Source organism: Callospermophilus lateralis, chromosome 7 (assembly GCF_048772815.1).
Source record: "Callospermophilus lateralis isolate mCalLat2 chromosome 7, mCalLat2.hap1, whole genome shotgun sequence".
Taxonomy (NCBI): domain Eukaryota; kingdom Metazoa; phylum Chordata; class Mammalia; order Rodentia; family Sciuridae; genus Callospermophilus; species Callospermophilus lateralis.
Genome location: NC_135311.1, coordinates 53,959,742 through 54,020,689, shown reverse-complemented (window position 1 = coordinate 54,020,689; position 60,948 = coordinate 53,959,742). Strand labels below are relative to the sequence as shown.

General features: G+C 37.4%; 1 protein-coding gene and 1 pseudogene across 1 annotated transcript; both read left to right on the top strand.

Annotated features, from left to right (window-relative positions):
• Positions 1–3,649: 3,649 nt before the first annotated feature.
• Slc25a24 (solute carrier family 25 member 24) lies at positions 3,650–51,453 on the top strand. Its single transcript, XM_076861721.1, has 10 exons — positions 3,650–4,050; positions 18,393–18,519; positions 21,039–21,126; positions 26,577–26,688; positions 28,682–28,840; positions 36,345–36,491; positions 38,958–39,065; positions 40,729–40,896; positions 45,841–45,991; positions 49,373–51,453. Exons 1-10 carry the CDS (start codon positions 3,868–3,870, stop codon positions 49,555–49,557), a joined length of 1,428 nt encoding a protein of 475 aa, XP_076717836.1. The 5' UTR covers positions 3,650–3,867; the 3' UTR covers positions 49,558–51,453.
• LOC143405034 (DNA repair nuclease/redox regulator APEX1 pseudogene) lies at positions 29,060–30,014 on the top strand (annotated as a pseudogene).
• Positions 51,454–60,948: the final 9,495 nt, after the last annotated feature.

The window sequence follows — 60,948 nt, the reverse complement described above, 5'->3', positions numbered from 1 at the left end:
AAATTCTAATTTGAGGGGCTGGGGATGTGGCTCAAGCGGTAGCGTGCTCGCCTGGCATGCTATTCGGCCCTGGTTCGATCCTCAGCACCACATACAAACAAAGATGTTGTGTCTGCCGAAAACTAAAATGTAAATAAAACTAAAATGTAAATAAAATATTAAAAAAAATTCTAGTTTGAACTTTAGTTTTTCCACTCCCTGGTCACTTCTGTCTTTGTTTCTGGCTCAGACAAGGTTAACCACTCCCTAGCTATCAATTGGACTCTTCTGCTGTGAATCTGCTCTCCTCTAAGAAACAGGGAAACAAATATGATAAGAACTGGATATTAAACAAAATTGAACTTGTCTCTGAATAAGGACCAAAAATCATGGTTTAAGTGTTGAAAACACCCCCTTTCTCATAAAGGGGTGTTAACACCTAATACCACCTAACCATTAGAATAAATCAAGTTTTCTCATAGTATAGGATGTTGTAAAAATAAAAGTTGAATGTGTTTGGAATCTTTATGAACTTTTTCAGTGAAATATATCCCATGGTTAGTTAAGAAAATACACTGGTTATACTCAGTGCCCATTGTATACATTGTACCTTGTCTATCAAGTATGAAATATTTTGTACACACACAGGAAGAAATCTGAGTATTCGGGAATTTGTTTTACCCTTCATGTGTGGTAGAAGATTCATGAAGCTATTATACAGAGACATTTTGAACCTGATACTGTTAGTGTTACCCTGTGGTCCTCTCATGCTAAGGGTGGGTCATGTGCCCTACGCCTCTATGCTATTTCCTTTTCCCCAACAGACCTTTGTGGGTATGAAACAACTATTGATTTCATTCACTCTTTGCCCCCCTCTCAATGCCAGATTCTTAGCTAAATTCTCACCTCTCCTCCATGATGCTGGCAGCATTGTCGAAAACTCCACAGTGGAGGAAATGCAGGGAGGTAAGTTATCTGCTGTGACTTCATTTCTGGCCATCAGGCTGGGAAGCAGTGGCTATTGTACTTTCTGGCCAGCATCACTTGGACCACTTTTACTATATTTTATCGATGATTGAATGAAATAAAGTATTATAAAGTTTGGGTTTTTTGTTGTTTTGATTATGGCACAGCCAGTTTTATTTAGTTTTCTCATGAAAAGGAAAATGTATTGCGGGTATCCAAGGAGCTCATCTGAGGAAGATAGGAAAGGCTTTGTAAGGGTGTCAGGATTTATTTATTTAAAAAGTGAACCTCCAAAAAGTTGCAAGCACAATTCAATGAAGCCCATAAGCCTGGAAGGTTCCATCTAAGTGTTAACTACTGTCTAAATTCTATCCTTTGGATATTGTGCTTCCTTGTTATATTTCTTTAGTCTCCTTCAACTCAAAATAGTTTCTCAGTAATGTCTTGATCTTCATTATCTTTACATACTTGACGGTTACAGGCTGATTATTTTGAAGAACATCCCCAATTTTGGCTTATTTGTTCTTAGGATTGGACTCAGATTAAGCATTCTGTTGGAAGCATCACAGAAGTGATGCTGTGTTCTCTCTTCATCCTACCAGGTGGGTCCATGATCTCGATATGTCTTTCACTAATGACATTAACTGATAATTTTGATAAGTAATGTTGTTAGGTTTCTCCACCAAAATTTATTCATTTTCCATTTGTAATATTTTGTCAGGAAATAGTTTGAAACAAGATAAATATCACATTTCCCATCTACCTTTCATCCAATGGTGTTATTGATATTTCTCACCTGTATTAATCATTGTTATGAGTGACATTCTACTTTTATCATTCCATCAATATTTATTGGTTGGTGTTCTATCATTGAAAAGACTTTTCTCATTTGTATGATCGTTTATGTGGACTAATGGATGCCTGTTTTATTTAATGGGATATAATCTGCTAACATCATTTATTTTGATGCCCAAATTGTAGCAGATTTGGCCATTGAGAGCCCCTTTAAGCTGACCCTGTGTTCTTTTAACACATCTCTGTTCTGTAAGCACTGACATTCTGGTAAAACAAGATGTTCCAGTCTTATCGCTACCTTTGTTGCCCCTATCCTAGAATCAGTTATTTTTCCTAAGTGCTCTAGTTCCTTTTGAAGTAAAGTATTTAGAAAGAGCAGTCTGGTGCTAAATGTGTTCAGTGTTTCGGATTTGCTACTCCTAGATACTGTCAGTGGACAGAGCTGGTGTGTGTACATACACACACCTAACTTCATATTTTTATATCTGAAAATACTTAAAACCATGAACTCATACTGATATCACTAATTTCAATCCAATGCTACAGGTTTATTGTAGCTAAATGCTTTGCATATTTGTGACTCACTTCTCTGACAATAAGCGTCCCTGTCATCCTCAGTACAAGTTGGAGGCAACATAAACAGATAAACTGTTTTCAGGGATGTTTGGAGACAACATAAACAGATAAACTGTTTTCAGGCAGTCCTTAACTACAAATGCTAGATTCAAGTAGAGTATGTCTTTAACATAAGAAATGGTATGAGGGGAGTTAAACTCAGGGTCTGCTTTCCTGACTTTTGTGGAATAACTGGTTTTTGTTTAGTGATTCAAAGGATGTGGGAGAGTCTATCTCAAGTACAGATTGTTTTCACTCCTGCAGACAAGAGGATACAGCCAGTTTCTATTAAGCATATGTGATTGGAGAATTATTACCATTAAGGGCATGTCACTATTGGTGCTTTAGAGTATAAGGTGTTCCACTTAAAATATACAATGTGTTGTTGTTAGTTTTTCATATTCATTTTCCTGATGAGAGGCCACTCAAGAAGCTATGCCACATCTCCCAGTTCATACAGCTAAAGGACTAGGACTCTGGTATTGTCTTCATAAATCCAGCATTTCTAATATTATCCTACTTTATGTAGTAGGAAGTTGTGACTCACCTGGATAGTAAATGCCAAACCTGGGAACCTCACCCATCTTGGGAGGGAGGGGTCTGAGGTTTTCTGATACAGTCTCAGGGCAGCCTCTGCAAGTGCTTTATCACAGGCAGGTCACCCGTGGTTACTTAGTTACCAGGCTATTTACTAAAGCAGCCACTCATTTCACCACAGCTGAATGGTTGGATGCTGCTTTTTTTTTCTGTAAAAGGCTCCTGCCCGTCTGCTCCCTCCCCTTTCTTCTTTCCATGTGCTTTTTAAAAAATGTTTTCGGATTTCATTCTTCTGCTTCCTAAAGCAGATTTCCGGGTTATGCACTCAGCCACTCTATTTTTTTTTGTGAATGTAAGATAAGCCGCGAGGTGTGTGACGTCTGTGGAGTTACCCCTACAAGTTAGAGATCCATGTGAGATGAGCCCGAGATGGCCCATTTTCCAGGCAGAGAGCCACCTTTGGGCAATTGTTGGTCAATGCTCCAAGTCGGAGGGGGACCTTTAAAATAAGCTACCCGCACTTCAAGCCTGCTACCGGCAAGCCATTAATACGGTAACGATAAAGCCCATAACTTTCTGGGGCTCCCTCCCTTACAGCTGGACTCCGGACAGAGCAGGACACCTTTCCCCCAACCGCCCCACACTGCAGCACTTCACTTCCTGCCTGCAGCTTGCCCAGCCCAGCCCAGCCCAGCCCAGCCCCGGACGCCTCTCGAGGAGGCCCGCGCTAGGGGAGCTCCTCCCGGAGCAGCAGCTGGCGGCCACACCCTGCACGTCCAGCCTTCTCGGGCAGCCTTTGGGTTCCTGCGCCCTGCGTGACAAGCCGAAGCCTCGCCTCCGACGACGCCCCTAAGGCTGTTCGTCCGCGGGCCCCTCCCAGCCAGGCCTCCCGCGGGTCCTGGTCGCACTCGAGCGGCCCTCGGCCTCCACCTCCAGTGATTTTCCTGAGCTGGGCCACCCCACGCCTCCGGGACCATGCTGCGCTGGCTGAGGAGCTTTGTGCTGCCCGCGGCGGCTTGCCAGGACGCGGAGCCGCCCACGCGCTACGAGACCCTCTTCCAGGCACTGGACCGCAATGGGGACGGCGTTGTGGACATCATTGAGCTGCAGCAGGGGCTCAAGAGCCTGGGTATCCCGCTGGGCCAGGACGCCGAGGAGGTGGGTCCCTGCTGGGGCGCTGCTGGAGCGCTGGGAGGGCTGCAGGCACTCTGGGGACGCTGCCAGAATCCTGGAGGGTGGCGGCCCAAGGCTCTGCCAGGAAGAAGGCGGCACTGTGGCTTCCAGTCCGCGGATGGGTTCAGAGACTCGGAAAGAGGCGCGCAGCCAGTTAGCCCCATAACAAAAGCTGGACTGAAAGGCTGCGGGTATTTTTCCAGATAACATTAGTATTGTGAACACTCTGGCCCACGGACGCTGTTACAATTTAAACCCACTCCCATGACACTTTTGTTCTGAATGCATCCCGGGGTCTTTACTTGCCTGTTGTAGTCTTGCAAACTTTTAAATCATTTTTTTTTTTTTTTAGCTATCAGACTTAAATGGGCCCCAAGTTCTGTAAAAGATTCATTTTGTGTCTCCTCGAAGCAGCTTTGTTACATAGCCAGTGATATTTACTGTTTCAAATCTGGAAACCAGTGGTTCTCCTCACTTGTTGAGGAGGAATGGCGACATTCCAGTATTTAAGACATTCTTAAATCAATACCCTGAGTATATGGATTGGTTTGAGGGATTGGCCTGTCGCTGAGCAGTTTCACCTCTGAGTCATTTTAATTGTGTTCCTGAAGTTCAGTCCCCTTAGCTGGGTGGAGATACAATGTTTGGAACTTCTCCAACCCCTGATAGAGTGCAAGAGGATACTGTGGCATTCCCTACCCCAAGAGGGAAAGTGATTGGGTTACTAGAGGGCCAACAACTGTTCTAAACTTGAATTTTAAACTCCTCTCTCAATGTCTTTAGTGGTTATAGACCTCTCAGTTTACCATTTCTTCTTGACTTAGAGTTAGTTAGTTACAAGGTTTTTTGTTTTGTTTTGTTTTGTTTGTTTTTTGGGAAACTGCCCATTTTGCCCAAGGTTCATATTAATCATGATTTTATAAAACTTGTGACTATATCTGTAGATGAGTAATTTCATTCCTGATATCTGTCCTCCTCCACCCTCTTTAATCTTGCCATAGATTTGTCTATTTTGTTCACACTTTGAAAGAAACAACTTTTGGTCCTTTTTTGCTGACTGAACCTGATTATTTTCTTTGATTAGTTTCTGTTTATTTCCTTCTGCTTTCTTTGGGTTTATTCATTTGCCTGTTTTCTAATTTCTTGAATCAAATGCATATTCATGAATTTTGAGATATTGTATCCCTTTAATCACTTATTTGGTGGGGTCCCACAAGTATTTTTGGAACTACTTATTTTTGTAATTTAGTTTCAATTATTTTCTGATTTCCAAAATGACTATATCTTTGACTCACATATTATTTAGTGTATTTTAAATTTCCTGATGTATGTTTTTGAGTTGGTTCCTTGAAAATATGGACAAAATAGACAAACCTCTGGCAAATCTGATTAATAAAAAGTGAACCAAAATCAGAAAAAAAGAGTTTAACAGCATATTACAAAATAAGTTATATAAAAACGTGTATATATAGACTTAGGGGTCAGAATGGCACATATGTATCACTGTCATATGTGTATATATTTAGTAAAGATACATAAAATGTATTTTATTCATACATGCGATCTCAATCTCTGTGCTCAGGCCAGGCATTACTAGCCATTCCCAGAGTTCTTACTCTGACTGGTATGCACTCCCATAAAAGGTTAATGGATATTTCTGGATTATAGGAATTAGGTTGCTTTTTCTACTTTTTTTTCCCTTTACTTTTGTATTATTCATTTTTCAATTTAGAAAAATGATTGCAATGCAAGTTTTATAATTAGGTAAGAATTGTTTTTATTTTGGGTAAATATAATTTCATCTTTGGCATGCATTTTGAGCTACCCTCCAGAGAAGAGTTGGTTACTTGCTGCTATGTGTAGGTCCTTTGTCTCACATATCTTTGTTGTTAAAATTTTCAAGTGTTTTATTTTATTTGATTATTGTGGCTTCCACTGAGACCAGCCCTTTTGAGAATGGGTGTGGATCCTGTTTTATTCATTGAACAAAGTAATACAAAAAGATTTAAGGCTATAACCTGAAATACCTGACTCACAAAGCAGTGGCCCATATTTTGATAATAAAAAAGAAAAATTTAAGTAAGTTATTAGAATTTCTATTTCCAGCATAGGTAGGACAAAATAGCCAAAAACATGTTGTATGATCACTAGAAGTTTTGGATAAAATAAGATAAACATCTTTCTACATGAATAGCTAAGTAGTAAGAAAATAAGGAAGATTCAGTCAGGCTGTATAGGTTTACATCATGATTGTTACTTCTGCTGGTTAACTTGAGGCTATTTTCTTAACTCTTCTGCCCTCAGTAACAATAATACCACTTCACAGTGTTATAATGAAGAATAAATGAATTAAAATATAAAAGTAGTGAGACTAACATCTGTATGTCATAAATATTCAACAACTGTTAGCCTTTAACTGTTTCTGTTACTACTAATAAAAGACGTGTCCATCTCCCTCTACGTGGATTAACCAACATCTCTTCACAATTCTACCAGTTTTTTCTCTTCTATATTTTGAGACTCTGCTGCTGGTGTACTCAAATTTGGCATTGTTACCTCTCCCTGGTGAATTGCTCCTTTTTACATTATACCGTTTTCCTACCCTTAGAGCTTGGTTCCCCCATATTTTTAATATGCCTGAATCATTACATGAACCAGAGTGTTTCTCTTAGCCATTTAGTTTTCCCAGTCACCTCTGGTGAAATCTTTAGCATTTGGGTCCCACTTTGTGCAAAGGATAGTATGTGCCCCACACTCTAGTCAGGATGAGATGTTCTTTGTCTACTGGGCAGTGAGTGAGCCAGCCCCCAGCTCTTGTCACTGCCTCTGTCTTTGATCTCTCCTGGTACTAACTGCATCAGTTCTTATCCTCCAAGGAGCAGGAACCAAAATGGGATTGAGTGTGCAAAAGATTTATTGGGAGAAATGCCTGTGCCTGTGAGGGATAAGAGGAAACAGTAGTAAGATGGGGGAGGGGATGTCTTTAGACTTTAGACCATGACACAAGTTTTGTTTTGTTTTTTAAAAGGACTGTGATTGAACCCAGAGCTTCAGGAATGCTAGGCAAGTGCTCTACCACTGAGCCACATCACCAGCCCCAATGATGCAAATTTAGGAAGTGTGTGAGAAAGAAGGATTAGTTTAGGAAGAACTCCAGACCCAAGCATAGTTGTTAGAAAGTCTCAACTAGGTTAATGAATAGTGACTAAGGAAATGCAGTTAAGGCAGTCCTCATTGGCTGCCCAGTGCTAGTGGGCACCAGTGTGCCCACGGTGTGCCTAGACGTTGGTTGGAGCAGCCCAAGGCAAGTGTGAACTTAGCATGAGTGCTGCAGGTTCAAAGATGTGGCAGGAATAGGCTGTCCATCAACTCTGCTTCTACAAACAGGTGTTCTGGAAAGTTTGCTTAGCCACTCATGTCCTTGGCCACCACTCCTTGTGCTAGAAAGATGTGCTTCTTTGCATAGCTTTAGGAGAGAGATCCTTTATGGTTCTTGGATTCTCTTTCTAAAGGATATCCATGAAATAAACTTCAGTCCCCATGGCTTCAGCTGGTTATAACTAAACTTCTATTTCCCTTCTTGACTATCTATTTTAAATCCCACTCATCCACAGCTATAATATCTACAGGGGTTTGTTACTTACCTTCATTCCTGAGGGATTCAAGCTTTTCAGGCCAGTATTGTATGTGTCCATGCATAGTTATAATTGATCAAGGGAGTATCAGGAAGCATCCCTGTGGATCACCCAAGTTCCATATATATTCTTCTTTGTCTCCATTGTGCAAAAGCAGCACTGCCTTCTGCTGATTGGAGTCAATTTACATCTTCCAACTTGGTGATGTCTCGTCTTACCTATTGGTCTCTGGACACAATGAATACAAAATGTCCCAAGGCACCTGTAGTTTGTAGTTCAATGGGATACTTGCTATGTTCCCTAGCAAGAGTATATTATTTTCAGGGGCCAGAAACTAACCCTGCAAAGCTGAGAGTTGTGGGGATGGAAAGGAAAAAGTCCCCCAGTGGATCATTGGGAGTGATGGTGAGGACACTCCTGCTTTTACTTATTGGTTGCTATACTTATTTATTCTTCCCATTGAGGGACTTACTAGAGCCATATAGAGGGCTCTCATTTAGAGCATACACTGTATCCTCAAGGCCATCTTTGTCAAATATTGTCTGCTAGTTGCCTCTTCAGTTGTGCTTTCATTAGACCATTCCACTATTCTGTGAGGTTGGCTGTTCCTAGATGGCTTGATGTTATGCTTTGAATGTGTACCCCCCCAAAATTCATGTGTTAAAAACTCATTAGCAAAAATCATATGGTAATGGTATTTGGAGAGGAATCCTTAGGAAGTTATTCAGATTAAGTGAGGTCATGAGGTGAGGTCCCTCTAATGGCATTAGTGGTTTTGTAAGAAGAGAAGAGAGACCCAAGCTAGCATGTTGCTCTGTCTTGCTGTGTGATGTCTTCTGTCATGACATGATGTAGCAGGAAGGCCCTCACCCAGGGCTGAATAGAAGCCAACACCATGCTCTTGGATTTCTCAGTCTCCAGAGTCATATATATATGAGAACAAAGTAATACAAATATATATATATATATATACACACACACTATATATATAAATTATAAATTTTTGATTCTCAATCACTTTGTTATAGTGACAAGAAAATGGACTAAGATATGTGGTGGATGATATGGCCAGTGATTCCTTGGTTTAGGCCAACTGCTGAACAGTATTTACTGTGAACTGGACAGGCCATGTGCTAGTTCAGTGATTACCTATCTTCTCACCTAAGGACATTTCTCTTTCTATACAAAGTGAATGAATGATTCCTCCCACTGGAAAGTTTTTCTTCTCTACTATTTTTCAAGGTCACTCCTAGATATTGTTGTAATGCAATGCAATATTGCTGTTTTTGTTTTGCACCCATATTGACCCTTTAGTTAACCAGGATCCAGTTTTTCCCTCCTTGTTCATGGGGGAGGGGAGGAAGGACTATGTAAGAAGAACTTCAACAGAGAAGCTCTGCGAAAATTTGGGCCAGGCTGATAGGGAGTCAGCCAAACGTTATTTGTGAGCAAGTCCAGAAATGGTCCAGTTTGAATTCCTCACCATGTCCAGTCACTGGATGGAAGCAGCCCAGGGAAATGATGGCAGTGGAGCTCACTGTGGTGCATCTGAAGGTGCCAAGACAAGAGACTAGAGGATGCCAGTCAGCTGTGTTCCCCACAGCAGGACCCCTTGAAGGAAGATCTGTGAGTTATAGCTCCATGGTTCCTATGACATGGAGAAGCTCTTTGGAGTCCTTAATAATTTTTAAGATAGTAAAAGCATCTTGATACCAAAAGTTTTGAGAATTTTTGATTGATTTTTATGATACTCCATTTCATAATTGTAGCATGTGTTACCAATTCTTTATTGTTTATCATTTTATTGAGAGTTTCAAAATGATTATAAGTGAAATGGTAGTGAATCCCTGGGTATTCATGTTTTTTCTTTCATTTTGGCTTGCTTATCTTCATAGGACAAATTTTGAGGAATGGAAATTTCAATTTACCAAAATGAAAATTATGAGGAGCACAAAATCATGGTGAGCAGCTGGCCATTTTACCCAAGCTCAGTTCTTGCTACTTAACAAAGGTGTTCAGTTAGCTTGGGAAATTCTAGGCCATTTTAAAACTAAGTTGTTTGCCTGATTTTCATAGTCACCTTTTTTACTGTGACTTTCTTAGGAGATATAGAATTGAAGGCATCATAGGATTATTGAACTGAGGAGATAACTGTTATGGACTGAATATTTGTATCTACCCAGTCCTATGTTGAAATGCTAACCCCTGAGGTAATAGTCCTCAATGGGACCTAGGTGAGTAGGTCCTGAGGATGGAGCCCTCATGAATGGGATTTGTACTCTTATTATAAGAGATCCAGGAGAGCTCCCTTGCCTCTTCCACTATGCCCTCAGCAGATACTGAATCTGATAGTGTTTTGATCTAGGACTTCAAACTTTAGAACTGTGACAAATAAATGTCTGTTGTTTGAGCAAGTACATGGTAATAGTAGTCCACATGGACTAAAACTGATGTAAAGAGCAGGAATGGAACTAGCATGCTCGAAGAGTTCCATTCTTTGTGTGAACTGACCATATATTTATAGTCAAATTTAAACTTTACTCAGGCTTTAATTTTATTATTCTTAAAATATAGATATCTCCCTTGCCTCCTGGACAGAGCTTTTAACAAGAGCACATGTGACTGGGTATGAAACTTCACATTAAAAAAAAACAAAACAGAAACCTTTAAAATGTGGTTTCACATGTACTAGATTATGAACTCCCTGAGGACTCTCAGTTCTCATGGGGATACTGTGTGCTGAACAAGTAGGTAGTGTCAGCAGAGTGGCTGTGTCAGTAGAGTGGCTGGACTGGGTACTCTGATCTAGGGGCTTTTCTAATTCTTATATTCTACAAGTTTTGATTATCTGTCTGGAGAAGAGACATTTTACAACTAAAAATGGAATAGAATCACATACAAAAACAGCAACTTAGCAAATGTTTATTGCTTTGAATAGAAATTCTTTTCAGCATTCCATTGCATGAGATAATTCCTCTGTTAACCAGGAGGATTTATTCCATTAAAATATATCAACCAACAGAACCATTTTAGCTTTTGGAACGATACTAAGAAACATGATATCCAAGTCATAGAGGTGCATTTTAAGGCATCTCAGCAGGGGGATTATGGTACAAGAAAAACAATGGAATTACAATTACATGTATGTTAGATGTTCTAAATATATAAAATCTGTGTCTTTTCCTTTTTTTCTTGACTTATATTCTAAAATACGATATTATTTTTTTTTTCATTGTGGAAATAAAGTTTCTAAAAAAAGGAAAAAAAAATAAAGGGAAGAACTTCATAGTAAGGCCTTGTACCCTTTCTGTCTTGACAGCATTCTAAAACGTTCAGTCCCTTTCCCAAACCCCCAACCTTCTGTGTTCCCTGTGGGGGCCACAACTGTGTATATTTACTCCATTTATTTCCTTTTCTCTGCCTGGGCTTTCTCTCATTCTGCCTAGTAGATTTTTACCATTGTTTAAGGCCTTATATCACTTTTATAATTTTACCCTAGCCCATTCAGAATTATCTCCTTTATCAGTATTCAAGTTATGGCATTTACAAATAAATAAGTTTCCACAAGAAAATATTCTGGAAGTTGCTGTTTAACTTCTTTTGATCACTCCGAGTTAAAAAAAAAAAAATCTTATCTTTTTAAGAATATATGTGTGTGTATGTGTGTGTATATATATACATATATATATGTATGTGTATATATATATATATATATATATATATATATATATATGGATTTATGAAAAGAACAAAAAGATTTGTTGAGAAAGTTTGAGTTTGAAGCCTCACTGTGAAACATGGACCATCATGTTTACTACACATTAACTGTTGCAGTGCATATAGTGGTTATAGGCTGTACAATCAGGACGGGATCCAAATGTTTTTATTACTCACTAGACTTATGGCCTTGGGAAAGTCATTTAATGCCCAGAAGCTCCAGATATAAACTAGGAATGTCTAATAACTCACCAAATAACACAGTGTAAATATTCAGTGCATTCAGTCAATGTTTTTGAATGGTGCCAGCAGTGTTCAATAAACTGTGTGTATAGTGGTAAACAAGACAAAGGGGGTCTATCATTGTAGTCTTGAAATTCTACCATACTAGGCTCTGTGTATTACTTAAATGGGGACTAAAGAATAATAAATAATGAACAAGGTAATTTCAAAAAGTGGAAGGAGCTATTCAACAAAAAGACTTGCTTGTTATTGGATGAGACTATTAGCCTTATGGCTGCTCTCTTATTAATTCTGCAAATGCTGTCAGGCTATTTTCCTTCTTACTTTGCCTAAGACTTCTGTGTTTTCTTTTTGGTCCTTTAGAAGCTTATTCTCTATCTGAACATGTCATCTATAACTCTTGGCCACTGCCTGCTTCCCCTGCAGAGCTCAGGGAAGGAATGTTTCTTGTGAAATATAAGCTCCTCTTTTGTGGAACAATACACTCTTGACTGGGCCACAGTGCATCTTGTGAAACAACTAGACATTTGCCACTGCTCAACCGTTCTGGGGGAAATGTTTATTGCGCAGCCTAAGGTAGTACTTATGACTAAGCACAGTGCAATCTTCTCCTAAAGGGAAACCCACCATATTTCAAGCACATGTAATGGTCCTCTTTATGTTTCCAATACGTGACATGATATGTAGAGCTAACAGAGAACAGCTGACGTAATTTTCCTTATGAATTTTAATATTCCCCTTTTAAAAGAGCATATTATTTAGGGAAATAAATTACAAAAAAAGTGGAGATTTTTTACAGTGACCCCACACTTCCAGTGGAACAGGAAGGGAAAACACGCAGAGGGAACATGCAGAGGAAGCCAGGGCCCCTGTGGTTCTGGAGGGTGGGGATTAAAAACCCACAGATGTTGTTTCTGAGTATCTCCCACCTTCTCCGTGGGACACCAATTTACTGAACTTCTGCCCATTCTGAGATTATCCTCCCCGTGTGCTCTAATAGCTGTTAAAGGATAGAATGGCTTTGACAGAAAACATTGTAGATACTGAGTGAAAAGAAAGAAGAAAACAACACCACTGCTCTCTGCAGGTGGGAGGTGGGAATGGGGGAATCATAGAAGGAAAGGCCCACAAGGGCAGATTTTCATTCATTTCCCAATATTTTGGCAGGAAATCTCCAGCACCTCAACCCTAAAAGGATTTCTAACATTTGCAACCTATTAACTTAAAAAAAAAAAAGAGTTGGTGGACTTTAACTCTGGCCATTTTACCTACCAGTCTCAAGTCCCAACACTCATACCCACTTTTCCAAAAAAGTAAGCTCTACTTTTTAGACAGCCCTGTGCTGGGATCTCTGGAAGTTTCTGGAGGAAGGAGCTAAGTCACCCCCTCTCAGCTCTACCTGCAGTGGAAAGAAAGCATGTGGTCAGCTGACCTGCTAGTGTGACCTGAACTCCATGGCCTCCCTTCCTGGTGGCCCCTAGTGCTGGCCATCTGGTTCGGCCCTGCATTTGCCTTGATGCGTTGCTCCTCAGGAAACCCTCTGCTTCCTGCATAGGTACATGCAGAGGTGCTTTGTTTTTGGCAGCTCCCAGGAGGCTGCTATCTTAGGTGTCTTTCTCACTGCGCTCCTGGTGGGCAGAGTTTCTCCTTATCTCACTTCTGGGAACTTCTGCCTCTGGGGGATGCAGAGACTGCAGCATGGACCATTACTGCCTCCTGAGGCACAGATGGATGATCTCTGTAGTAATCTCTTTTGGTACCTGGACTACAATGAAGATGGGACCCTGAACATCCTTGAACTTCAGAAAGGCCTGGAGAATCTAGGGGTCATTCAAAACCTAAAGGAGGATGAGGAGGTGGACTTCTTTGGTGTTTTGATCAGAGCTGCTGTGGCTGGGAGCCCTGGAGGGGTCTCTGGGAGAGTGGTAAAGCCAAATTTACATGTTCCCAAGCTTGACCAGAGCCGCTAGTGTTCCGGGGTCTATCAAAGTTACTGTTTATTAAGCAGCCAATACTTTTCTCAAGTATCTCAGTTTTCTCCCTGGCTATACTAAAATTTCCAACTTGGGATTAGTTTCCAATTGATGACTCAAAGTGGCCACCTGTCTTTAGCAGCCTAGGTGGGCATTTAGTCTCAAGATGCTCCCTCTGGGGTTTGGGGACTGGAAGAATCATTCTACCTGTGTGACTAGTGGAGTGGTTGCTGGGAGTTCCCTCATGTTAGGTTTTAGTTTCTTTTCCTGGAAGGAGTACAGTCTGAGTGGCTGTCTTCTTGGGTTTTTAACACTACTGAGGTTTCCTCAATCAATCATGCCTTAATTATCAGACCTTAACCACAAGATTGAGCTTGGACATCATTTTTTTCTGAACCTTTCTCTTTCTAACAGGCCAAATTACAGGCTCTTTCTCAATATGTACAGCCTCGTGAATAATTCTATTCCCAATAATTCTATTTCCAACTTGTTTTCTCTCTGGAAATGATTACTGTCTATACTTTCTGATTATATTTGCTCTTTTGATATTTGACCAAGCAGACATGGTGATCCTTGAGAGTAAAGAGTGTAAATTTATTTCAGACTATTGGTACTTTCTGATCACAAAAATGTCTGTTGAGTTCTGTCATATTAAAATTTAGTAAAACTCTTCCTATTAGCCACATGAATTTAGGAGTCTTTATTTTAAACATCTATTTAGTTGGTATCAGTTGTATTTCACACACATTCCATACACCAAGCACTGCATCCCGGTTTCTTCAACTTTTACTATGGTTTGGATAATTGTCCCCCAAAGGTCAGTGTGTTAAAGACTTTGTCCTGGCTGTGGTGCTATTGGAGATGTGGAACCATTAAAATATGGGACATTTGGGGAAGTTTTCCAGTCATATGGGGATGTACCCTGGAAGGGGATATTGGCACCTTTGCCCTTCTCTTTCTTTGCTTTCTAGCCATCATGAGGTGAGTAGCTCTGCTCTACCACACACACCTTGATAATATGCTGCTTCATCACAGGCCAAAGGCAAGAGGGCTAAGGGACCATGGACCGAAACTGAGCCAAAATAAACCTTTCCACCTTGATCCTCTCAGGTATTTTGTTATAGTGCTGGGTAGCTGAGGAACACTTCTGTGATCACAGAGGCCTGGAGTGGATGCTGTCTCTGGAACAGTTCAGTCCAAAACATTTTCTCTGTATATGTTTCCAATTACTGAAAAAACAAAACACAGCCAAACCCTGAAGTATTTTTCCTTTTCCTTTTAAAGTTGAATGTTCTTCATGAATTCTCAGTCTCACGTGTCCCTAGCTTTCCTAGTAGGATATTCATTTATATAGACTGAGAATTCAACTGATTTAGAGAAAAGATAGAAACTTTCATTGTATTGTTAAAATGCAAGAGAAAGTTTTTATTTTGGTAGCTATCTAATGGGTTTTTTTGAATGATACTCTGTTTTGTTTTGCTCTTTACTATGCCTACAACAACCTGCCCAAGAAACCAGCCCCTTATCTAAAGTAAACAGACCAGGAAACCAGTTTATGTCAGATTTGTAGAAAGTCAGATTTCTATTTCCTGAGACAGTCCAGAAAACTAAGCAGTAACTTCTGTAACTTTCAGCCCCAGACGGCTGGGATTCCATTAATTTAAGACTCCTAAAGCTTACCCTGACAGCTTATTTAATTTTCATCCTGACTTAGGACCAACTTAGGACCAACCAAAGAAGGCCAAATATGCAGCCTTAAACAGTCACACAGGATGCTTCTACCTCTTGTTATCTGGCCTACAGCTTCCCTGTGCCCACAGCCTCCAATCCGGGAGAACCCCGAGCCTCCCTTTCCTATTGTAGCCTTCCTACTTCACTGGCCTGTGAGTCTCTGCCAATCATGTCCAATGGATGCTGACTTCCTTGCTATACCTAGTCACAATAAATAGTTTTTGTTTACTCTTTTAGTTGGATTTCATTGTTTTCACAGAGGAATATGCTAGATAATTCAAAAGGGACAAGTTAGTTTTTTATATTATTGTTAAATTAGAGTCATCAGGTGATTGTCACTCTGGAAGTCTGCTTACTATAAGAGAGGTTGCAATTTCAATCCCCTTTCCAAATTATAGATGTTCACTAATATTTCCAATGACCAAAATATGAACTTCTTAGTTGAATCTTAAGTACATAGATGGGATTCATAAATGCTATGACATTTTCTTTTGGGTGATGCAAATCTTGAATGTGTTTTTGTTTCAGAGAAAATTGTGAAACTTTATTAAGAAAATTTAATTAGTCAACAACATGTATGTCTTCAGCTTGTCTTCTTTTTAACTTATGACTGTACATCACCTGATCACCTGTTTCTGGAATTTTAGCACACTCTAGATTAGGTGAAATCCTCTTTCACATCTGGGCCATCTTCACCCTCACATACAGTACTTTTTATACTCATTTCCAGGCAGTCAACATTAAGTTTAGGTTCTCCTTCAAGTTCATCCACAACAATTTCCTCTTTCTCCTCCTCTTTCTCTCCTTCTTCCTCTTCCTCTCTTTCTCCTTCTTCCTTTCCTCCTCTTCCTCTCCTCTTCAGTTTGAATAACCTGACTTTTAATTGGTGGTGGTTTCTCTTAAGAATTTTTTCTTTTACCCTGTTCTTTAGAGCAATTATAGGTTTAATTTGCACTGGAAGTTTCTAGACCATCTCCTCTTCCTCTAGATCTAGATTTTACTAGTGCACTCATAGTTCACACACAGGTGAAACCAGTCAAGACTAGGAATGCGGTCCACCCAGGAACAGCCCTGCTCACTGCACACTGTTGTATATATTTTGAGTAATCAGGAAATGATTTCTAGGTGAACATTATTCTCAATCTAATTTGTAAAATGAATCAATTTGTAATAATTATTTTCCAGTGACATAATAGAAATTAATTTGCTTTTAAGACAGTTAGTAGTAATTGGTATTATTTTAATCAAGGCCATTTAGGATGTAGATAAGATAACCACAAAACCAGCCAAGTCAAAAAAGGCTAGAATTCTTTAGAGATACCCTTTGTCAGGCTAAGGAAGCATGTCTCTAATTCTAGTTTGCTTACAGTTTTTAGCCATCAATGATGTTGAATTCATCAAATGCTAATTAAGATAATCATACGACTTTTTCTTTTTCTGTTAAATAAAAAAAAATTAACCCTATCGGGCTTTACTGGAATATATTCACCTCATTCATTATATATATAGACATGTGTACATGCATACACATATAGTATATTTTCTGTTTTATTAAGTATTAGGTTTTATTTGCTAACATATTTTTAGGAGTTTTGTGATTTTTTTAATTATAGTGCTTTCAGTTTCCTTTTTTTGTGTGTGTGACATTCCTGTTAGGTTTTGGAATCAAGAGTATACCTGCCTCATAAAATGAATTTGAAAATGTTCCCACCTTTTCAATTCTCTGGAAAATTGGTATTTTATTTTTTTCTTAAAAGTTTGTTAGACATTACTGTTAAAACCTTGTGGGCCTGAATTTTTCTTCATGGGAATGCTTTAAAATTACAGGTGATATTTCTTTAATATTTATAGGACTACTCAGATCTCATTGTCTTTGGTTTTTTTTTTTTTTTTTTTTTTTTTTTTTTTTAAGTAGTGAGGATTGAATCTACGGTTGTATAAACACTGAGTTACATCTCCAGTTCTTTGTGTTTTTTAATTTTTATTTTTTTTATTTTGAGAAAGGTTCTCTTCAAGTTGCTAAGGGCCTTGCTAAGTTGCTGAGGCTTGCCTTGAACTTGTGATCCTTAGCCATTGAGATAACAGGTGTGTGCCACTGAGCCTAGCTTAAGCCAATTTTTAATAAGTTCTCTTTTTCTAGGCATTTTTCTCTAATTTCATTTATATATTTTTTGATATAAAGCTGTTCTTAATGTCTTTAGTGTCTCTAATGTCTAGGTATTTCTATTTATTTTCTGACATTGATTACTTGCCAATATCAAGAGTTTATCAGTTTTATTGATATTTTCAAACAGCTTCTCATGACCTTGCTAACCCTCTCAGTAGTGTTTTCTTTCACTCTTTATTTTTTCTTTCACTTTCTTTTTGTTTATTTTATTTTTATAAGTTTCTTGAGATTGAGATGAGCTTCAATGATCCATTATTTCCTGAAAGCCTTTCTTCTTTCCTAATTATGCATTTTAAACCATAAATCTCCCTACAAGAATAGCTGTAGTTGCAGATCCCAAGTTCTGATCTTTCTGAGTCTAGGGTTATAGTTCTGATCATTATACTATCTTGTAGCGATGCAGTGATATTTACCCAGAAAAGCATGAACATCAGTCCAACAAAATTTATAAGCTTTGGGTGGTTGATTGTGAATATCTTAATTGGTGGTAGCAAAGGTATACATGTAATATCAAATAGCATAAGGTCTTATTTTTTAATTGAAAATAATTATTTCTATTAATATAAAAGTGGATAGTTTGATATGACAGCTTTTCTAAGTATCATCTGTAGGAAAAGAATATTTAATTTTGGTAATCAAAGGGGAAAATTCTATGTTAGACATTTAAATTCTGTGTTCAATCTCAAGTCAAGTGGAATAGTTGCTTTTATTACAGGCCTGTGTGATAATGGATAATGACATAATGGCAAAAAAATGTTCCTTTAATCTTGTAGGAAGAGAACATATCTGTTTGAAGTATGTATATAATTTAATACTTTAATCCATATTAGCAATAAAATATCTCTTATTTTTTTCTTGTAGAAAATTTTTGTTACTGGAGATATCAACAAAGATGGGAAGCTGGATTTTGAAGAATTTATGAAGTACCTTAAAGACCATGAGAAAAAAATGAAATTGGCATTTAAGAGTTTGGACAAAAATAATGATGGTGTGTCTTTTTCTTCTATTCCTCATCAACTATGAAGAACTACTTCTCAGGTTTCCAGGAGTCTAAAATGATGCAAATTTAGTCTCTCTCTTTTAAGATAGCAACTAATACCTGTTTAAAATAATAAAAAATATTTTAGTATTGTGATTTTTATGTAGAAATCATAGTATTAGTGAAGAAAGCTGTTGTTAGCTTTGTCTATTGACATATAATGTTAACTATGGAACTTTACGATGATTTGATTGGTTAAAAATAATAATTCTTTTGGCATGAACACTGAATATTCTAAAATTTGAAAAGGTTTCATATTCTCTTACATTTGATAGTCATTTTGGCAGAATTAATTTAGAGAAGATACTCTCTGATCCTGAAAATTAGAAAAAAAAATAGTGTGTAGACCTTTAGCTATGTACCTTCTGGTTGGACTTATGGCTTCTCTATGTAGAATAATAGCCAAGAAGGAGATGAAGCTTCCTTAGGATCAGTTGCCTGATAATCAGCAGCGGTCAGTTATCCCCATGTGTAAATTATGCACACATCAGTTGTCCATTTCAGAAAATTCGGAGTCAAACAGGACATAAAGATGAAATTTTAATGATTCAATTTTAGTAAATGTGAAGGGTTCCCTTAATTTGTCTTTTTTTAAAAAAATATATATTTTTAGTTGTTGATAGACCTTTATTTTATTTATTTATATGTGGTGCTGAGAATCGAGCCCAGTGCTTCATGCATGGTAGGCAGATGCTCTACCACTGAGCTACAACCCCAGTCCCTTAATTTATCTTTTTTTTTGGTATATTTGAAACAGTTTTTCCTGATAGGTTCATATTTTTATTTAGCAGATTTCTTTAAAGCAAAGCACATAGAGTAGATCCTCATGATTCATGAACTCTGTATTTGTGAATTTGCCTTAAAAGTAACCTTGAAATGTATATTCACAGCACTCTCAGCCATTTGTGGGCATGTGCAAAGCAATGGAATATTTGAGCTGCTCAATATGTACATTCCTAGCTGAGGGAAAGAAGGTGACATCTGCCTTTTTATTTCAACTCTCAGACTATAAACATGTCCTTTTCAAGGTCTATTTTGAACAATGTATTTTGTGTTCTTGTACTTTTTACGGGGATATTTTTTGCTTTTCAAAATGTTCCCTAAAAGTAGAGTTGAAGTACTGTCCTGTGTTCCTCATGGCCAGAAGGCTATGGTGTGCTACATGGAGAAAATACATGTTAGATAAATTTCTACAAGCTTTCGAGGCTAAGGTAGGAGGATCGAAAGTTCAAGGCCAGCCTCAGCAAGTTAGGCTCTGTCTCAAAATAAAAAGTAAAATATGGCTGGGGGTGTGGCTCAGTGGTTAAGTGCTACTGGGTTTCCAAGAAATGACATGTCTTTTAAATAGAAACACACATGAGACAAGGTTAGGTTTTGGTCAGTTGATGAAGATGTGATTAGAAGATGATAGGAACTTAACGCTGAATTTTCTAGAGGAGCAATGGTTCAATAGTTGCTAATCCAGCATTTGCCATTGACTACTGTGAATAACAAGAATTAAATGTAAATCTTCAAGAATGTGGTTATCAAGGAGAATTATCAGAATGTTGTTTGAAGCATTTCGCTGTTATAGTTCATGCCTTTTACTGCCCTTGTATTGTCCAGGTTCCTCTCCCCAAGAGGATTCTCTCAGAATCCTGTCATTTCTTTAGGATCCCTGTCTTAGTTAAAGTCTTTCCTTTCACCACTAACAGTGATTTTTGTTTTTGTCTCTTCTTGAGAAGTTTGCTACTAATGCTGCTTTGACAGAATTACCTCTGTTTGTTATGTCCTATTTCATGTAGATCAGTCTTTGGATCCTCAGTCTGAGCTGCTCAAGGGAAATTTAGTCTGCTTACATTTATTGCTTATACTTTGTTCTTCCTCTTCTGGTTGTTCTCCTGTACATAAATATGTCTGATTTCCCTAACACTAAAATTTTTCTCTCTCCCGTTGTTTTCCTAACCTTACTCTCTTTATTTTTACTGCTGGATTTCTCAAAAAATACTCCACACTCTTTGGTTCCATTTCTTCATTTTCTACTTGTCTTTAACCAATTGGATAATATAACATTGTGCATGATAAATGTCTGTTCATTTGTTAAACAATGGATATGGTGATTTTTTAAATGAATCCTAGTTTAATTGAATATACCTGAGAGTTGGAAGATCTTGATTTGAATTTCAGTTCTGTTATTTCTTAATAACATCAGTTGGTGAGACCACTTGAGCTTCTTCTTCAGAGGAAAATCATTATTATCTACAAGGCTGTTATGATTACTGAAAGAAATAGGATGTCTATACTTGTTTAATGTATTTGTTAAATTTTGCATATTGATGTTATAATATGTATTTAAGCAGACAGGGTTTACCTAAATGCATAGTTTTGCCTTCGTCTTTTCAAACTTTCTCTTAAATAAGTGATTTGAAATTCAAAGTTTCTAAGGTAGTTGTTAGTTCTAAGTTTATAATCTTTTCATTTCCTTAAAGGAAAAATTGAAGCTTCAGAAATTGTCCAGTCCCTCGAGATATTGGGTCTAACTATTTCTGAACAACAAGCAGAGTTGATTCTTCGAAGGTAAGCTCTTTACTGTGTTGACAATTATTTTTTACTCTCATTTTAATATCCCGCATTAGAGAACTGCATTTGTATGTGTGACTTTAAAACACTTTCCGGTACCTCACCATTCCTCATTACATACATCCAGCATCAATCATTCCTCTTCCTCCCTGTTCATTTGTATGCACTTGTATATTATCTACAATGAAGGAACGGGAGAGGGATGCTCAGAGTGCACTCTTTCTTGCAAGGCCACAGGGGCAGCAGGACATTAATAAGGTGTTAAATCTAGAGATAATGAACCAAGGGCTTGGGTATTGCATTTTTCTTTTCTTTTTTTCTCTTTCATTTGGTTCCTAATGTGACAATAGAACTGGATGTTTCAAGATAAGGAGTCTAGCAGATTCTTCAGATTATTTAATCTACATGTGACTGGATAAAAATATTCCAAAGCTTTCCTAGTTTTCAGAGAAGTACTGATTTAAACTTAAAGAACACAGAGATGCCAATTTGAATACTGTTGTCCAGTTCAAATATTTAGTAAGATAAAACTTTACAAATGCAAATGTTTTATTTCACAGGATGGAGCCATAACCTCTGAAGTATAGGGGTTTTCAAATACACTTTTGTTATAAATACAAGGCGGGTACCAATTTTTTCATGATAAAAGAAAACAGGAAAGGATGCTTACATTATATTAATATTCTCCTGAATGTTTTCAGTTTTCACACTATCTACAAGTTTCTTATTAGTGGCTTTATTATCAAATTTATTTCTTTTTATATCTGTATATTACTTCATAGAAATATAATATTTCTTACAGGAAAATACAGTAGCATTTTCTTCCTTTCTGTTTAGAATTTCTTTTATAAGCAGCTGTCCAACAGGAGGTTTGAAATCTCAAGTTTGTGCCTGGAGTTATTTTTGTTAGCACTGGATAATAAAAGCTTTCCTGGATAAGTAGAAAACTAAAACATGAAAAAGAGATACAAAGAATTTTGATGGTGGGATATTGAGCATATAAAAATCTGCTTCTAAAGTTGCATTTGCACAAAAAAGTGAAGATTTTTTTATCTTGATCTAAGAACAGAAATCATATTTCTCTATTCCCTATGATGGCTTTAAAGATAATGCCAATTCTAAATCCAAGTAGCAGAACAGATCAAGGTGTATTAGTTAGCTTGGTCTGCCATAACAAAATACCACAATTGACATGTACTCAATAACTTAGAAGTCAAAGAGGAAACTAAATGGAAATTCAAGAATTATACTGATTTGATAACATTAAAACTTGAGGGATATTTCTAAGATGGTACTTGGGGGAATTTTATAATCTTACAACTTTTATTAGAAAAGGGTCAAGGCTGAAAATTAATGTGCTAAGTTAGGGGAAAGAAATCAGGATAATCTTGATCCTCAGGGATAGAGTACTTGTCTGTCAAGTGTGAGGCTCTGGGTTTGATCCTCACCACCACATCAAGATAAGTAAACAAACTAAAGACAGTATGTTCATCTACAACTTAAAAAAATATTTTTAAAAAATTAATCAGGATAATCTCAAAAAGGATAAAAGGGAGAGATAATAAGACAGTAGTGGAACTAGATAAAAAGTCAAAAAAAGGCAAAGTTGGTGTTGAAAAAGAAATCTCTGGAGAGATTGAGGGAAAAAAAGAAAAATGAGATGTAAATATGTTTAATTGCAAATAGATACATCGGGAATTTAAAAAATATAAAATACTATGAATAATTTTATGCAAATAAATTTGAAAATATGTGAAATATATAAATTTATAGAAAAATATAACTTACCAAGACTGTATCATGAAGAAATAGCCAAAAAAGTACCAAAACAATTAAAGACATTGCATCAGTATTTAAAAATTTTCCCATAAAGCAAACTTTAGCCCCAGATAGTTCTTGAAAACTATCAAAGAACAGAACTAGAACTAAAACACCTCCAGAGTGTAAAAGTGCACTCTTCAGAACTTTCTGGGAACCACTATAACCACTATATCAAAAGCAAACAAATTAATTAAAGAGGGAAATTATGGGACATTATGATTTATGATATAAATGTAAAAATTTAAAGAAAATATTAGCATACTGAGTCGGCTGCAAGGAAAAAACAGTATGCCTCAAATGATACATTTATAAGAACTGATAAAACTTTATTAATGTTAGTATAGAAGAGTACATAGAAGATGTGCTCCTCTCCAATTGGTAATATTCAAAACCTACGTGGTTTTTTGGGAAGAATTTGTCAAGCTAAGTCTAAAATTTATATCAAAATCTGAGGCTCGAGAGTAACCTAGAAGAACTACATGGAATTGGGAGCTGACCTGTTAGATATCAAGAGTTATTATTAAGCTATAATTATGATATTACTACCGAAATAGACAAATTGATAAGAGGAACATAATGGAGATACTGGGAATAGATCCATTCGTAGTTTGGATTTGTCACTTGAGAGAAGAAACTGCAAATCTCTGGGAGAAGGAAAAACTATGCAATAAATAGTTAACCAAACAAACATGAAATTGGATTCCTACCTCACACACTACACAAATATCAACCAAAACAGGAAAGTTAAACTATGGTACTTTTAGGGGTAGATGAAAGTATTATCCTTATCTCTGAGTAGGGAAGAATTTATTAAAAATAAGGCAAGGTAGTAGTCAAAAATGATTGATAAATTCAGCTGCATTAAAATCAAGAGCCACTACAACAAGTCAAGTGAAAGGACAAAGAGAAGGTGTTTTCCAGGTTATAACTTGAAAGACTGGAATCAACTACATAAAGATCTGTGAATGAGGAAAAGACAAAGTCATTAAAAATAGTGACTAGAGTTTTCATGCACAAATAGAATGTTAATTCTTTTTTTTTTTTTTACTTTTTGGTATCAGGGATTGAACCCAGGGGTGCTTAACCACTGAGCCACATCTCTAGCTCTTTAAAAAAAAATGTATTTTTTTTAATTTTGAAAAAAAAATTAAATTTTGAAATTGGGTCTTAAGTTCCTTGGGGCCTTGCCTCACTAAAAGACATGAACAGGCAGGAAAAATATGAATAGTAAATGAATGTGGTAACAGATACTCAACCTCTTTAGTAATTTAAAGAGAAGTACAACTTAAATTCATAGTGAGACCATCTTATCTAAGAAGTTTGTCAACACTAAGTGTTCTGTGGCATTAAACTACAGAATTTGAAGTTCATTTATTTTTTTTAGTAAGTATTTACTCTGTATAAGGTATCCTTCCAGACATTTTGGTTTCGTCAGTGAATAAAATCAACAAAAACTCTTGCTTTGTGGAGGATACTCATGTGTGAAGGTTGGGAGGTTTTAAAGTAGAAAATAGTGATAAAGATAGGACTACAAACATTTTAACCCAGAACAATGTTCTAAATAGTGACTAGAGTTTTCATGCACAAATGGAATGTTAATACTTTTTTTTTCCTTTTTGTCTCAGGGATTGAACCCAGGGGTGCTTAACCACTGAGCAACATCTCTAGCTCTTTAAAAAAAATGTATTTTTTTTTTAATTTTGAAAAAAAGTTTTAATTTTGAAATTGGGTCTTAAGTTGCTTGGGGCCTTGCCTCACTAAGTTGCTGAGGCTGGCTTTGATTTTACCATCCTTCTGCTTCATTCTTCCGATCCCCTGGGATTATAGGCATGTGTCACCACATCAGGCTTGGAAGGTTAATACTTATGTGCTAGGACAAGTAAAAGTTTAAGTGTAATTTCACATATGCAGATAAAAATACACAATGGCAGTAGAAAACACAATAATAAATGTCTAAAAATTGCATTTTATTTGGCTACCATCTTTATGTATCATTTCTGTATAAATCATAGAATAAAATTTGAAGGGACACAAAAACTTTTTTTTCATAAACTTCAATTAATTCAACAAATAAATGAGCACTATATCTCTGACAACCACTTTGAGAGCTAGGGAAACTTAGGGAACAAGACAGTAAAAATCCTGGCACAATTCTGTTTTATTCTTAGGAGAAAACAAATACATATGGCCTTATTTCAAGAAGCTTATAAAACAAGCAAATAGTTTGTGATAAATATTTAGGATTACAATGTTAAAGTTGAAAATGAGGTACTAGGATTCCTTAAGATGCAAAATGTGCCAACAGTTTGATTTCTTTCTTTTTAAAAAAAAAAATGTTTTTCAGTTGTAGATGGATACAATACCCTTTGTTTTATTTATTTATTTTGTGTGGTGCTGAGGATTGAACCCAGTGCCTCACACTTGCTAGGCAAGTGCACTACCACTGAGCTACAACCCCAGCCCAAGAGTTTGATTTCTTATAATCACTGCTAATCTTCTTAATGTGGTGGATGTTGTGGAAGGAAATTGATAACATATTTTGAGTGTGTTTCAAAATCATACCCAAATGTTGTAACAAAACATTAAGAATATCTTCTGTAGGGAGTGGGAAGGAGTGAGGGGAAGGGGAAGGAAGATAGTGGAGGGTGAACATGGTCACAGTTTGTTATTTGAACATATGAATATGCTATAATGGCAGCCATTATTCTGTATAATTAAAATGCACTCATAAAAATATATATCTTCCTGTGCCAGAGCAAGAAAAAAATGGACCATGAATCCATTCATTACTATCTCCCTGTGTTAGTCAGCTTGTTGTTGCTGTGACCAAAATATCTGACATGAAAAAGTTAGAGTAGGAAAAGTTTATTTTGGCTCCTGCTTTCAGAGGTTCCATTCATGGTTGGCTGACTCAAGATGAGGTAGAATATCATGGTGAAGGATATGGCAGAGGACAACTACTGTATTCAAGGTGACCAGGAAGGAGAGGGGTGGGGAGGAAGGGGGAAGGGAGAGAGAGGAGGGAGAGAGAGAGAGAGAGAGAGAGAGAGAGAGAAATGTGCGCCAGTAAGCATGCATGGTGCAGGTGGGGAGTGTTGCAGGGGAGATGAACACTCCTAAGGCATCCCTGCAGTGACCCACCTCTTTTATCCAAGCACCACCTGTCTACAGTTACCACCCAGTTAGTCCATTCAAACTAGGATATATTGATTGGGTTGTATTGATTGGTAGCTCACATAATGTTAATTATTTCACTTCTGAATATTCCTGCATTAACACAGGAGCTTTTGGGGGACACCTTATATCCAAACCATAACATTTCTTTTATTTTTATTATCTAGTTTTTGTGCTTTATAGCTTGTTGACTTTGAGTTTGATAGAGTATTGAAGGTAGTCTTTAATGAACTCTTTCTGTAATTTTTTGGTTCATGTTTATCTAGGACAGTTAAAATTACCTGAAAGGACCATAAAATGCTGGCTGATCTTCTCAACAACGTATAATTGTGAATGGGATTTTTAAAAAATTTATTGAGTTGGAACAGAAATTGTCATTCTGTAAAATGGCCAATAATGTTAGGTTTATTCACGAATTTTATTGTTCTTCAATCACTTTTTATTACTTTCAGCATTGATGCTGATGGGACCATGACAGTGGACTGGAATGAATGGAGGGACTACTTCCTATTTAACCCTGTCACAGACATTGAGGAAATCATCCGTTTCTGGAAACATTCTACTGTAAGTACACTTCGTAATTGTTTGGAGCCATAAGTCATATAGTTAGCACCCAGTAGCACTCTGAATACTTATAGGACCAGGATGCCCAGTCCCAGTAGCAAAGATTTGTAGAATAGTTTTTAAAACCCCAACACTACATAAATAGACATTTACAAAATTCTGAGAAGGTACCAACTTCATGAATAAGTTGTTCAGACTTTATGGCATTTAAGTATTCTGCCATAGAGAAGTCTGAAAATCATAGACTTTTACTTTTCAGTGATACTATGTTGCCTAAATCATCTCAACACGTCATAATTTCTTGGTCATTGATAATAAAACCAAAAATCCCTTCTGAAACTTGGACTTGTTCAGTTAGACTTCCTTAATTTACCTCTGGTTTAAGGCATTTATAATAACTATTGAATGTTATAAAATCTTTTAGGCTCATCTTTTTAGCATTTCACACCTGTTTATATTCTATAAAACTTTGAATTTTTTTATTTTTATTAATATTTTAAAATATGTGGTTATAAATTAGGTTCTATTATTGTGCATTTAGTTCCTGAAACCATTGGGAAGGAATTGTCTTTTTTAAAATAATGTTTTTGTATTTTTTATACATTTATTTATTTATTTTTATGTGGTGCTAAGGATTGAACCCAGTGCCTTACACATGTTAGGCAAGTCCTCTATCACTGAGCTACAATCACAGCCCCAGAATTTGTTTTTCTTAATGGCTTATCTTCTGTACTTATTTATGGATTTCAGTAAATTTAATATGCACTAAATGCAGGCTTGAGTTCACATTGCCGCTAGTAACAATGCCTAAGCTTATGTAGAGCATTAGTGATGACTAACAGTCTCATTTACATTTTAAAATATGAGTATAAAACAATTCCATATTAGTAGTTCAGTTGCCTAGATAAATTTTATACTTACCTAACGTTTTGTTGTATCTTTGGAGAAATATGATAAAAGTCAAGACTACAGTCATGTATCCATTTTATTGATACTGAAATGAAGGAAAAGAGAATTATTACCATAACATAGCTCCTTACCTTACATTCTTGCCTAAAATCTTTTACAACAAAATCATTTAGATAATAAAGTTAAAATATTGTCAGTATAGAACTTTGTTTCCCTTAAGCTATGTTTGTTAACTTTTAGTGAAATTTAGAATCAATATGAGTCATCACATTGATTTTAAAAATGTTTCTCTTAACTAAATCTTAAATTGAATCTATTGCATGCTTTAAATGACAAGTCAGACATATAAAATATTCATAGTCAATATAAGAAAGGAATTCAAGGATATTCCCATACATGGTTTCATTTGCATGTTTAAAGCAAAGCATGCTGATATGAGTATAAGGTAGATATTATTTCTGAGACAAAGTTTCCCTTTGTTGCCTAGGTTGGCCTCCTGGGCTTAAGTGATCCTCTTGCCTCAGACTCCTCAGTGGCTGGTACTACAAGCATGAGCTGCCTTGCACAGCAACAAACCAATTCTCTTTTATCTTTTACATTTTTTTTTCTTTGCTGTGAGCTGGATCAAACCCAGGACCTTGCATGTGCTAGGCAGATGCTCAACCATGAAGCTGCACCCTCAGTCCTAAATCAGTTTCTTAAAAAATATCATCACCAATTGGGCATGGTTTTCTAGTCTTATGAAAAGTGGCTATAACTAGAAATAATCCACTGTAACTGATAAAATGCCCTTTCATTCTGGTTTAGACCAATAGAAGTCACTCAATCTATAAAAAGAAAAAGTTGCAATTATTGGTTTTATTTACATTCACTGTTAATTTTAATTTCTTGTAAACCAACACTTAACTATGTTTTGGGTGAATAGACTGTCTTTATCCCTGTGCTCCAAACTGGTTCATTATAAATTCTAAAGGAGGAAAGTTGATCTTAACAGTGAAATAACAATTCTTCTCTGTAACAAAAGAACTTGTGGGATTGTCTTCTTAATTGAAGGAATACAATACTCTTCTTTCCACTTTCGCAGGGAATTGACATAGGGGACAGTTTGACTATTCCAGATGAATTCACGGAAGACGAGAAGAAGTCCGGACAGTGGTGGAGGCAGCTTCTGGCAGGAGGCATTGCGGGCGCGGTCTCCAGAACAAGCACTGCCCCTTTGGATCGCCTGAAAGTCATGATGCAGGTGAGCTCCGCGACCTTCATCAGGGTATTCTAAATTAATGAGCAGTGTGGGTGTTTTGAAATAGAAGCTTAAAAAATTCTCAGTAATAGTCTTTAATACCTTTTTAAAAATCCCAAGGAGGAGCCATGCTCAGACTGAAGCAAAAAAAAAAAAAAATTAAAAAATATATTGCTTCGGTGGGCAGCATGGTATACATACCAATGGTCATTCCTTACAGGGATGCCAAAACATGGGGAAAAGGGAGCAGTGGCAGAAGATGGGGAGGAGCCCAAGACAGAGCCAGAGGTCAAGAAGAATAAGGTGGGAGCAAAGAAAAATGAAAAAGAGGCAGCAGAAGATGGCCCAGTTCTATAGGAAGACCCTCCATATCCAAAAACTTCACCCACTGGCAAATCTGCCGCACTCAAGATCTGCTCCTGAAATGTGAATCAGCCTCCAGCCTGGATTAAGAAGAAAGGTTTAGACACAGTAAAGGAGGAAGCCTCAAACACCATGTGCCTTCCAGAGACCAAATGTTGCAAGAACAGACTACTACCTGAACTTCAAGAGCAGCCTGGACTATTCCATCAGTCCTGATCAGCTCCTTTGGACAAGAATAGATGGTGCAGCCTGGGTCTACTTTCCAGCCAGTGCTAGTTCAAAGTCTGTTATGGCATTGGTGAGGAGGAACTGGCCAGGAAGGCCTTGTGATTGTGGTGGAATCTGACACAATTGTGCTGGTGGGTTATGTACCTAATGCAGGCAGCAGTCTGTTAAGACTGGAGTACTCGCAGCACCAGGCCTGAAGGGCTTGGCTTCAGCAAGCCCCTTATGCTATGCGGGGACTTCAGTGTGGTTCATGAAGAAGTTAACCTTCATAACCCCAGGGGAAGCCCACAATCAAACAAAAACCAACAAAACTCAAAAATGCCAGTTTCACTCCATGGGAGCCTATGGTTTTGGGTGCTGCTTGCTGACAGCCTCTGACACCTTTGCCCCAACACTGCCTATGTCTATAGGTTTTAAACTTACATGATGAATACTTGGGCCAAGAAGTTGGTTACCACCTTGGTGACTTTTTATTGTTCCACTCTCTTTTACCTTCATTGTACAACAGCAAGATCTCTTCTAATGCCCCGCCCTGGCCCCTGGCAGTGATCACTGGCCCACCATGCTATACCTAGCACTGTGACATCTCCCAAAAATCACTTTGAGCCTTGGAAATAATTCCCCCCGCTGAATTATTCCTTCTTCATCAGCTCTCTAGAGAAATCTGCATTGTATTTCTCTTCTGTAAGAATATGCATCCTTCAACCAGGCTGTTGTGAAAGACTAAGGTTCCTTTTAAGCCCAAGGTTTTTGTTTTGTGGACACCCCTTCCCTCCCCACCCTTCCACTTTTTTTTTTATGGTACTGGTGATTGAACCCAGAGTCTTATGCATGTGAGGCAAGCACCCTATCAACTGAGCTATCTCCCTTTTTAATAAGAAAACATTAAGCAAAAGCTACTAATGAGAGTAGAGATTAAAAAATTCTTAGAGGTAAATGAGAACACTGATACAACGTACCAAAATCTCTGGGACACTCTGAAGGCAGTGCTAAGAGGAAAGTTCATTGCATTGAGTTCATTCCTTAAAAGAATAAGAAGTCAAAAAATAAATGACTTTATGTTACACCTCAAAGCCCTAGAAAAAGAAGAATAAATCTACATCTAAAGTAGTAGAAAACAGGAATAGTTAAAATCAGAGCAGACATTGAAACAAAATAAACAATCAGAAAAATTGACCAAACAAAAAGTTGCTTCTTTGAAAAAATAAGCAAATAGATAAACCCTTGGCCATGCTAATGAAGAGGAGAGAGAAAACTCAAATTATTAAAATTCATGATGAAAAAGGAAATGTCACAATGGACACTACTGAAATATAGAAGATAATTAGAAGCCATTTTGAAAATTTATACTCCAGTAAAATAGAAAATCTGGAAGACATTGACAAATTTCTAGAGTCATAGGATCTGCCCAAACTGAATCAGGAGGATATACACAATTTAAACAGATCAGTTTCAAGCAATGAAATAGAAGGTGCTACCAAAGGTCTTCCAACAAAGAAAAGCCCAGAACCAGACAGATTCACTACTGAGTTCTACAATACCTTCAAAGAAGAGCTAATATCAAAACTCCTCAAATTATTCCATGAAATTGGAAAGGAGAGAACCCTTCCAGACTCATTTTATGAGGCCAATATTAGTCTGATACCAAAACCCTCAAAGACACTTCTAGGAAAAAAAACTTCAGACCAATATCTCTAAAGAACATAGCTGCAGAAATTCTGGCAAATTGAATACAAAAACATATTAAGAAGATAGTGCACCACAATCAACTGGGGTACATCCCAGGGATGCAAGGTTGGTTCAACACACAGAAATCAATAAATGTAATCACATCAATAGACTTAAAGATAAGAATCACATGATTATCTCAATAGATGAAGATAAAGCATTTGAAAAAATACAGCACCCCTTCATGTTCAGAACATAGAAAAACTAGGGATAACAGGAACATATCTCAATGTTGTAAAAGCTATCTATGCTAAGCCCAATGCCAACATCATTCTAAATGGAGAAAAATTGAAAGAATTCCCCCTAAAAACTGCAACAAGACAGGGATGCCCTCTTTCACCACTTCTATTCAACAAAGTCCTGGAAACTCTAACCAGAGTAATTAGAAGAAAGAAATTAAAGGGATATGAACAGGAAAGGAAGAACTCAAACCATCACTACTTGCTGATGACATGATTCTATACTTAGAGGATCCAAAAAGTTCCACCAGAAAATTTCTAGAAATAATAAATGAATTCAGCAAAGTAGCAGACTACAAAACCGACACCCATAGGTCAAATGTTTTTCTGTACATCAGTGACAAATCTTCTGAAAGAGAAATTAGAAAATCTACCCCATTTACAATAGCCAGACTAAAATAAAATACTTGGGAATTAACCTAACAAAATAGGTAAAAAAAACCTCTACAATGAAAACTACAAAACTCTATAGAAAGAAATTGAAGAAAACCTCAGAAGATGGAAAAATCTCCCTTGTTCTTGGATAAGCAGAATTAATATTGTCAAAATGTGGGGCTGAGCTTGTGACTCAGTGGTAGAGTGCCTGCCTAGCATGTGTGAGGCACTGGGATTCTCAGCACCACATATAAATAAATAAAATAAAGGTCCATCAACAACTAAAAAATATTTTTTAAAAATTTGCCAAAATGGACATACTAACAAAAGCATTATACAGATTTAATGCAATTCCAATCAAAATCTCAATGAAATTCATCATTGAAATAGAAAAAGCAGTCATGAAATTCATTTGGAAAAATAAGAGGCCCAGAATAGCCAAAGCAATTATTAGCAAGAAGAGTGAAGCAGGAGGTATCACAATACCAGACCTTAAACTATACTATAGAGCTATAGTAACAAAAATGGCATACTACTGGCACCAAAATAAACGTATAGATCAATGGTACAGAATAGAGAATGTGGAGACAAACCCACATAAATACAGTTATCTCATACTAAACAAAGGTGCCAAAAACAAACATTGGAGAAAAGTTGGCCTCTTCAATAAATGGTGTTGGGAAAACTGCAAATCCATATGCAGCAAAATGAAATTAAACCTCTCTCTCTTACCCTACATAAAGGGATATGAACAGGAAAGGAAGAACTCAAACTATCACTACTTGCTGATGACACGATTCTATACTTAGAGGACCCCAAAAGTTCCACCAGAAAATTAACTCAAGTGGATCAAAGAATTAGGCCAGAGACTTTGCACCTAATAGAAAAAAAAAATAGGCCCAAATCTTCATCATGTTGACTTAGGACCTATCAAAACTCCTAAAACACAAGAAGTAAAATCAAGAATGAATAAATGGGATGGATTTAAACTGAAAAGCTTCTTCTCAGCCAAAGAAAAATTATTGAAGAGAAGAGAAAGCCTATGGAATTGGAGCAGATTTTTACCATAAGCACATCAGAGCACTAATCTCTAGGATATATAAAGAACTCAATAAACTTATAAAGAACTCAAAAAAATATATAAAGAACTCAAAACCCCCCGAAAAATAATCCAGTCAATAAATGGGCTAAGAAAATGAGCAGACACTTCACAGAAGAGGATAAACAAGTGATTAACAAATTTATGAAAATGTTCAACATTACTAGCAATTAGAGAAATGAAAATCAAAAAACTACTGTAAGATTTCATGTCACACCAGTTAGAATGGCAATTATCAAAAAATCAAGCAGCAGTAAGTGCTGGCGAAGGTGTGCGGGAAAAGGTACACTGAATCATTGCTGGTGGGATTGCAAAATTTGTGCAACCACTTTGGAAAGCAGTATGGAGATACCTTAGAAAAAACATGGATTGGAACCACCATTTGACACAGCTGTCTCACTCCTAGGTCTATACCCAAAGGACTGAAAAGCAGCATGCTACAGTGATGCAGCCACCTCAGTGTTTACAGTGGCTCAATTCACAATAGCTAAATTGTGGGAATAGCCTACATGTCCTTTAATAGATAAATGGATAAAGAAACTGTGATATATATACACACTGGAATATTACTCAGCCTTAAAGTATGAAATCATAGCATTTACGTGTAAATGATCAGAGTTAGAGAATATCATGCTAAGTGAAGTAAGCCAATCCCCAAAAAACCAAAGGCCAAATGGTTTCTCTGTTAAGTGGATGTTGATACATAGGGAGTGGCAAGGGAAGAATGGAGGAACTTTGGATTGAGCAGCGGGGAGGAAGGGTATGTGGCGGGGGGAGATGGTGGAATGAGATGGACATTATTACCCCTATACATGGGTAAGATTGCACAAATGGTGTGACCCTACATCATGTACAACCAGAAAAATGAAAAGTTGTGCTCTATTTGTGTAAAAAAAAAGGAGGAAAGAAAGAAAGCTACTGATAACTTCCTTTTAAAAATCAGTTAAAAAAATAAAAATAAAACTCTATTAACTCCTACTAACCTTAAATTCAGTCTATATAGGTATTTGGCAGTGTTCTATCAAACCTTAAATTATTGGTAAATGTGTGTAATGACTTTAAATATATGGCATTCCATGACTGTTCAAATGTATAATAAAAAAAAATCTATAGCCATTTTTGTAGGGTTTCTCTTTAAATTATTTGTATTTTGCCTCTTTTTTGGTACTTTACCAAAATAGGGCATTTCTGAAGTCTAAAAATCTTAGGATAAGAATGAAATTTTAAAAATTATTATAACGTTGAGGTAACAGAAAAGACCTGCATTTATGGACCTACTTTGCTACCTTCCTATCAGTGTAGCCTTCAGCTGGTCAGAGTAGAAAGGAGGAAGGAAAGGAAAAGATTAATATTTGTCTCACATAATGGTGACTCAGTGATTCCTCATATAGCCCAGGGAAGTGGGTGTTTTATTCTCATCTTATCCATGGGGATCCTAAAGCTCTGAGAATTATTTTTTTTTCTTTATAACTAGCTAGACAAGGAACAGAGTCTCTTTACTGCTAAAACTTACGGTTCTCATACTGCATGAAAACTATGTGGTCTTGTTTTCCTTCATTCTGAAATGGGAGTAAGAATATGTATCAAGGGTGACTGTAAGAATTAAAACCATACAAGAGCTTTGAAGCCACCTGACATACTCGAATAACTTACTGGAACATAATAGTTGCTTAAAAATATTTTCAAAATGGCTCAGTGGCAGAGTGCTTGCCCAGCACGCATGAGGCCCTGGGTTGATCCTTAGCACCACATAAAAATAATAAATAAATAAAATAAATGTATCATGCCCATCTACATCTATATATATATATATATATATATATATATATATATATATATATACTTTTTTTTTAAAGTTGTATTTGTGACACCTAGGTCAATACTTTTTATATTTGTCCTTAGATTTCTGTCTAAAAAATTTCTGACAATATTTTAACTACCATTCCTTCAGAATATACACAAATTTAAAAATATATTCAGAGACATAGTGCTTTTAAAAAAGTAGGGGGTGTGAGAGAATTGGTGTGTATGTGTTTTTCTTTAGGAACAGTAGCAAATTGATTTTGATAAAAGTTGAATAAGCATTCATCTTTTCCTTTGTCATCTTTTATTGTGAAGTTGATTTATTTTTAATGAAATGGATTTCTTAGAATTTTCGTTTCTATAAATTCAGGGGGTTCCCAATGTCACCTTCAGGTTGGATATTTCACTAGAAGGACTCAAAGAACTGAGAGCTACTATACTCATGGCTATGGTTTATTACAGGAAAAAGATAAAGATTAAAATCAGCCAAGAAAAGGAAGTACAAAGGGCTGAGTCCTGGAAAGTACCAAATGTGGAACTTCTGTTGTTTTCTCCTTGTAGAGTCTCAGTGGGTTGTTTTCCTGTCATCCATGTGAAAAGTAAGCACAGAGTATCGTAGGCCAATCAGGGAAGCTCGCCTGAGCCTTTGGTATCTTGCATTTTTACTGGGGTCTGATCACATTCTGGTCACATGATTGACCTTTAATCTTCAACCCCTTTCACCTTTCCCCCCACCCCTTAGTGGTTTCCAATCGTTTTATATAAGCTGGAACAATCAGAAGAATAGCTGAGTTCTTTAATTATTTTTTTGGTTTATTAATCAGTTTCCATATATAGCCCATCCTAAGTTCTAATATATTTAAATGATTACCCGCTCTACAGGATAAATCAAGTAATTCACCAACACCTTCTGGGTTAGGCTGTTGGTACATTTTGTCATGAATTTATTGCCTAGAAAGACCTTGAGATATCCCTTAGAAGGTACAATTTTTCTTTTTCGTGCCAGGCTATGTGTGTTCCAATGTCTAAGCCTCTGATACACATATTATCCAAATCACATTTGTACCCATTTATAGTATATGCCAGTACTACTTCTTGGGGGGAGTGAGTAATCTATTACCTGCAGTATACTTTGTTATTTCTCATGTTTCAAGGGGTTTGCTATAGCCTAATACATAATTTGGTTCATGTTATCTTATGAATGTTGTTCATAATAATTTTAATTTTGATCGTGTCCTTTTTTTCCATGCTGAGGATACCAATTATTCTTAATTTTAGAGCCAGACATAGACTTCTGTCTTTAAAAAAATGTAGTGATTTGGGCTGGGGATGTGGCTCAAGTGGTAGTGCGCTCGCCTGGCATGCCTGCGGCCAGGATTCGATCCTCAGCACCACATACAAACAAAGATGTTGTGTCCGCCGAGAACTAAAAAAATAAAGAAATAAATTCTTTCTCTCTCTCTCTCTCTCTCTCTCTCTCTCTCTCTCTTTAAAAAAAATGTAGTGATAATCCTTCTCATCACTATATATTTTCTCAACTGTCTATGTGGTTTTTTTTCAATACATCTTATGACAGTTATAAAGAGTACTGAAAAGAGATTGTGTGGTTATTTTGGAAATAATATCAATAATATACCAGCAGTATTTTACATCATTTCACTTTTAATTTTAGGTTCATGGTTCAAAATCAATGAACATATTTGGTGGCTTTCGACAGATGATAAAAGAAGGAGGTGTCCGTTCCCTTTGGAGAGGAAATGGCACAAATGTCATTAAAATTGCTCCTGAGACAGCTGTTAAGTTCTGGGCATATGAACAGGTAATCATCTATGGAAATTTTTAACAAACAGGAGTTACTGAACTGATTGAATAAAGATGATCATATGATACTTTCGGAATTCTTATTTAATGCATAATAACTGTTCACATATACTCAGTATATCATATACTATATATATGTATGATATTAGATCATATACTAGATAAACTCAGCAATTCCTCATGACTAAATTCTGGGATTCTGAATCTTGTAATATTCTTTCTAAAAAAAGACTTTTGTGTTCTTTTGTAAGTAGCTCTTAAAGGAAAGGCAGGGTTTTAGCTTATTTATTGTGAATTCCTAGGAGAGGCAACATGCTAACATAAATTTTATGCAAGCATTCCAATATAATCTCTGAATAGAAAACTTTTGAGTTGAAGTCCTTTGTGTAATTTAACACTGATGTGAAATGCAGTTGAATTGAGAGAGAAGGTTCCCTATGGGCTCCAGCATCTAGGCAGAGCCCGGCTTATGATAAGCACAGTTTGTTGAATGAATGAATGAGGTGATAATGGAGCACATCCTTCTCTGAGTGCTCTTCTCTGTTGACTGAAGTTGACTTGGATTGTTTTAGATATTGCTTCAGCTTCACATGGCAGTAACAGGAAACAGGGTAGTGGTTTTACAGTTTGATTTCTCTTTATGATCATTATTAGTACTGTCTATGAAGTTATTTTTTTCCATCATTTTTTCCATCATTGTTTATCTTGGACTATAAAGGGCTTTGAAATTAAACTTTATTCCACATTTTTTGTTTTATTTATTTTAAATGGATTTTAGATTATTCAGGAGAGTGATTTTTTCCAGCAGCAGATTCGAGGAGATTACCAAATCCAGTGATGTTCCTGTAGGATTAGGAAATAGATAAGCAAAGAAAAAAAAATGTTGAAGAACAGCTAGCTTCCAGGACTTTAATTAGAACTTATTGGAAAAGGTATTTTCCTTATGTGAATATTTGACCATTCAAATGACTAGTAAGGGCTGGTGTTTTAGATACAGTTAGGTTTATCTGACCACATATTTGCTTTTATAATAGGAAAGCCCAAGCCTAAAATAAATAAGTATTCAAAAATAATCCCATTATTTTAATATGCAGGAAGTTTTATATATTGGAAAGTCCATAGTTATTGCAAGCAAGTGGGTGCATTACACTTTATACCATTTACCAAGTTTTACCTTGGATATTACCAACAGGCTTCTATCCACCAAGGCTCCTTCCTGAGCACTTGTTTCATTATTCTGATTTCTGCATGCTAACTTTTGTTAGACATTAAGAGAAAGCTCCCTAGGCAGTATGATATAGTGCTCTCATGATCTCAGGGGCCCTTGATGCCATTCCATTTTCTCCCCTCCTACAGAAGTTCTGTTCATCCCTTAGTGCTCTCGTAAGATCATCTTGCTGTGAGAAGCAGTTCCTAATCATTCCAAACAAAACCACTGCATCCCTTGCACAGCCTCTTTAGGATGCAAAACTACAGAATACCCAGAAGACTTGAGTTCCATCCCAGGTGTGCCTGACTCTGGAACCCATGATGTTAACATCCTAAATAATTAATATTTTGGCTTCTTTTGGGTCATATTTCCATCTTTAGTCCAATCAGCTATTTTGAATTGATACTGGTGGTTCAGGGTGGTGCTAGGGTTGGCCTGTTAGTGTACTTAAATGTATCATTGACAAAAACTGTTTCCTACATTGTTTTGTTAATATTTGGTTGTCACTTACTGTTTTTATTTGTACCAGTGAAATAAACTCATCTTTAAAAGGAAACTATGAGGGAAAATGCCTAAAAATTATGAAAACTTTATTAACCCATGTTTTTTGTGTATCTGGAAAAGAATGCTGTTACTCTGTTTTAGCAAAGGAGCAATTTGGTCCAGCCTGTGGAATATCCGTATTCTGTGGAAATCTAACCTGAGAACCACTGTCCAGTACACTGAATATATTAGCATTTCAGCCTTATCTTTCTGCTAGGTATCGTTAATGCAACATATGCATTTTGAGACACATCATCACATTGTCAATGAATTCGTTTCTAGGAGTTGATTTGTATTTTGGTATTGTTTTAATTAGCTTGAGCTGCCAGAACAAAATGCCACCAACTGCATGGCTTAAACATTAGAAATTTACTTTTCACAGTCTGGAGCTCAGGAAGTACAAGATCAAAGGACCAGCCAATTTGGTTTCTAGTGAGGGCTTCTTCCTGCCTTGCAGACGGTTGCTTCTTGTCACATTTTCAGATTGCCTTTCCTTGGTGCATGTATGAGTGGAGAATAAGCTTTCTGGTGTCCCTTCTTACAAGTGCTATTCCTATCATTAAGGTTTAACCTCATCTAACCTAATTGCTTCCAAAGGCCCCATCTTCTACTGCCATCATGTTGAGGTTTAGGGTTCAACATGTGAATTTTAGCGGGCACAGTTCTGTTGATAGCATGTACTAATGTTCATTTTTAAACTTTTTCATACAGTATAAGAAGTTGCTTACTGAGGAAGGACAAAAAATAGGAACCCTTGAGAGATTTATTTCTGGTTCCATGGCTGGAGCAACTGCACAGACTTTCATTTACCCCATGGAGGTAAGTACCCCATTGTGAAGTCTGACTCCTTGATGGAGTTTGCATTGGCATCTATTGTGTAATAGTTGTTGTTGTTTTTTTGGTTTTTTGTTTTTTTAAGAGAGAGAGAAAGAGAGAAAAAGAGAGAGAGAATTTTTTAATATTTATTTTTAGTTTTCGGTGGACACAACATCTTTATTTTATTTTATTTTTTTTTAATGTGGTACTGAGGATCGCACCCAGGGCCCTGCACATGCCAGGTGAGCACACTACCGCTTGAGCCACATCCCCAGCCCTAATAGTTTTAAATAACAAGCTTATCTCATAGTTTCAATGGATCAAGAATCAGGGAGTAGCTTGGCTGGGTTTCTCTGGCTCTAGGTTTTTCAGTGCCCATCTTCAAGGTTTCAGCCAGGGCTACACACCTTGAGGCTCTGCTGGGGGTGGAGGTACTTCCAAGCTCACCATGTTGCCATTGTCAGGCCTCAGTGGCTGGAAGCCTCAGTTCCTTATCACATTGGCCTTTCTACTGGCTGCCGTGTTGGGAGTATCTTCCCAACATGGTAGCTGGCTTCCCTTATAATCAGTGATGAGAAAGGAGGGGGTTGGGAGTGGAAGGGGTGGGGGGTGCAGAGAAAGAGAGAGAGAGAGAGAGAGAGAATGAGCAAGCATGTACATTTAAGATGGAAATTGCTCTTTTTTGTCACTTCTGCCATATCCTGTTGGTCACACATACCAACCCTGGTAGAGTGTTGTAGAGATCCCACAAATCTGTGCCTGCCAAGAGTCAAGGATCAGTCTTAGAGATTAGCTGTCCCTGTGTTGGTGACAAGAATTCCCATTTCTTTCCAAAGAGTACCATAAACTTAATAACAGAACCTCAGGATTTGATTATTTGATGGTGATCCTAACCAGACCTCCTTCCATCAGACCACGAACTTGTAGACTGTTTTACATAGCCTTTGAGCTAAGAACTTTTTGTTGTTGTTGTTTGTTTGTTTGTTTTTTACAATTTTCAAAGGCAAGTAGAGACAAAACAAAAGAAAAACAAAGAATATGCATCAGAGGCCTGACATTTTAGGCCTGCAAAGACTGAAATATTTATTATCTGGCTTTTACAGAAAACATTTCCCAACTCCCACTTTAGGATAAAAATAATATTGTAGATGTGGTTATCTCTATTGACATAACAATGGGTTTGTAGTAATCGATAAGACCCTTAACTTCCACTGCCTTGTTATATGTATGTCAATATATATTGTTCATATTACTCCTCTTAGAAAATGTATCCTAATTTAGTACCCATCCTTATAGTCTCCATCTCAATGATCACCTTCCTCCTCCCTCCTTCCCACCCCTCCTATCCTCGAAATGCTGGTAGCCTTCAAGACATGCTTTCCTTCATCCTCCACACCAGTCATATCATGACATCAATAGATGATCTTGTCTCCATTTCCTCTGTCCCTGTCCTCATTCAGATCCTCTTTGCAGTAAATGGGTTTTTCTGGCTCTGGTCTTAGCTCTTCCGTGGCAATAATACATGAGGGAGGACAGACTGGCAAATTGAACAGCCGTGTGAATGACCATGTGTGCTAGTTATTTGTTCTCCATAAATTGCTTCTTTTGAATTCCATGAAGTTAGAGTTACTGTGGATGACGTTTGGTTATATTCTTTCCTTTTCAGGTTATGAAAACCAGGCTAGCTGTGGGCAAAACTGGACAATACTCTGGAATATATGACTGTGCAAAGAAGATTTTGAAACATGAAGGCTTTGGAGCTTTTTACAAAGGCTATGTTCCCAATTTATTAGGCATCATACCTTATGCAGGCATAGATCTTGCTGTGTATGAGGTACGTTTACAACTGTGTTTTGAATCTGCAAATGTAATCATTATTGCTCTTAATGCTAGAATTTCACTTTATGTAAAGTAGGTATATATCAGACAGCAGCTTCTGACCTGACCGTGTTATTCTAGAATGTGTCCTTTGATCTTTTTTTTTAAGTACCTTGAATATGAAACTCACGATTATTGGTCATTTTCATATTAGATTTTCTTGTGAATTATTTTTGTTAACAAAGAGAGTGGACTCAGATTCAGATATAGTTGTTCAGCTTAGAAGATGATATAAGGGGTTTTCCTGGGGAAAAAAGGAGAGAAAAATAAGCAAAAATGTCACATTTGCTTTGATTTGTTAAGAAGGGACATTGATGAAGCCAAGTGACCAGTGTGGGTAATATAATACAGATGCATCTGTTGTACTACAGACAATTCAGAATACAAACCTTGAATCAGCCCTGCTACCTAAATCACTTGATTATTTATGAATTTAAGAAACATTTATTTATTGAATACATACTATGTGCAAGCTGCTGGGTTAGATACTGGATCCTGGTGATTTAAAGGACTCAGTGTCTGCCGTTAAGAAATTGAAGGTCTGGCTGGTGTGGTGGTGCATGCCTGTAATCCCAGTGACTTGGGAGGCTCAATTAGTAGGATCACAAGTTCAAGACCAGTCTTGGCAGCTTAGTGAGATCCTGTCTCAAAGTAAAAATAGAAAGTGCTGGTATGTAACTTGGTAGATTCAATCTCTAGTACCACCACCATCACCACCACAACAAACCCAACAAACAAACGAACATACAAACTGAAGGTCTGATGGGGGGACATAGATAAGCTTACAGCTAAAGCACAGTGGTTAGTTAGTTGTGTTATGACAGACATAAGCCAGGGCACATTAGGAGGAGACCCAATCTATAGCTGAGGGGAGAGGTGGGGATGTGTAAAGAAAGCTTTTTTAGAGGACTTTGCCACTTCTTAATTTTAACAACTTTATTGCGATACCATATATTGCACCCACTTAAAGCATTATAATTCAAAAACTTTGGGTATGTTACATCATTATTAACTTTTAAAAATTATGATAACGTGACATCAAATTCACCATTTCAACAGTTTTAAATGTTCAATTCAGTGACATTAGTCATATTCACAGTATTTGTGGAGCCTTCATCACTGCGTATTTCTAAAACTTTTTTTATCAGGCTAAATAGAGAGTTTTAATTATTAAGCAGTAAACTCCCTGCCCCACCTTCCCTTCACTCTCTAGTAACCTCTACTCCACTTTCTGTCTTATGAATTTGTATACTCCAGAGGTTTTGTAAGTGAAATCATACAATCTTGTCTTTTTACATCTGGCTTATTTCACTTGGCATATGTCTTCAAGATTCCTTCATGCTGCAGCATGTGTCAGAACTTCATTATTTTTACTGAATAAATAATATTCCATTGTATGTACATACAATTATCCACCATATAGGAATGTTTGGGACAATGAAGGACACATGTGATGGTGGTCCCACAAGATTATAATGGAGCTGAAAAATTCCTGTTGCCCAGTGATGTCACAGGCATCTTAACAGCATTAGTGTGAGGAACTACTCACGTGCTGCAGTGATGCTGGTGCAAACAATCCTATCCTGCTGCTAGTTGTATGAAAGTATAGCACATACAATTATGTACAACATGTAATACTCAGTAATGGTGATAAATGACTATGTCACAGATTTATGTACTTACTGTATTCTACTATTTATTGTTACTTTAGAGTGTACTCCTACTTTTTAGAATTTTTTTTATTTTTTTTTACTTTTTTTATTGGTTGTTCAAAACATTACAAAGCTCTTGACATATCATATTTCATACATTAGATTCAAGTGGGTTATGAACTCCCATTTTTACCCCAGATACAGATTGCAGAATCACATCGGTTACACATCCACATTTTTACATAATGCCCTATTAGTAACTGTTGTATTCTGCTACCTTTCCTATCCTCTACTATCCCCCCTCCTCTCCCCTCCCATCTTCTCCCTCTACCCCATCTACTGTAATTCATTTCTCTCCTTGTTTATTTTCCCATTCCCCTCACAACCTCTTATATGTAATTTTGTATAACAATGAGGGTCTCCCTCCATTTCCATGCAATTTCCCTTTTCTCTCTCTTTCCCTCCCACCTCATGTCTCTGTTTAATGTTAATCTTTTCTTTCTGCTCTTCCTCCCTGCTCTGTTCTTGGTTGCTCTCATCATATCAAAGAAGACATTTGGTATTTGTTTTTTAGGTTGGCTAGCTTCACTAAGCATAATCTGCTCTAGTGCCATCCATTTCCCTGCAAATTCCATGATTTTTTCATTTTTAGTGCTGCGTAATACTCCATGGTATATAAATGCCACATTTTTTTTATCCATTCATCTATTGAAGGGCATCTGGGTTGGTTCCACAGTCTAGCTATTGTGAATTGTGCTGCTAGTTTGTTCTTTTTAGATATACATAACAGTAGAGTGTATTTTGACATATTATACATATATGGTATATTCCTATTTTTTAAAAATGTCTAATGATCTGGGCAGCAGCTCTGGAAGCTGAGGCAGGAGGACTACAAGCTCAAAGCCAGCCTCAGCAACTTAGTGAGGCTCTAAGCAACTCAGTGAAATCCTGTCTCTAAGTAAAACATAAAAAAGGGCTGAAATATGGCTCATTGGTTAAGCCTCCCTTGGGTTCAATCCCTGGTAGTCCCCCCAAAAAAAATATCTACTGTAATGTAGTATATTATGTTGTATCAGCAGTAGCCCTATACATCTCATAATTTAAAAAAAAATATTGTATTAATTATTGGTGGACCTTTATTTATTTATTTATTTATATTTGGGTGCCAGGGATTGAACTCAGGGGCACTTGACTACTGAGCCATATCCCCAGTCCTATTTTGTATTTTATCAGCGACAGGGTCTTACTGAGTTGCTTAGCACCTGGCTAAACTGCTGAGGCTGGTTTTGAACTCGCCATCCTCCTGCCTCCCCGAGCTGCTGGGATTACAGGTGTGGTCACGGCGCCCAGCCCCTTTATTTATTTTTATATGGTACTAAGAATTGAACCCATTGCCTCACACATGCTATGCAAGTGCTCCACCACTGAGCCCCAGCCCCAGTCCGACATCTCATCTTTGTGAATCTCTTGATTACCTCATTTCCTCTGGTGTTTGATTTAATCTAATATTGTTTAGTTCATCTTGGCCCTGGGAGAAATACGCTGCATCATACGTATGCACCCTATGGCCTGCGTGTGAAGCAGGCCACACTACCTAGGTTTGTGCAAGTGCATTCCACAGTGCTCACATGACAGTGAAACACCTGGGGGAACGCATTTCTCAGGTGTCCTCATCATTCAGCAGCACACGACTTCATCTTTTTCCATTCTTTTGCTTTTAGCTTATGTGTGTTCTTATATTTAACATGAGCCTCTTGTAGATAGGATATGGTTGATCCTATGTGTTGTATCATTCAGTGATTTATATCTTTTAATGAAGACCTTTAATCCATTACATTGAAAGCAGTTACTGATAGAACTTGCTATTGCCATTTTGTTTACTGTTTTCTGTTTGTCTTATAGATTTTTTGTTCCTCCTTTCCTTTCTTATTACCTTTTTTGGTGTTAATTTTTTTGTAGTGACATGTTTTAATTCTCATTTCCTTCTGTGTCTATACTGTAAATATTAGTTTTGTGGTTACTATTGCAATTACATAAAACACATTAAGGCTGTAACAATCTCTTTTAAACTAATTGCAACTTAACTCCAATCTTATATGAAAGCTCTAGTCCTCTACGTCTCTGACTTCCTCCGTCCACTTTGTTATTAATGACACAAATTACTTCTCTTTATATTGTATGCCCATGAACAGATTTATAATTACTTTTTATGCTTTTGTTTTTTAATCTTCTATACCAGAGCTTGAAGCTATTTACATCCTTCAGTACAATTCTACAGTATTTTATAATTTATATTCACCTTTACCAAGGGTTGATATTTTCCTATGGTTTTGTCTTGCTGTTTATTGTCCTTTTCTTTCCACTTTTCTTTCCTTCTTTCCCTTTAGCATTTCTTGTAGGGCAGGTCTAGTGGTGATAAACTGATAAACAGCTTTCATATATCTAGGAAGCTCTTAATATCTCCTTCATATTTATAGAAAAGGTTTGCCAACATAGTATTCTTGGTTGACACATTTTTATTTTAGCACTTCAAATATAACATATCACTTCCTTTTAGCCTGCAAGGTTTCCCTTAAGAAATCTTATGATAATCTTACAGGATTAAAAACCAAATGATTTGTACTAGTTATATACCATATTAGCATAAATTTTATGCCTAAAATATTTTATGTTGAAAGAGCTAATTAATTCATATATTTAATACAACTTATCCTGGGTATTGCCTTCTAATGAAATACAGGGGCCTCGAGTAACAGGGAAGAGAAGATGGCTCTGGATCAGTACACCTGATTCTGAGCCCTTTTTAAAAAAATCTCCTTTGGAATACATTATTACTAAGATCAGAATAATAGATCCATGTCAGAGTTTCTATAAGGACCAAATGAAATAATGAAAGTGTCAAGAGTGTAAACTTAGATATAAGTAGTGTTATAATGTTTTTATTAGTATTTACCATAAGAAATATTCTTTGGATCCTACAACATTTGGTGTGTTATTGATCTTCAGGTTTGTTTTAAAAGAAGATGAACAACCAGGGCATACCTCTCATATACTGAATCTCCAGTTGCTCTCTGTAGAGCTGCTGCCTCCTGCCACGACTGTTGCTCCCAGGAACGTGTGCCCCCTCTCACAGACAATGGCAGTCTCTTATGAAGATGAGAATAGTTGTGGAAATGCTTGCCTAGAGTGAAAGTGGTTGTCAAGTTTGTTGTTCATTATTTTTATTCTTTTCTCCATTTCTGGGACAGCTCTTAAAGTCCCATTGGCTGGATAATTTTGCAAAGGACTCTGTAAACCCTGGTGTCATGGTGTTGCTGGGATGTGGTGCCTTATCCAGCACCTGTGGCCAGCTGGCCAGCTACCCCTTGGCTTTGGTGAGGACTCGCATGCAAGCCCAAGGTAAATTTATTTATTTATTTTTAAATTGGTGCATCTCAGTTATATAGATTGATGTTGGCATATTTGCACAAACATAAAAACACAATATGATCAGTTTCACTATCCAATATCCCATCACCTTCTTCTCTTCCCTTCTCTAATGGTCACTGTTCTGCTTCCATGGTATCCTCTTTTTCTCAGTCTTTTCCCTTTAGCTTCCTGCATATGAGGGAATCTTTGAATCTGACTTATTTTGCTCAACATTGCTCTCTAGTATCATTAATTTTCTACAAAATGACATAATTTTATTCTTCTTTATGGCTGAATAAAACTACATTGTGTTTACATATCACATTTTCTTTATTTTTTCATCTCTTGATACATCTAGGCTGATTCTATAACTTGAGTTGTGATGAAGTAAACATTCATGTATCTTTAAAGTATGCTGACTTTATCTTTTGGATAATTACCAACAAGTCATATAGTTGGATCATATGGTAGTTATATTTAAAGTATTTCACCTATTTTTCTAATAGTTGCAAAGTTTCTGCTCTTAGGGCTTTGATTCATTTTGAGTTTACTTTTGTCCAGGGCAAGAGATGAGAATTTAATTTCATTCTTCTACATATGGATATCCAGTTTTCTAAGCATTGATTACTAAGGAGGCTGTCTTTTTTCTTTCCGATGTATGTTTGGAGCTCCTTTGTCAAGAATCAGATAATTGTAGCTGTGTGGGCTTGTCTCTGCATCTTCTATTAAGAACATAATAGGTATTTTGATGGGAATTGCATTGCATCTGTATATTTTGATACTCTGACCATTTTAACAACATTAATTCTGCCTATCCGTGAACATGAGATGTCCTTATATCTTTTAGTGTTTCCTTCAATTTTTTTGTTTAGTGCTCTATAATTTTTATTATAAAGGTTTTTCACCTCTGAATGTGAGTTTTAGATTAATACCAATAAAAAGTGCTGTATCAGTCACATGCTTTTGGAACTTCAATTTAATTGAAACAGCTGAGTGTAGTTTTAAGAGAATTTCTCAAATTTTCCCCCCATTATTGTCTCCTTAAGTTTCCTCTTTGGAAGTTCTTTAGTATCTCCCACTTCATAAAATTTTAATGTCGTAGATACACCAAATTTACATGTATGATTTATATATAAACAGAATAAGATTATTTTCTTTGGACTGTTTTAATGTCATATGTAAAGTACATGTGTATGCATGATTTATATTTAAACAGAATAAGATTTATTTTCTTTTTACTCTGTTGAATATATGGTGTAAGAATATAAGTTTTGGTATCTACAAGGGTTTCAGTTTATATCCTTGCCCTAAATCTTTTTGGGTTTCCATTTTCTTTTTCTTTTTTTTTTAAAGAGAATCATGTTTTTTTCCAGTTGTTGATGAGTCTTTATTTTATCTATCTATCTATCTACCTACCTATCTATCTATCTATTTATATGTGGTGCTGAGAATCGAACTCAGTGCCTCACACGTGCAAGGCAGGCAAGCACTCTACTGCTGAGCTACAACTCCAGCCCCTGGTTTTCCATTTTCTATTTTGTGAATGGGCATGAAAAGAATTAGTAGCAATATATGTAGGGCACATGGCACTTGTTAAATTTTTCGTAAATAGTGATTACAATTGTTTGTTGTTAGTGCTGCTTGGACCTCACAATCTTTGAACTGGGATTCTTCCTCACTGTGTCACTAGCTCCTTTCTTCACTTTGATTATACTATACTGTCCTGGTTCTTCTGCCCACTCATTGATTATTCTCTCCTTACTATTTTCTGGCTTTTATAACTACACTCCCTCTATCAAAGTATGCATTTAGTACCTTTCTTTTACCTTTTTCCCTGTTCAATCTCATCCACTGTTAATTTCTTTGAATAGTGCACCCTGGGCATCTACAACTCCATCCCCAACCTCTTTTCCAAGTGCATCCATCTCTCATTCACAAGCAGTGGATCATTAATTGAAAAATACTTCTTGAGCCATTGCAGGGTGCTAGACACTGCTGGATGCTAAATTAGAGCACTCAACAGGTAAAATGTGCTTCCTGCCATTGTAGAGTGGAGCAGACACACATCCAGAAAGTGAACAACCTTTATAAATTACCTCCCCTTTGTTAGGGGAGCACAGAGCAAAGGCTATAACATAACTCCAGCTGGTGACTGGAAAGACATGTGGGAGTTGGCTGGGCAGAGGCAGATAGAATGGATTAGGAAAGAGCATCTCAGCCTGAGGAAAAGCATTGTGAAGTTAATGGGGCAGGAGCAAAGGCAGCACCTTGGAGTAGTTGAGAACCAATCATGTGATTGCAAAGAACAATGCAAAGTAGTAAACTAAATGTTTTTGAGTATTCTCTCATTTAACCATTGTAATCATTTAGGGGACCTTGGCACTGACATTACCCACATTTTGCAGATTAGTAACTGGGACAAAGATAGGAACTTCTAGAAAGTTATAGATTTGGTAAATAGTGGCACTAGAATTTAAACCCAGGCATCAAACCATTGCCTAATGAGCTTACCCCTCCTGTCTGCTAGTTCCAGCACAGACCTTTGCGTGGCTGCCATGTTTGTGGTTTCCAAAGTGAGGTCTGACCATCTTACATCTGCTCAGACATCTTTGTAACTCTTCAATGTCTTCAGAGTAAATTCCAAATTTCTTAGTGGGAACCCCAAAGCCTTTAGTCATTTGTCCCACTATATTTTTAGCTTCATCTGCATTTTCCTACCCCTACCTTGACCATTTCAGCCTCTTGGTACCACCTGTATAATGACCACATCCTACAATTGTCTGTGGCCCCTAACATATGTTGGTTCCTACCCTTGTCTTTGTTGTGCAGCAAAACAGGTTTCCTTCCATCCTTTGCTATCCTAATTTTCAAGGATCAAGTCCCTTATGTTTTCTTAAGCTTCTCAAAGTTTCTCTTTACTTCTCCCACTGGACAAAATGTAACTGTTTGCTGTGCAGTGCTTGGCTAATGAGGGAGTAGGAGGTGATAGAGTATTGAGGTGGAAAGCATATGGCTTTAGAGTCAACCAACCCACGGATCTACCACTTGCTAGCTAAGTGTACAGATTTTTTTAATGTTCCAAGCCCATTTATAAAATGGATGTGTTTACCTTGTAGAGTTAGCAAGAAAAGTAATTAACCCAATGCCTAGAGCATAGTAATTATTCAGTAAAGAACTCTTATTGCCATCATTATGATAGGACACTCACTGACATGTACCTTAGAAAGGATAATTTTAAAAGGTGTTTTATTTTTATCTTTTTCTTTCATCATATTCTAAATACGATTCTGAATCCTAGTTGTTTATTGTAATATAAACATGCTTAAATACTAAATTAGCCTTGTTTGTTTGTTTGTTTTTATAATTTTCTAGCCATGGTAGAAGGAGCCTCTCAGCTGAACATGGTTGGCCTCTTTCGAAGAATAATTTCTAAAGAAGGAGTACCAGGACTTTACAGAGGCATCACCCCAAACTTCATGAAGGTGCTCCCTGCTGTAGGCATCAGTTATGTTGTGTATGAAAATATGAAGCAAACTTTAGGAGTAACTCAGAAATGACAAGTTGAAGTTTTTGCTTTAGCATGCTTATGGAAATTCTCAATTATCTCTAAGTGATTTCTACAATTGTGATGAATCTCTGGCAAAAGAAGCAGTATATGTATTTTTTTTCACAGAAGAATATCAGTGATTGCTAAATTGTTTGGGCTCAATTTTATGTATACAAAATATTAAAAGTCATAGTTTTATTAAGTTTTGAGAAAGCCACAAAATTGAACTTTGTGTTTTCTGATTAGTCCTTCTGCAGATCTGTGCCCTGAATCCTAAATCTGAATATGTACTCACTTGAGCTAAATTTGTTTTGCATGGTAGAATTATAAATCACTAATCTTCATTCTGGTTGATTCAAATTTATGCTAATTCCTTTATTCCTAAATGTCTTTTAGAAATGATCAGAAAACCTTATGACTTATATTTTTTTTACATTTTAGATGTCTTTATAGACTTAAACTTTTCTCATAGAACCATTAATAGAAAATCATTGTATTTGCAGTGTATTTTATAGCATTTAAATAAATATAGGGTTTGTTTGCCAATCTTTCTTTCAGAAAGAAATCAGAGTAGAAATGGACATGAGTGGCAGAATGTGTAAGGAGGAGCAATGAAATAATATTTATTTCAGTAGGCACATTTCCATTTTACTTACACTGTTATTTGGTTCCTGGGATTATACTCTGATTGTCATATAAAACTGTTAAATTATCAACAGGAAACAATTTATTTGAAAGATTCTATTTATTCTGTCTTAGCATTGAAAAACATCAGGGAGACAAATGCATTTTTCTTATACCAGTTTCTGAAGAGCATCTCTATTTTGTTTCTCCTTTGTTTTCTATTTTTTCAATCAGATTCTGTTTATCAGGAAGGCTTCCTGGGACCATTGTTAGTAATCTGGAATTTCTTAATGACATGAAGTGAGTTGATCAAGGGTCAATGACATGCTCATTTCCTCTTTACTGCTAAATATTTTTGAACCAGCCATTCTCAGTTTGGGTAGCACAAAGCTAAAAGAACAGTACATATTCATATTAGTATGTATTAATCTTACATATGAGATACTTATATTTAAGTAAAAGACAATTTATAAGCATTTACATCCATATTTTCATTTGGAACATGGTAGAAAGTTTTAGGAACACGATGGAAAACTTAATTTATAATATTGGTAACATTCTAAAATCTTACTAAAGCCATTTTTTGTAGTCAACTTTTATGATTTGTGTGATTAGAAGTTGGAGTTATTTTTAATATTTTTTCATTGAGTTCCTAGACCCACTTGATTTCTAGTAATTTCTGTTATAAATTGACAACACTTTCATGAAAATCTAGTGAAATAATAGGTCTTTATGTTATTTGAATCTACCTCTTTTATTATTTGAACCAAAGAGAAAGATGGACTTGTGTTTGTGTGACAAACTCTAAAATACAGTTTATTTACATATGCCTGATAAATGTCTCAATATTTTCATACTGTACTATAAGTATGGCACTCTGTCTTCAGGTTTATTTGTACTTTTGAGTGATACATAGAATGATAATATTAAGGTACATGATTAGTTCTTTTTTACTCATAAAACTGTGGAAATGAATGGTTTCATTATCCTTTTTGATATTTCAAGTTGGTGAAAAATATGAAAATATTTATACTTTTGTGAATTTGAATTGTTCCATGTTGAACATTTGTAAGGTATGAATGGTAAGATACCTGCACATCTTGTATCTTTTGAAAAAATGATTTTGTATCTTTTGGAAAAAGCCCCCAGTTAAAGATAGCTTATTTTTGACAGTACTGCATTTTACTTTCCATTTATATTAAAAAAATGTTTATATTTAACATGACTTGTTTCCTAATTTTTAAAATAATTTATAAATAAAGCAAAAATTATCTGTGTCAAAGAGTTTATATCCATGGCTGTGGTTTGAATAATGATTTTCACATGGGGCACTATATTGTCATTTTAAATATTTTCACCTTTCCTGAGCAAGCATAGTAGTTATTGTCTATATCATGCATTTTGCCATAACATGATTTTTTTTTTACATCCAAACCTCTCATTCATCAGTTAGAGTTATAGGAGGGATGAGACTGTTCACTGTGCCAAGAGGAATCGAGGTCACAGGTTAAGCTTGGCCCAGCTATATGTGGGGTGTGTGTTGAAATCTTGACCAAAATAAATAAATAAATAAACAAACAAACAAATAAATAAATAAATAATCTAGGTTTACTGGTAAGTCATTTTAAAATGCAAATTAACAAGGAAGTAAAAAAAAAAATTCTATTTAGAATAAGACTGTAGAGAAAGTCTGCATTCCAACCCCAGTGCTATTCAGACTCCAGAAATCATGTCTTCCTCTGCTCTATTGAACATGCTGCCAAATTTGTTTGTAGCCCGTTCGTCTTCTCTTCCCATCAAGAGAGAAGCACATGATCAGGGATTCATACAGTAATTCGTTCATAGTGTGGCATGGTTTCCTCATCCCTGAACAGAAATTTTGCCAGCCCCTTTGTCCTCAGGGAATTCTTTATTGGAGAAGAGCACCCAAAGAGCATTGATAGCGGGTGCCAGCATCCTTCCTCTGGCTCCTTTGCCTCATTCCCCTGGGAAAAGCGCTGGCGACTGGAGCGAGGGCCAAAGCTCTGGGGTGCAACCCCAGCCCCTTGGCTCATTCCTGTCCCCTGGTCCCCTCAGGACGGGGCTGAGCTTCTGCTCTCCAGCCACACACAGTGTGAATGAAAGCAGGTTCACAGCCCGCTGGGAATTCAGGCGGGAGGCAGGTGGGCGGTGAATGCTGGATTGCTTCTGAGCTCTGAGCTCGGGCAGTTCAGGCTTTGCTCCTTCATACTAACTCATTGTTTCTTTCGGTGAATATTCATCACCTACTGTGTGCCAGCCACTCTTAGGGATTGAGGTCCAGCACTGAGTAAATGTGAGTAAATGACCCAGCATCTCTGGTCCTGGAGGTTATTTAGTAGGGAGAGACAGTAAACAAAGGGAATAGGTCATGTTTCTATGGGATAAACACAAGAGGCGGTGCCAGGGCAGCACGCCCCCTCCCCCAATCCATTCAAAAGCTAGAGAAGATCCCGCTGAGAAGATGCTTAGTGAAAAGGGTGCTTGGGGGCCTCTCTGGGGTCTAGGAAGAGCATCCCGGAGGACAGAGGGAATGTTGTTGCGATGGGTGAAGGTGGGAGAAACACCAAGGAGGCCAGGCGGGTTGGCTGGAGGGGAGGGGAAGAAGCAAAGAGGATACCCAGGAAGGCATATTGACTGTGCATTCCTCCTTTGGCTTTCTAGTTCTGCCATAGCAGCAGTTCCTTGGGGATGTTCCCTAAATAAGATTCAAATATCTCTCTTCTGGGAATGGGAGTTTCATTATTGGGAACTTTGGAAATCATCATTTATGGTGACCATCATTTCCAGCATAGCCAGAATAGTTTTTCTATTGCTGTCCCAACATGTTGGCCCATTCCCAGGCAACATATTTATTGACCTCTCCTTATCCTGGGAGAGTTTTAATTTTAAAAAAGAGAATTAACTTAGAGACCTTAGAAATCTAAAAATATTTTTCTAAGAATTACAGAGAATTTTAATATTAGCAAACTAACAGGGATACAGATGTCCTCACTTCCTCCCCTGGTTGCCTTCTCCCTGCCCAGGGTTTTTGTCTTTATACATGGTTTGCAGTGTTGGAAACAATCATTTTATTTATTTTTTGGTAGTTGATATTGTCCTGTTTTTAATTTACTTGCTCAAAGTCAGATAACAATAGCAAACAAGTTCTTTGTGTTTTGTTGTTCCTGAAAGAGGGGCTGGTCTGTTCAGGGATTTTAGAGTGTTCTAAACTACCTAAACACATCTCAGAACGCTGGCATTCCCTAGCAGCCAAGTCTTGCAAGAAGAGTTTTCCGTCATCTCCACACTGGTTGGTTCTCCAGCACAGTCTGTGCCACAGTTCAGGATGAATTAGTTGGAACCCCATTATCCTTAATGTCTATTGTGGACATGCACCACTCAGTCTTGGCCACCTTGTAGGTGGTCCCCACATGAATCTTGGGAGTATCAGCTGGTATGTGCAAAAACATGACATTTTCTTATTTCCTTCAAGTCAACTAAAATACAGCTGGAAGCTCCTATACCACTCAGTGTTGTGCTGGTGACTAGGTCCTGGCCCCTCTGGACACTGGTCCTGGTTCTCATTAGTCACTTCCAAGAGGCCCTTTATTCCATCCTGCCTGGTCCCTGGTTCCAGCAGTCGTACATGCCTGGCAGGGAATAGTTGAGAAGATGGGGCACATCTGACCTTGGGTCTGGCCTTTCCATTCTGAAAGGGTGAGGAATTGAATAGCACCCACTAACCTTTGCCTCCTTCCCAACTGCTAGGCTCGCCCCTTTTCCTGTTGATATCAAGAGCACTTCTCTGCCTTCTCTCTAGGACCTCTCACGTCCTCTTTGAAGGCAGCTTAATTTTCAAAATACATAAGAGCCTCTGATCTAAAGTGACTTCTGTTTTCTACTTTTAAAAATCACTGAGGGAAGGAAATGCTAAAGGCTTGAATCCTTGCTTGAAATGAGATGAAAGGGAAAACACAAGGGGAGCAAAATACTAATTAGTGTTTCACTAGGTTATCTTGCCATAGGCTCTTAAACCGCTGTGTCTCTTAGGTGGAAGCTCTGCACATGGATGTGGTTGTTTGTTTCATCTGTTTTAACACAACGCACCATTCTACCTACTGAATCTCCAAATTCCCTAAATGTTGTTGATATATGGCAATGTAGTTTCATGGCTGAACAGTTCAATAAACAGCACCTAGGATGAAAAATCAACTGTATAATTGAAAGTTGACACTTTTCAAGGGCTTAGGGAGGAGGTGGGATATGTAGGAGAAGGCAAAATTAGTTGTAATGTAGAAAGACACAATTTAATTATATTTAATTAAAGATAATTTATAGTCTAGAACTATTTCTAAATCTTCTCTATTTGATGATTTGCCTATTCTGGACTGCTTTCCTCTTATCTTACTTCCCCATTTTATCTTAGATTCTTGTCTCAGGGTCTATTTCAGAGAGAACCCAAACTAAGACTGTCCACCAGAGAGAGATCTGGGCATAACAGAAGTATTTTATTTAGAGATTACAAAGGTAAATGCCAAAAGCAGCAGCCAAACAAACTGCAAGTGGAAAGTAAGACTGGAAGTGGGAAAGTGTGGAACAGGGTACTGTGCCTCCAAATGATACTTGTATGTGTGCTACTTTAAATGAAAAAAATTTTTTTTTCAAACATAAAGCAAAGTGGGATAATATGACAAATAAAAGAAAAGTGCAGAAATAGATCTAAGGGGCTACCTCCTTAATTTTATCTGAATATGTCAATCATTTTCAAAAGACCACCATAAACTAGAGTGGATTATTACATGGGTCTGAACAAATGGAAAATATTCTCAGTACAGAATTGTATGACTTTAGTCATTGTGATGGGGTGGAGTATATGTCCCACCTTGTATTTTGTCGTAGTATAGGACAAAGCACACAGAACACATTGATGATTACTGTAGAAATGAGAAGGGATTTGTGAAATAAAACACTTAGCACTTTACATGACACTTATGAAGTGACACAGCACTACTGCACAATTTTAATTAGTAGGATGGAACCTTTCACGTCTCAGCCTTGAATGTAAGTGGTGGTTGAATATTTTCCTGCTCGTCTGCCCTGACTTCAATGGAAACTTCAGCCCATGACCAGAAAAACTGTTTATAGAAACATATCTTTTAAAAATTATTTTAAGTTGACATACAGTGATTATACATATTTATGCGGTACAATGTGTGTAGGGGGGTTATTTATTTATTTATTTTTTTAGTTTTCGGTGGACACAACATCTTTGTTTGTATGTGGTGTTGAGGATCGAACCCGGGTCGCACGCATGCCGGGCAAGCGAGCTACCGCTTGAGCCACATCCCCAGCCCCCAATGTGGTTTTTAATACATGTATAGAAGCACTGGATGCCCATGGGGCCATGCCATCAAATTCCCATTACAAGTCCGTAAGCACACAAATCAAGGTCCTCTATCAGTGATCTGGCAGCGAAAATCTTCAAGGATGAAGCTTACCTTGCATGGAAAAACCAATTCCCAACAGCATTAAAAGCCAAGTGCAGGTCATCTAAAATGAATGAATGAATGAATGAATGAATGAATGAAGGAGAACGAATAAATAAATAAAAGGGACGGTCAGTGGCCACAATTTCCCACTAGGTGGCAGACTTCTCCCAGCTAGCTCTTCTGTCTTTGGGTACTGGGAGGAATGCACAGCTTCATAGCTTTGCTTTCTCCCTTAGCCTTGACCTGGAAAATCACTGGGCTACCTCTGAGGCCAGATTTAGATTTCCTGCACAAGCCATCCCTACCTTGTTTAGAGGAGTGAAACTAGGGACAGTGACAAAGAAGGCCCTTTATGGGTAGCGCTAAGAGAAGAGCTTGTTCTTAACTTTTTTAGACATTTTTCAAAAATAGAAAAATTCCATATTTTGCAAGTCAAATTAGAAATGTTTGAAAGAACAAGTACCACTGTTCATATATAGAGTCATAGGTAAATGTTCAGGTATGAAAATAGTAGCTGTAGAAAATATTTTGGGATATTTGTTTTCATCGTGGGATGAATAATTTTTCATTTGCTTAAAATAATTTGAGAAGTGTCATCATAGCTCAAATTTGTGGTACAGAGTGGTGAAGTAAGGGCTAAAATAAAATAAAAACAAGTAATAAAATGCACCACAAAATTTAGTGTTTTAGTCCCTCTTAGGGAGTTTTCCACAAGAGTTGTTACTGTTGTTTTGTGGGGTGCTCTTTACCCAGTCTAGGAGCTATTGGTCTGTTTGCTTATCTCCCATCCAGTGGCAGGAGCCCAGAAGAGGAGCCTGAGGCTGGTCTCCTTCACCTCCTCTGCCTCTCATTCCTCCTTCCTCTCACCCATGGCTCTGTGAGCTGTTTTCAGTCACCATCCTCTATTTCCTACTTGTCTCTTTCCTCTGGTGGGCTAACTTACCATTAAAAAAAAAAAAAAAAACTACAAAGTGGTCGCACCTGTGAAAATGTCACAGTCTGAGTGCATTTGGAGTAAAAATGCTAGAAAATACAAAAAGAAAGTCAAGGTGATGAAACTGACCTTGTTCAATTGCAAAAATCCTTCAGCCCTGCCAGAAAGTGAAATGTTTTCAGTTTCATTTCTTTTCAGCTCATTTCCCCCAAAAATTCACAGAAAAAAATTCTACACTTGAAAAGAAAACACAGAAGCTACAGCTGAGACCTAGTGATTTTCTGTTCAATTTTTAGGCAATGGTAGGATATTTTCATCAAATAATCAGTATTTAAAACTAATAAAAGATTTTTTATCCAAATGAGAAACAAAAGATTATAAAAGATTAAAATAACAAAGAAAATTATAAAGCTCATTCGGAGAGATTAGGATATATTTATATAGCTTCCCAATTTTAATTATTATTATTTATTTTAATATTTGGGATATTGCTTTTAGTGTGTATACCAACTTTTACTTGACATTTAAATGCTGTTTAATACTAATGATTTTCACTAGGCTTTTTTTTTTTTTTTTTAAGCCCTAACACAGTAGCTTGCAATCATGGCTGCATCTTAGAACTACCTGGAAGCTTTTAAGTCTCCACTCATATCCCAGACCAATGGAAATCAGAGTCTCAGGATCGGGTAGGACACAGGCAACTGTATGTTTTAAAGTCCCTCCAGGGGATTCCAATGTGCAGCCACAGTTGAGAACCACAGCAAACTGGTTTCATTCTGACCACTGTATATAAATGATGTTATTAATGATGGAGATTAATGAACTGTTAAAGATGTTGTTTTCCAGTGCTATGATTAAAAGAAATTGTTGCTTCATGGATGACTCTTTGACCCAAGAAATAAGGATAAAGTTGCTTTAAGTTGAGATGGGAAGATGGCATGAATAACAAGATGGGCAGAGGAGGGAAATGGAGAAATAGGTTTTGGACCCCTGAGATTTGAATTCTTGTGAAATATCCAGCTCAAGAATTCAAGGAGGGAGCTGTGGAACTCCAGGGGAGGCCCAGGCTAGACAAACACACCTGACAGTCATTGGCATCCAGAAGGTTTTTAAAGCTATGCAGTCAAAAGATTAAGGAGTGAATACAGGGAAGAAAGAAAAGAAAATGATGAAGACTGACCCTCCAGCAGGAGGCTGGAGAGGAGGAGGAAGCAGTGAAGGAGATGAGAGGGAGCAGCCAGGGAATGGGTACTCCCCTCTGGTGAGATAGGAACCGAAGACTGATCCTTTGCTTCTAATCTGTGGAGGTCACAGAGAAAGAAGCGAAAGGAAAAAAAAGTGATCACTTCATGATCAAGCATGCTTGATTTTCTCAGGCAATGTTAATATGCACGGGGGAAGCACAAGGAGAGCAGCTAGCTTGATTCACCCAGGGTTTAACTGGGCAAGTGCTTGCAAATAGAGGGGGAAAGAAAATTGGGAACACTGGAGAGGGAATATGAATTTAAAGACCATTGAATCAAAGTAGGGGAGGGGGAAAGGAGAGAATGATGCAAAGACCAGTACATGGGTCCATGGAGGGAAGTTCCCAAAGAATTTGAAAAGCAAGGGTGAGAGGATGCCTGAAATAAATTGGAAGGACAGAGTTGGATTAGGTAGGGATTTGGGGTTATAAATAAGAGAAATAGTTGGGGTGAAGTCAATCTCTGGTGACCCAGCTACCTGAAGTCCTTAATGAATGAGAGGGTGTGACCAGGCAATTGGGGAGAAATGTTGATAACGGGGAGCCAGTGGTCAGAAGGCAGGACCGGTGGTGGAACAGGGGTTTTACAAGTGGGTTGTGTAGGTGGAATGGCCTAGAAGGGGAACTGGACAGTGGGAAACACATGTATCCCACCTGCCACCCTCTGGAGGGCTAGGGGTGTCCTTATAGGGGACAGGAAAGGGGAGACCTGTATCAGGGAGGCCATGGGGTACAGAACTTTATGAGGCAAAGACACAAGAAAAGCTGATGAAGGGAGAGTTTAAAACATGGGAAGGACCAGTAAAAATAGGAATGTGAGGTGTCATTGACTATAGATCCCCAGCGACAGGAGGCCATGTTCCCAGGGCATGCTCTCTGTGGCTGAGACTGGGCACTGCTTGCTCAGCAGCAAGAAGGCAGCCCTGCAAGTTCTATCTGGAGGAATACCAAGGTCAGCGGGCCCATATGTCCAACTGATTCATCAGGCCAGGTCACTAAGAAAGCATGAGAGCCACAGGACAGACCCCAAACACGAGAGGGCAGAGGAATCCAGAAAACCCAGCGGAAGCCATAGTGGGTGGATCAGCACCAGGAGTAGGGAAGCATCCTGGAGGCAGAGTCATGACCTTCACTGGTGTGTGACGACTTTTGAATTCAATCCCAGTGAGCGCCAGTGTGGGTGGGCGTGGTTCAAGAATGGGCTGAGACGAAGGCTGGTTTTCCACCAGGCTGGGTGGTAATTAGTGTGCAATGACAACCCAGGAAAGAATAAAGGTAAATGAAACGTCGTAGAATCTAGAGGCTGTGCCTTTTAAATTAAGAATAGCTAATTAAGCTGTTTCATTATGTAATCTCTCATTCATTAACCATTGCATCACTCTGGCTGTACATATTCTTTCCCTCAAGTTCATTTTTATTCCATTATGAAGGAATAAATCAAATCCAGTAAAAGGAATCTGGCCTCTTTACTATCTGCAGGAGGAGGGGCTTAAACCAAAAGTCTCTTTGTGGTTTAATATTTTTGGTTTCAATTTAATAAAGAAGAGGAGCCGGAGGGATAGAAAAAGAGGTCAGGTTTTATCTTTCCAACTTGAAGTACATAAATAGAATGGAAAGAGGCAGTGAGAAAAGTGAAGAAGAGAAAATCAACTCGGAAAACCCCAAATGTTGATGGGGATACACAAGCACCACTTTTTCATGGCACCCATGAGAAGATAGTAATTAGTTCAAGAAGTTTTTATTGATGCCTGCTGCCTATACCAGAGCTGTTGTTGAGCTTCAGGCATATGCAATGTTGCATAATATGTTGTTTTGCTCGAGCACACCTTTTACTGGAAAGGCTGATGCAAAAAAAATAAATAAATAATAACAATTCAATATAAATTGTTAAGACATGTGTTTGTTCCAAGAACTATGAGTACACTAGGCAGGGCGTTGACTAAGTGTTACATGGGAGATTAAATTTTAGTTTCTGAAGGATGTTATAGTTTGGATGTTATGTATCCCCCCACCCCAAAGCTCATGTGTGAGATAATACAAGAAAACTTAGAATGAAATGATTGGGTTATGAGAGCCTTAACCTAATCAGTGCATTAATCCTTGGATAGGAATTAACTGGATGGTAATTGTAGGCAGGTAAGCTGTGGCTGGAGTAAGTGGGTCATTGGGGGTGTGCCTCTGGGGTCTATATTTTGTCCATGGTGTGAGGGGACCATGACCTCAGGTCATGGTCACATCCTGAGCCACTTTCCTAGGCCTCACCCTTCACCATGATGTCCAGCCTCACTATGGTCTCTGAAGAATGAAGCTGGCTATCTGTGAACTGAGACCTCTGAAATCATGAGCACCAAATGAACTTTTCCTCCTTTAAAATTGTTTTTGTAGTATCTTTTGGTCATAGGGATGAAAACGATGTCTAAAACAAAGGAAGAGCAGAATTTCCTACATGGAGGATAGGGTGTTCTGGAAAGAGAACCCTGCATATATAAAGGCGAGGAGAAAGAAAGGGCATGGGTGGGGAATTTGCAGAGTTGTTCAGCATGATTCTCACTGGGGAGAACAGCAAAATCGTTGGATGGGAAGAAAAATACCAGTTATGCGCCATTCTAAGGAGCCGGGTTTCCTAAGAGAGCTACTAGAAAAGTTTAATCAAAGGGGAATGACACAATCTGTTGCATCTTTCCCAGAGATGGAAGGGTTGCAGTGCAGTGGGTGGATGCCCAGTGCACACTGAAAATAGAGCTGAAGCTCTTCTTTTTCATACCTGTATGCCCAGTGTGTCAAGTGCATTATTTGGTACATAGTTGGCACTTCATAAGTATTGCTGAATGAATAAACGAAAGAAGGAAATACAATTTCTGGGTTGGGATGTTGGAAGCAGGATGTTGGGAGGATTCTCATCTGGGGTTAGCTGTCTTCTGCCTCCTGAGAGATTGGTCAACTCATGCCTGATGACCCAAAGGCTCGTAAAAGCAAAGTAAAAGGGAAAGTGAGAAGGAAACACCAAAGAACTGGCATTATAGTAGCCGGGGGATGAGAGTTGGCTTCCCCTTGGCTTTGCTAGGGCTAAGATCTTTATTTATTTATTTATTTGTTCTTTTTATATATACA

Excerpts from the sequence above, each read along its gene's own strand:
- Slc25a24 (XM_076861721.1), top strand. The coding sequence starts at position 3,868 with ATGCTGCGCTGGCTGAGGAGCTTTGTGCTGCCCGCGGCGGCTTGCCAG. Across the intron at positions 26,689-28,681 it reads GTTTCTGGAAACATTCTACT|GGAATTGACATAGGGGACAG; the intron begins GTAAGTACACTT and ends CCACTTTCGCAG. Across the intron at positions 39,066-40,728 it reads CTTTCATTTACCCCATGGAG|GTTATGAAAACCAGGCTAGC; the intron begins GTAAGTACCCCA and ends TTTCCTTTTCAG.